General features: G+C 36.3%; 3 protein-coding genes and 1 long non-coding RNA gene across 9 annotated transcripts; 3 read left to right on the forward strand and 1 right to left on the reverse strand.

The window, feature by feature from the left end:
* The first annotated feature begins 4,274 nt into the window (after window positions 1–4,274).
* Window positions 4,275–6,610, forward strand: LOC114475538 (uncharacterized). Of its 2 annotated transcripts, XR_003675478.1 has the most exons (6): window positions 4,275–5,203; window positions 5,373–5,477; window positions 5,566–5,679; window positions 5,771–5,991; window positions 6,083–6,156; window positions 6,248–6,610. It is a non-coding gene; the product is annotated as an uncharacterized LOC114475538 (long non-coding RNA). The 2 variants fall into 2 exon arrangements; XR_003675477.1 differs by having other exon boundaries at window positions 6,083–6,610.
* A 2,537-nt stretch (window positions 6,611–9,147) lies between these two features.
* On the forward strand, window positions 9,148–16,039 carry LOC114475534 (chordin-like protein 2). The gene is made up of 11 exons (XM_028466427.1): window positions 9,148–9,286; window positions 9,460–9,572; window positions 10,818–10,911; window positions 10,985–11,130; window positions 12,488–12,581; window positions 13,656–13,714; window positions 14,049–14,217; window positions 14,295–14,483; window positions 15,232–15,405; window positions 15,471–15,563; window positions 15,642–16,039. The coding sequence occupies exons 1-11, from the start codon at window positions 9,220–9,222 to the stop codon at window positions 15,773–15,775; spliced, it is 1,332 nt and encodes a 443-aa protein (XP_028322228.1). The 5' UTR covers window positions 9,148–9,219; the 3' UTR covers window positions 15,776–16,039.
* Window positions 16,040–20,033: 3,994 nt separating this feature from the next.
* Window positions 20,034–40,999, reverse strand: xrra1 (X-ray radiation resistance associated 1). 3 transcript variants are annotated; one of them, XM_028466423.1, is made up of 17 exons: window positions 40,830–40,999; window positions 37,485–37,606; window positions 37,241–37,312; window positions 37,062–37,134; window positions 36,599–36,696; window positions 36,361–36,509; window positions 35,609–35,713; window positions 33,696–33,807; window positions 33,539–33,628; window positions 33,372–33,465; window positions 31,899–31,981; window positions 30,233–30,349; window positions 28,195–28,276; window positions 27,944–28,059; window positions 26,850–26,955; window positions 26,590–26,781; window positions 20,034–21,045 (listed from the first exon to the last, which is right to left on the reverse strand). In XM_028466423.1, the coding sequence occupies exons 1-17, from the start codon at window positions 40,906–40,908 to the stop codon at window positions 21,011–21,013; spliced, it is 1,725 nt and encodes a 574-aa protein (XP_028322224.1). In that variant the 5' UTR covers window positions 40,909–40,999; the 3' UTR covers window positions 20,034–21,010. The 3 variants fall into 3 exon arrangements, with proteins under 3 accessions (XP_028322224.1, XP_028322223.1, XP_028322225.1); XM_028466422.1 differs by lacking the exon at window positions 20,034–21,045 and adding an exon at window positions 22,185–22,675; XM_028466424.1 differs by lacking the exon at window positions 20,034–21,045 and adding an exon at window positions 25,112–25,498.
* A 1,083-nt stretch (window positions 41,000–42,082) lies between these two features.
* On the forward strand, window positions 42,083–47,494 carry LOC114475536 (sialidase-3-like). 3 transcript variants are annotated; one of them, XM_028466431.1, is made up of 3 exons: window positions 42,083–42,234; window positions 42,322–42,732; window positions 44,558–47,494. In XM_028466431.1, the coding sequence occupies exons 2-3, from the start codon at window positions 42,508–42,510 to the stop codon at window positions 45,563–45,565; spliced, it is 1,233 nt and encodes a 410-aa protein (XP_028322232.1). In that variant the 5' UTR covers window positions 42,083–42,234; window positions 42,322–42,507; the 3' UTR covers window positions 45,566–47,494. The 3 variants fall into 3 exon arrangements, with proteins under 3 accessions (XP_028322232.1, XP_028322233.1, XP_028322231.1); XM_028466432.1 differs by having other exon boundaries at window positions 42,437–42,732; XM_028466430.1 differs by having other exon boundaries at window positions 42,091–42,732.
* Window positions 47,495–53,160: the final 5,666 nt, after the last annotated feature.

The following is a 53,160-nucleotide window of genomic DNA, read 5'->3' on the forward strand; positions in this document are numbered from 1 at the left end:
ACTGGTATTTAGGCGGATGTTCCACAGGCCATGAGACCTTATAGACCTCATTCATCTTTCATTCTGCATCAGACTGAAGACCAGGATGACGAGGTGATGGACCTACCACAGTAAGGTAGGCACAAATACACACAAATACACAAAAACGCACAAGTCTATTGTGTTAAAGTTAGAGTTTATTCACACAAACAACACTTATGAAGTACACATTAAAACTCCAAGCTTGGCCACAATTTACCTCAGAATCAAAACTTATCCCAAAATAATTTCCTTTTTTATTAGAATTTGCAACTGCAAATTTGAGTCTTGGTGGCAACTGTAGCCGGGACTTTAAATAAGTGGAACATAAAACATATAAATATAAATATAGAAAGTCTGGTTTATTCTGCATCATGCTGTGAACTCATTGGAGTTTTATTGAGGTTTTGCCTCAATGGGTTTTTTCTGCCTGTTTGTAGTACTTTATAGTCATAGTCGTAGTTATATAGTTCTGACGAATTAAAAATCACAAATTTGTCCACCTGAGTTTTTTTTTGCGGTCGATTTAAAATAAATAACATTATGACGGGATTAACAAATCTAAAAACATCCATGAGGATGGAAACTAAATATAGGCGTGTAAAACAAAAGAGCCGTAAAACGTTATTCTACGGTAATTCCTTAACTTTTACACTTTGTAAATATATATAAATAGATTTGATTTAATTTTTATTATACTTTATTATACACTTACTTTGATGTGGAAGGCAAGTCTATAAAGAACATGGAGGGATGAACAGAACTAAATAAAACTGACATCAACCTTGTTCTCCAGTAAATGTAGTGAAGTTAAATAAATACATAAAATATGTTAAAAGCAGAAAAACTTAAACTTCGACGGTTTGCGCGGAACATGAAGAAATGTTCAGAAGTTCTGCAAATATCCAGAAAGAAAACATCCAGAGTGAAGAACCATTGGTAAGAGACCTTGATGTGGCCTGGTAAGTGCATATTATGACTTTATTATCTTAAGGATAATTTAAAGGTCAGTTATGCCAATTAAGGCAGTGGTGGCCAATAATGGTTAATGAAGATGCTTTTATTCTGAAAGTCATTGTTTTGAATCTACTGTGGGCCATCACTAAGGGACCTTGACCAAGTCCCTTAACTTTAACTGTCCCTTAAGGATGGTTTAAAATTAAAGAATAAAGTTAGTGTAGCAATCTACCTGTAAATTAATAACATTAAAGATAATTGCCCTTTTATCCTTAGAGGTAATTTACATAAGTCTCATGTGCTGAGATATTTATATACAAGTATATTATAAGATGACTATACATAGAAGTGCTAAGATTATTATAAATACCAGTCCAGTGATAAGGGCAGATAGTTTTCTATGGTACTGGTATTAGGCAGGATGTTCCACAGCCCTGAGACCTTCTAGACCATCATCTTCAGACTGAAGACCAGGATGACGAGGTGATGGACCTACCACAGTAAGGTAGGACAAATACACACAAACGCACTAGTCTATTGTGTTAAAGTTAGAATATATTCAACAAAACAACACTTATGAAGTACACATTAAAACTCCAAGCTTGGCCACAATTTACCTCAGAATCAAAACTTATCCCAAAATAATTTACATTTTTAATAGAATTTGCAACTGCAAATTTGAGTCTTGGTGGCAACTGTAGCCATGACTCTAAAAGTAAAACAACAAACTAATGAAGTAAACGTCTAAATTCCAAGCTTGGTTCTAATATATAAATACCTCACAGTCAAAACTTACCTCAAAAATATATATTTCATAGAATTTACAAATGCAAAATTATGTCCTGGTGGCAACTGTAGCCAGGACTTTAAATAAGTGGATCATAAAACATATAAATATAAATATAGAAAGTCTGGTATATTCTGCATCATGCTGTGATGTACCAGTCCAGTGATGAAGGCAGATAGTTTTCTATGGTACTGGTATTAGGCAGGATGTTCCACAGCCCTGAGACCTTCTAGACTTTCATCAGACTGAAGACCAGGATGACGAGGTGTTGGACCTACCACAGTAAGGTAGGACAAATGCACACAAACGCACAAGTCTATTGTGTTAAAGTTAGAATATATTCACACAAACAACACTTATGAAGTACACATTAAAACTCCAAGCTTGGCCACAATTTACCCCAGAATCAAAACTTATCCCAAAATTTACTTTTTTAATAGAATTTGCAACTTCAAATTTGAGTCTTGGTGGCAACTGTAGCCATGAGTCTAAAAGTAAAACAACAAACTAATGAAGTAAACTTCTAAATTCCAAGCTTGGTTCAAATATATAAAAGTCAGTCAAAACTTACCTCAAAAATATATAGATTCTTACAACTGTAAATTGGGTCTTAGTGGCAACTGTAGCCAGGACTCCAAAAGTAGAACAAAAACAAAACTAATGAAGTAGACGAACAAAACTCCTAGCTAAATTGGCCTCAAAAGAAATGATGTATACTTTGTATAATTTGCAAACTGCAAGAACACACTGGCAGATGGTCACGTCCACACACTATCACAAACTCCTGGTACCTGAGGCTTACAGGTTTCATGTGGATGATTGTTACAGATTGGCGAGGCTTTACATCGACCAAATGGTTCAGAAATAATCGGTGTTTGCGAACATTCCTGAGCACCAATGAGCAAAATCAAAGAACATTCCATCGGAACATTGATTAAATATCACCCATCATGGAACTGAATTCTCAGCAGTCAGAAAATCCTGGAGACCTGTTTCATCAGCATCATTGAAAACACAAGGTCCCAAAGACTTTGAGGAAAGATTTTTCCAGCGGTCAATAACTTTGTCTTCTCATGGAAGGAGCGTGAACAATTCAACAATCTCAACTCCAAGGATGAACTTAACGGAGACCAACAGACTTTCAACTTTTTTTTGGTAGCTTTCCTAGTTTGGCTAAAAAATTGTTATACATTTTGTAGACTTCTAGAATGTATTTAACTCTTTGTTGTATGTTTGTGTGTATTCGTTCTGTTTTTGTGCGTCTTTGTCTTAGAGCTGTCGCTACAGCTGAAAAGGCTCTTTGCGCGTCACCAGAGATTGTAGGTTTTCTCTTTGAACTTGCCTGTTCCACACGCGGTTTCTCTTTCTGCTCAAGCAGACGACCCTTTGCCTTCGTTTCCCTTGTTTTGGAAAGGTACAACACTTTAAACCTTGCCATTCTCACAGATTATTTGGCTGAACTTGAGCTTACATTGACTGAAGACCTGACTTGACTGACTCTGACTCTCCTTGCTAACATTATCTTCTTTGTAGATGACGCTGAAACAGGTCCTGGACATTTTTGCTGTTGACTCCACCTGATGTTTGCATTACGTTAACAAAGGTATTTTCTTCCATTTTTTTTTTTATGTTTAACCAAGTCTTTTTCCCCCCAAATGTTTTAATGTCTAACCAAGTCTTTTTCCCCCAATGTTTAAATGTCTAACCAAGTCTTTTCCCCCAAATGTTTTAATGTCTAACCAAGTCTTTTCCCCCCAAATGTTTTAATGTCTAACCAAGTCTTCTTTTTTTTCCCCCCAAATGTTTTAATGTCTAACCAAGTCCTTTCCCCCCAAATGTTTTAATGTCCTAACCAATCTTTTCCCCCCAAATGTTGTAATGTCTAACCAAGTCTTTTCCCCCCAAATGTTTTAATGTCTAACCAAGTCTTTTCCCCCCCAAAATGTTTTAATGTCTAACCAAGTCTTTTCCCCCCCAAATGTTTTTAATTTTTAAACCAAGTCTTTTCCCCCCCAAATGTTTAATGTCTAACCAGTCTTTTCCCCCCCAAATGTTTTAATGTCTAACCAAGTCTTTTCCCCCCCCAAATGTTTTAATGTCTAACCAAGTCTTTTCCCCCCCAAATGTTTTAATGTCTAACCAAGTCTTTTCCCCCCCAAATGTTTTAATGTCTAACCAAGTCTTTTCCCCCCCAAATGTTTTAATGTCTAACCAAGTCTTTTCCCCCCCAAATGTTTTAATGTCTAACCAAGTCTTTCCCCCCCAAAATGTTTTAATGTCTAACCAAGTCTTTTCCCCCCAAATGTTTTAATGTCTAACCAAGTCTTTTCCCCCCCAAATGTTTTAATGTCTAACCAAGTCTTTTCCCCCCCAAATGTTTTAATGTCTAACCAAGTCTTTTCCCCCCAATGTTTTAATGTCTAACCAAGCTTTTCCCCCCCAAATGTTTTAATGTCTAACCAAGTCTTTTCCCTTCCCCCCAAATGTTTTAATGTCTAACCAAGTCTTTTCCCCCCCAATGTTTTAATGTCTAACCAAGTCTTTTCCCCCCCAAATGTTTTAATGTCTAACCAAGTCTTTTCCCCCCCAAATGTTTTAATGTCTAACCAAGTCTTTTCCCCCCCAAATGTTTTAATGTCTAACCAAGTCTTTTCCCCCCCAAATGTTTTAGTGTCTAACCAAGTCTTTTCCCCCCCAAATGTTTTAGTGTCTAACCAAGTCTTTTCCCCCCCCAAATGTTTTAGTGTCTAACCAAGTCTTTTCCCCCCCCAAATGTTTTAGTGTCTAACCAAATCTTTTCCCCCCCAAATGTTTTAATGTCTAACCAAGTCTTTTTCCCCCAAAATGTTTTAATGTCTAACAAGACTTTTTCCCCCCAAATGTGGTAGTGTCTAACCAAGTCTTTTCCCCCCCAAATGTGTTAATGTCTAACCAAGTCTTTTTCCTCCATTGTTTGATGCAAAATCCAAGTAACAACTTAATTTTGCTCTGACTGTTACCCTACGGTCTGAGTGTATTTTGTTAGGTGGTACCCGCTCAAAGGTTGAGGCCTTTCTACAAAATATCAACCCAGATTACCTCGTCAACAAAAATAACTTCAGCAGGAAGTCTTTGGAATCTGAACACTGGCTTCGATCTTACTAAGTGATATTGAAGCCAACCACTGCAGGACTGTCTCTAGTTTGAGACCAACACGAGCTTAGAATAATGGCTCCACTTCATCAACGCACAAAATAGGTGAACAATGTGCTCTGCCTCACAACATGACAAGATCTACACTGACAACATGCAACTGTTCCACACTGGAACCTGGCAGTAGAACCCCTAACTTTCAGTAATTAGGTTGGAACCTGGCCATCAAACCCTTCTCTTCATCTGGCAGTAGAAACCCTAACTTCTGGTAACTACGTTGGAACCTGGCAATAGAACCCTTCACTTCCGGTAACTACGTTGCAACCCATGCTAATTTACCCTATTCATAATGTGTTGTTGCAATAGTAAAGGTTTGTTTATTCAAACCTTGTCTGAATAAATAAAACCTCAATTTAACATATACTAAAACCCGACAGTAGAACCGTTCTGGTAACTGTCCTATGTTGGAATCTGACAGTGATACTTTTCACGTCTGGTAACTACATTGGAACTTGGCAGTAGAACCCTTCTCTCCTGATAACTGTTCTACGTTGGAACCCGGCAGTAGAACCCTTCACTTCCGGTAACTACGTTGGAACTCAGCAATAGAACCATTCTGGGAACTGTACTATGCTGGAATTTTAGTAAAACCTTTCATTTCTGCTACCTAGGTTAGAACCTGGCAGCAAAACTCTTCACTTCCGGCAACTACGTCGGAACCTGCCGGTAGAACCCTTCACTTGATGTAACTACGTTGGAACTTAGCAGTAAACCCTTCACTTCCGGTAACTACATTGGAACTTAGCAGTAGAATCCTTTCTGGTTACTGTCCTACGTTAGTATCCGGCAATAAAACCTTTCATTTCCTGTAACTAGATTGGGACCTGGCAGTAGAACCCTTCACTTCTGGCAACTACGTCGGAACCTGCCGGTAGAACCCTTCACTTGATGTAACTACGTTGGAACCTGGCAGTGGCAACTATGTCGGAACCTGGCAGTAGAACCCTTCACTTCCTGTATTTATGTTGGAACCTGGCAGTAGAACCCTTCACTTCCTGTATTTATGTTGGAACCTGGCAGTAAACCCTTCACTTCCGGTAATTACATTGGAACTCAGGAGTAGAACCCTTTCTGGTAACTGCCTTACATTGGAATCTGTTCGTAAAACCTTTCACTTCCTGTAACTAGATTGGAACCTGGCAGCAGGACCCTTCACTTCCGGCAACTACGTCGGAACCTGGCAGCAGAACCCTTAACTTCCGGTAACTACATTGGAACTCAGCAGTAGAACCCTTTCTTGACACTGTCCTACTTTGGTATCCGGCAGTAAAATGTTTTATTTTCGTTGACTAGGTTGGAACTCAGTAGTAGAACCCTTTTCTTTCGATAACTGTTCTACGTTGGAACCTGGCAGTAGAACTGTTCTGTTCACTGACCTACGTTAAAGCCTGGAAATACCCTTCTTTTCTGTTAACAGTTCTACCTTTGAACTCAGCACTAGAACCCTTCTGGTAACTGTTGTTGACTTTGTTTTTTTTTTTCTGCTGACTTTTTTTTTTTTTTTTTACCTATGTCAGGTTGACACGGTGCTTGTTTAATTTTTTTTCTTGCAAAAAAAGAACTCTACTGTATTGCATTGTGACCACCACCATTTGTTTGTGTCTGTTGATATTGGAAATTAAATGTTGGACAATATCTGATATGTGCAAATATATATAATGTAATATCTTTAACATGTTTGGTTCATAAACATACTTTGTATGTGTACATTTATTTATTTTTTTTAGTTTTTTTTCTGGGGTGGAGGATCTATTTATACAAATTACAGGAGTTTTAAGCAGCATTTATTAGGTTCGGTAAAATGTTTTCTTGTTGTTTGGAATCATCTTGTTCAATACCTGCTACTACATTAATCTATTTTTTTTATGTTTACTTTAAATAATTTACAAGGCAGGGGAAGCATAGTATTTTTTGTGCAACTAAAACTTTAGTTTTCAGTTGTGGAACTGTGTAAATAGAGATCAGTCTAGTCAGTTCATAACTTTTAACCGGTTTTTTTCACTTTTTTCATGTCCAGGTTTGTGACCAAATGTGCCTTTGAATTTGTAAATTGTTGACTTGCGAATAAGAGTCTGTTAAATAAATGAAGTGAAATTATTTTATCGTCTGTCATTTGCAATGCATGTGATTTAAAGAAACTCCACTACAGCACGACGAGAACATGCAAACTCTACACAAAAAGCTTGTCAATTTTTCCTAGATTTGCTGTGAATGAAGTCCTGCACCCATGGGTCTGCTCACCTACTGATGTAATGGATTTCTCTATTTTCTCTCCTTGTTTATGGTGGTTTGAATACCTGAAAAGTTACATATTGCATGAGTAAATTAAGATATTTATCAATCAAGTGTTATTTCTAAAGTGCTTTACAACAACCAAAGTGCTGTACACAAAAAATACAATTTAAAAAAGGCATAATATATAATTAAAAAAGACCATTGTCATAATTTTTAATTTAAACTTTTTAAGTTTGGAAATAGTGCTAAGATGAAGATAAACTAATATTGTTTGTAAACTGAGAATTTGCATTTAGTTAACAAATGTTTGGATAAAAAATCTGCAAAAATAATTTTTTAACTAAAATATTCCCCGAGTAAATTCCCCCCAGAGGAATGAAGAGACCTTAAATTAAGTCATGAAGGAGAAAAAGTTGAATACAAATGTTAATAACAAACAAAATCACTTAAACATAAAATTATTCATAACTTAGAAAACAAAAAAATAAACAAGACAATAAATATACAAAGTGACAACAAAAATAGCCTCTAAAAACAAATAATAAAAAATCACTGACAAACAAACATTCGTTCTTTGGGTGTTCTCTTTTCAAAACCAAATTCTAAAATCTAAGAATTTCCCTGTAAATGGAACAAGATTTTTCCGTTTATATTTGTAATTTAAAAACGGAAAAACATTCATTCTCTTTCTATATTTCCGTTTTTTGTTTTATATCAGTTAAACAATTTGTATTTGTAATAAAATATATGTAATTATTTGAAACAATGAGCAAATTGTTAGTTGTTTTGAATACCTTTTCACATCTCAAAACGGCCAACATGTAACTATGTGGATGTATATTATTTTATTTTCTTTATGAATGAAATACAATTTATTTTGAAGCAGTTTGTTTCTGAAATCTGGGGTCAGAGGTTGGATAAAAACACATTTGCTTTGAACTTGGTCTATTATTGCAAACTTTATCTAATGATGTGATGGTGCGTTCACTGTCCTGAAAAGGAGTCATTAGTTTAGCTAGAAAAGTGCTGGACTTATTTCTTAACACCATCGTCCAACAGTTTCTCTCCTGCTCAAACTCACATTTAATCTGGTTGTGGACACTTGAAAATGAAGTCCACCTTTTTGACTACAAAATGCATGAAAATGTACAAAATTACACAAAAAATGCCCAAAATGACTGAAAAATACACAAGATGACTACAAAAATGCATGAAAATATACAAAATGAGGATAAAAACACTCGAGATGTGAGGAAAAATATACAATATAACCAATAATGCATCAAAGAACAAAAATCCAAAAAGTGAGAGGAAAAACACTAAATGATCCAAAAACACAAATGACACCAAAAGTGCGGTTCTCAACCTTTAAGGTCGTGAGACACTGGGCCAAAGGCCTTCAACAATTTGAGCCAATTTTTGCTTGATTTTTCTGCAACTACATCAAACTCTCCATATTTTAATCTATATTCATCACTTTTTCTTGCCATATTTTGCTCTTTTTCGTGTATTTTTGCTAAATTAATTCCATTTCTGCTACTTCATCAAATTGCAATGCTTTTTCTGCACATTTTCCCACTTTCAAGACATTTCCTGCACCTATAAAATTAAACCCTTTCCACACTTTTCCACCTGTTGACCCAATATTGTCACTTTTTACCTCTTTTTACCATATTTCAAGCTTATTTTTGCCAATTTAACCACATTCACGATTTTTCATGCCCATTATTTGCCAGTTTATACTAATTCTTCCAACTTTTTGATAATCACATTATCCCAACCCCCCCTCTTTCCAATTTCTACCACTTTTAAGCCAATATTTGAGACTTTAAACCCTTTTTTTTTTTGGTCTCTGTCTTGTATCCAATGATGTGATGGTGCGTTCACTGTCCTGAAGGAGGCGCCATTAGTTTACCAAGAAAAGTGCTGGACTTTTTTTTTTTTTTTTTTCCCTAACACCCTTCCTCACATCGTCCTACAGTTTCTCTGCTGCTCAAACTCACATTTAATCTGTCTGTGGACACTTTAAAATGAAGTCCACCTTTTGCTTCTTGCTCATCATTTGGTTTGAAGCTGCGGAGCCTCGAGCGCGGGAAGGTAAGAGCGCGTGCGTGCGTGCGTGCGTCCTATTAAACATCTAGATTCTTTTTTTTTTTTTTTGAATGTGTCGAGGGTTTAAAATGCAAATAACAATAATTTCTCTTCATACGTCTTTGGATGTAATAAACGTGTATCTGCGCCACACGTTCACGGTGTGTGTTTTGTGTCAGTTTCCAGACCACAGTGTGTCTTCAAAGACCAGACGTTCAGCCCTGGACAGAGCTGGCATCCCTACCTGGAGCCTTTTGGCTTCATGTTCTGTATGCGCTGTCTCTGCTCTGAGGTATCAGCATTAATAATAACATGTAGTAGAGGTGGGACTGTTCGATTATATCGATTAGGAATCTTTGCTGGAGAAATCGAGATCAAAACAACACCAAAAAACACAAGATGACAAAAAAATGCAGGAAAGTATAAACATTGACTGCAGAAATGCACAAAATGAAAGAAAAATACGTAAGATGACTACATTAAAGACATGGAAATATACAAAATGACAAAAAAAAAAACATTAAAAAAAATGACAAAAGTACACAAGATGATGACAAATATGCATAAAATATACAAAATTACACGAACAGTGCACAAAATGACAGAAAAACAAAAGATGATTCCAAAAAATATATGAAAATATACAAAATGACAACAAACACACAAAAAAGGACAGAAAAACACACAAGAGGCAAGAAAATATAAAACATTCCACCAGAAATGCACAAAATGACAAAAAAATACATGACTACAAAGATGGATGAAAATATACAAAATTACACTTCAAACACAAAAATAACAGAAAAATACTCTGACCAAAAAAAATGCATGAAAATATACATGACAACAAAAATGTAAAAGATGTGAGAAAAATATACAAAATGATTACAATACACACAAAAAACAGCAAGAATACACAAATTGACAACAAAAATCCAAAAAGTGAGGAAAAACACTAAATGATCCCAAAAACACACAAATAGCACCAAAATCATCAATTTTTACTTACTTTTACCCTTTTTCTACACCAAACTGTCACATTTTAACTGATTTTCATCACTTTTTCTTGCCACATTTTTGCTCCTTTTAATGCATTTTATGCATATTATTCCCATTTCTGACACTTCTACATCACATTTCAAAGCATTTTCTGCACATATTTTCTACTTTCCAGACATGTTCAGCACCTATAAACCATTTCCACCACTTTTACACCTAATGTCACATATGTTGACCCATTATTGTCACTTTTACCCTCTTTTTCACCATATTTCATTCTTATTTTTGCCAATTTAACCACATTCACGATTTTTTCATGCCCATTATTTGCCAGTTTAAACTAATTGTTCCTATTTTTATCTCAATTTCTTCCACTTTTTACTTACTGCAGCTCAACCATATTGATTTTAAAATATTTGTTACCATGGCGATGCATCGATCAATGATTTTTTTCTCCCACCCATATCCTAATACTAATCAGGATGTTTTACATTTGAATTCCTGGTCTTTGTGTGTTTGTTTTCTCGTCGTGTGTCAGTCGGGGCGTGTGAAATGTAACACCATCAGGTGTCCAACGCTGGCCTGTGACCACCCTGTGACGGAGCCCAGACAGTGCTGTCCACGATGCTCAGGTGAGCTCTGAGCCAATCAGCAGCGTCGGCTCATCATGCACCCACGTCAGAGTGTGTGTGTGTGTTTCCTCAGACCAGCCCCGGGTCCCTGCTGGACTGAGAGCTTCAGCCAAGTCCTGCAGATATAACGGGAGTGTGTACCAGGCTGGGGACACCTTCACCAAACACAACCTGTTTCCATCCAAGCACAACAATCAGTGTGCGCTCTGCACATGCTCAGTGAGGTCACATTCCTTTCTTTCACCTTCATTTCATTTCAAAGGAGAATAAAAGTCGTTTCCAGGTCTGTCCAATCCTCAAAGCCTGGTAGTCTATAGTCCTCCTGGTGTTTCTGTTAAAGAAAATCACTATCCCATGATCCTCCAGTGAAAAAGGGGTGGAGCCACTGGTGGAGAAGTTTAAATGGGGTGCAAACCTGGGTAAAGATCATAAGCTCTGCTCCACACATAAAATATTAGGACTATTAGAACTTTAGGAAGTGAAATTAATATAGAAACTGACTTATCATTTTATAACATGTGATTGTATCTGATCAGAGGGTCTCAACATTCATGTCAGCATTAGAATAACGACCAATCAGAGCATTAACATTAGCATTTTTGTTGTTTTGTACATTTTTGAAGTTATTTAAAATGTCCTCGTTTTATTAGTTTTGTCATTTTGTTTATATTTCTGTCATTCTGTGTGTTTTGTTGTTTTATGTGTTGGGAGTGATTTTGTGTATTTTTCTGCAATTTTGTTTGTTTATTGAAGTAAGTTTTTTTTAATTTTATTGTTTTGTGTGTTTTAGTCATTTTGTGTATTTAGTTGTCATTTTAGATTTTACCTTCATTTTCGGTGTTTTTGTTATTTTGTATATTTTCCGTGCCATTCTGTGTCTTTTTGTTTTTGGAGTTATTTTTATTTCTGTTTAGTGTGTTTTTGGAGTCTTTTTGTTAATATTTCTGTCATTCTGCATGTTTCTGTTGTTTTGTGTGTTTTTTGTGTATTTTTCTGCAATTTTGTGTATTTGTTGGAGTAAGTTATTGTAAATTTGTTTTTGGAATAATTTTGTGTATTTAGTTGTCCTTTTTTGTATTTTATGAGGTCATTTTGTATATTTTCCTCTTATTTTTTGTGCTTGTCATTTTGTATATTTTCCATGCCATTCTGTGTTTTTGTTGTTTTTGGAGTAGTTTTGTCTATTTTTGTTGTTGTGTGTTAATGGATTGGTTTACTTTTAGGGGTCTCACAAAGGGAAGTATATTTAGGTAAACATAATTTGAACCAAATATGTGTATACACAGATACAGTATGTGATGTATTAAACTCAGTTAAAGTTGCAGTTTAACTCCTTCCCCTAATGAAGACAATATTGCTCAGGTCTGTGTTTTTCTTTGAATGGCTTGTTTTGTTGAGTGAAGCCAAAAGTAAACGCATTAAAGCCGAACATTTCCATGATATCAGGAAGAAAACAGGGAGGGGCTTAGAACTGTCAAACTCAGCACAGTTTTATTGCCGCGCTCAGTTTGCATGTGTTTTAATAGATTCATTTTTGTCCTAGATTTTTCTGTCATGACGTTCTTTGTGTTGACAGAATGGAAACATCTTCTGTGCTCTGAAAACATGCCAACCACTCACCTGCTCCTCACCAGTGTCTGTTCCAGAGACCTGCTGTTTGGTGTGTAAAGGTAGTCAGACTCCTCCCACCTGAAAAATACCCCCCCAAAACCCTTCATTCTGTTTCCAATGTTAAAGTGAAAACAGAACGGACTAATGTGGATCAATCACGCTTTCAATGCTGCGACTTGAGATTGCACAACTTAAAGGTGGAGTCTGTAATCCTGCTTAAAAACACTTTGTTTAACTGGGTGAAGTGGTTCTTCTATACTGGGAGTAGTCAGTACATTATGTATTTAGAAAAAGAGACAAAAACAATCTGAGTTTTACACACAGACATGAACAACAAACCATCTATAAGGGGGAATAAAGGGGAGAGATTTTTGGGGTCCATCCATAGTAAAATGATGGTCTATTGTTCTATGAATCTGTGAAAAACAGACAGAAAAAGTGGTAAAAAAAAAGTTTCAAAGTGTCAGCATTGGAACAATTAGTTTAAACTGAGAAATATTGGGCATGGCAAATCATCAATGTGGTTAAATTGGAAAAAATGAGCATGAAATATTGTGAAGAGGTTAAAAGTGACAATAATGGGTTAACATATGTGACATAGGGTGTAAAAGTGGTGGAAAGGGTTTAAGTGGTGAAAATGTCTTGAAAGTGGAAAAAAATGTGCAAAAAAGACATTGAAATTTGATGAAGTGTCAGAAATGGGAGAAATGTAGCAAAAATATATTAAAAAGAGCAAAAATATGGCAAGTTTGGTGTAGTTGCAGAGAGAGAGTAAAAATGTTGTAAAAATGTTTTTTAGTTTCTTGAAGGCATCTGGCGACCCCCTCCCAGTGTCCTGACCTCAAGGTTGAAAACCCTTGGTTTACGGGTGTCCACATCCCACAATGCAATGCACAAAATGTCAGTAAACATTTAAGTATTAATAGTGGAGATAAATACAAACTTATCAGCTGCAATTTAGACCTTTTTTTTTTTCAAGCAAAAGATCTTTGATTTATTGATTTGATCAATGAGGCCTATGCAATGTCTTTATCTAATGAAAAATAATCACCTCCAGCAGCTTTAACTATACCTTTAAACACACACACACACACACACACTCCTTTCTTATACCTGGATCTTTTATTTTATAGATCACTCTACCAGTGGATCGTCTACTGATGATGGAAACCAGCAGCTAAACCGAGGCGTCGTATGTGTTGCTTTAATTTATTCTGTATATTTTTCACGTGTGACATGTCTGTCAATGACATCTTTGAAAAAATGTGTGGAAATCTGGAAAACGTATGTAAAAATCGAAATAACATATGGAAACATCTAAAACCAAACTTGAAAACCACGTGAAAAAACACATGAAAATAAAAAAACCATGTGAAAAAACATGTGAAAATACAAAAAACACATGAAAAAGCATGCGAAAATCTAAGAAAACACATGAAAATCTGAAAAATACATGTGAAAATTGTGGATATATTTGTGAATATTTTTGAGACAAATGTCATATGTTGAATTCTGTGTTTACACAGAGACACTCAGTGGACCAGTGTTCAGGAGAGCCCAGGAGGGCGCGGCCCGACCGTGCCACCCCTCCCCGGGTCAGGGCGTCCTCCAGAGGCCTAGTCCTCAGCAAACTGAACCTCAAAGGAGCTTCAGAGACCACGGTGAAGATTCTGCTGCAAAGGAAACACCAAAGAGGTGAGAGCCGGTCCATCTGTAGATGCTGAATGTTTCCAAATGTAGAGTGATGATTTTATGCGTTCCTTTTCTCACAGCGTGTTTATACAACGGGAAGACGTACTCGAACGGAGACACGTGGCACCCAGTGTTGGGGAAGGTTATGGAATGCATCCTGTGCTCTTGCACTGACGGCCTTCAGAACTGTAAACGCATCACGTGCCCCACAGAGTATCCGTGTCAGCATCCCGTGAAGTCAGCAGGGAAGTGCTGCAAGTCATGTCCAGGTAGATAACGAACCGCAACCAAACTAATCCAGGGTTCGCGCCAGCACAGTTGAACATTGGGGGCCATTTCACTGTGACTTTGATCTTCTACGCAGTGACTTTGATGCCCTATGCAGTGACTTTGATCCCTTACGCTGTGACTTTGATCCCTTACGCTGTGACTTTGATCCCCTACGCTGTGACTTTGATCCCTTACGCTGTGACTTTGATCCCTTACGCTGTGACTTTGATCCCTTACGCCGTGACTTTGATCCCCTACGCCGTGACTTTGATCCCCTACGCAGTGACTTTGATCCTCTACGCAGTGACTTTGATCCCTTGCTCTGTGACTTTGATCCCCTATGCAGTGATTTTGATCTCTTACGCAGTGACTTTGATCCCCACGCAGTAATCTTGATCCCCGACGCTGTGATTTTGATCCCCCTATGTTGTGATTTTTTTTTCCATTTCTCTCTCTTTTTTTGTACATTCTTTCTCTTTTTTCCATTTTTTCTCATTTTATTTTTATTTCTTTTCTCTTTACTTCCTTTATTTTGCTTTTTCCTTTCCCCCCCTTTTTCCCTCTTTTTTAAAAAATAAAATAAAATAACAGTAAACAATAATAATACAAAAAAATGTGTAAGTCCCAATATTATTGTGGGTCCCATATATTACCTAATTTCCCCCTATGCTGTGAAAAATTCCTGGAAAGAACTCTGCAATCTGATGGGACTCCATCGTCTCACTCCACTCATGTTACTCTCTCCAGAGAGTAAAGCTGAAAGTAACCAAACCCAGTGCTACGCCGGATACAAAAACAACGTGGTGGTGTACAAAGTCGAGACGTCTCTGAACGTGGACACGCCCGACTCTGTGAAGATCATCGCTGCTGAGAGACCGAGCACCGCTGAGCTGGAGGTTCACGTGTGGAGCACGGCAGAAGGTCGGAGTCCTCGGAAGATTCAAAGAAACGTTGAACTCGAATCAAGTTTCCGTTTGTTTTCCCAGGTGTCTTACATATGATGGAAATCGGCGACATCCAAAGAAAAGACATCCTGGATCATCCCGAAAACTACACGTTACTCACAACCCTCGACGAAGGTTTGTTTCTGATTACGATGCTCCTCGAGGTTGAGATATTGAGCAAATTATTTGGAGCTTTTTTTCCCCCTCTTTCAGACATGTGGAGGAGATTTAAAGAGGTGGGAGGAAATCTGAGTAAAGCTCCTCGGAACACAGTTTGTCAGGACGGCATCCGGATGATCATGAGCTTCCTGAATCCTAAGCAAACAGAAGGATTCTGTTCGCCCTGATTATTTCTCAACAACTGTTGTTTTCTATAGACATGAATGAGACTGTGAAGCCAACATATCTCCACACGTACAGGTCGGATTTGAATGTATCAGGCAGGTTATCCCTGCTCGTTGTGTAATATAAATAGTTAATCTGTAACATATTTATCATATAAATGCTTTAATTTGTGTGTTTATGTTCAGACTTCAGATGAAGTGTTTTGATGTTTAGGTAACTTGAGTATCCACCAGCAACAAAATGTGAAATAAAACAATCCAGTCGTTTGTTTGTGGTCTGTGTAAGTCTTATAACAAAGAACAAAAATGCTCTGTTTCAAATGTTTTAAGTTTGTGATGTCACAAGGTAAATCGGGAAAAAATAATACCCTCCCCTCCGCTGTTAACTCCACCCATGGACTCCACCCCTAATTTGATGAAAACTTTAGCAAAAGTCCGTCATTGTTTTTCGTGCGTGCGTGTGCGCGTGCGAAGCTGAGTGACAGGAGAGAGAAAGGGCTGATCTTCTACAGACCTTTTCATTAACAGCGCCGCTTTTACGGTTTAAAATATCAACTTACGCTGTTACTAAAGGATTGACGCAGAATGTAGGCTTATTCAAAAAGTTAACTGCTTTAATTTTGCCCTGGTAAATCCATCTATGAGGGGGAATAAAGGGGAGAGACTTTTGGGGTCCATCCATAAAGTCAGTAAAATGATGGTCCATTGTTGATAACCACTTTTATTTATTTATCTGTATATATCACTTTTTCTTGCTCCCATTTCTGCCACTTAATCAAATTTCAATGCCTTTTCTGCACATTTTCCCCCACTTTTAAGACATTTTCAGCACTTATAAACACTTTTCACCTAATGTCACATATGTTGACCCATTATTGTCACTTTTAACCTATTTTTAACCATATTTCATTCCTGTTTTTGCCAATTTATCCACAGTCATGATTTGTCATGCCCATAATTTGCCATTTTAAACTACCTGTTCTTACTCCCCCCATTTCTACAACTTTTAAGCTAATATTGACACTTTAAACCCTTTTTACCACTTTTTTTGTCCATTTTTGCACACTCTAAATTACAACTTTTAACCAATTTCTGTGTTTTTTAAAATCCCATTTCACCACCTTTTCCACCATTTTTAATCACTTTTAACCCATTTTATTTCTGATTAAAACAAGGATTTACATCTTTAAGATGACATACTACGGCACAAATAATTATATCATCAACTACCTTCAGGTAAGGTGGGAGTCCCTGGAACCTTTATTTTGGGGGTCGTGGGCTTAAAAGGTTGAAAACCAATGGTTGACTAAAAACCCAAACCGTTTTCCAATTTTGAGGAGCTAGCATGTCCACCAGATGTATAGCAGATCTTTTTGTATTTTCTGAGAGTAGGTGGAGCTGTATTACTGTACCACATGTCAGTTTCCTATGTGATGAAGTTCCTGAGATATTGGAAGCTGAAAATAAGGACACGTGAAATAAACCCTTTAAATGTGATTCCTTTCATGGCGTTGCATCATTTTTCATCTGAACCTCCAAACGAAGCAGGGAACTCTTCTCCTCTTTTTCCCGCCCACTGGTTTTCAGTGCAGGATGCATGTTATTGAATAATGGCTTCGTAACTTTTCAGCCCAGTGGGAAACCAGTGTAAAAGCAGATGTTTTTATCAATGGACAAAGATCACTTCCTTCTGCTTGTATGTGTTGGAGGTGTGGTTACACGCTTTTTCATCTTTCTACTGCTCACATGGCCATGGTCTTCCACTCATACTCTAATCCAGAGCCAAACCCTTATGAAAACTATGATTAGTTTTCATAAGTGACGTAAATGCAGTTTCTGTCGGCAGCTGTTTTAGGGCGGGGACGATGGGCTGATAAGTTATGAGGTCGATACAATATATCTAATATTTGACAATAAAAAATACAAAAAAAAATCTTTAAATAAATATATTATCACTTTAATACATTCATTTGACTTTCCCAGACTTTGGCACCACAGGACATGCTATAGAAGCTACGTAAACCCAGGAGCGCTGCTGCTTCGTCTACCATGAGTCTACGGTAACTGTTAAGACTTCCTCAGATCCGAGCGCTTAGACGTTGTTTGGGCTGTTTTTACAGTAGCTTCGGCCAGTGTTGTGCAAAAATCTGTGACCTGAAAAAATCTGTGAAGGCTGCGGCTTCTCGGCAGAATTACCTGATTGATTAATTGATTAAAGGATTTACATACACATAAGAAACACAAACTAGTAAATAAAGGTCAAATTAAATATACATCTTAGTAACAAGTTCAAAATACAAATTATTAATATTATTAGAGTAAAGCATTGCACAAAAACAAGATAAATGTCAAATATTTAGCCTAAATTTAAAAAAAATTAAAAAAAATAATTTAACTTAAATAGCTGCAGCTTGAAAACTTTGCTAAAAAAAAAAAAAAAGAGACAAATACATTTATATTGCCCTGTAGTGATGATTTAGCATCAAGTATTATTTTTAATTTAAATACTTATGACTAAGATGTTTTGCTTTTGACACTCACATTTTGTGAAAAGATCCAAAACTTCCAGGAGTCAATCTATTTTTTTATTGTCATTAAAACTAATAATTAATAATACTATTAAGTTTAGTATATGCTAATAATTTCAGAGCTTTGGTCATTACATTTTTTTCACTCAGCTAATTTGGCGCCACCTGGCTGTATGCCGCACTTAGCGTTTGCCTATAGAAGGGGTCGTCCCTGGTTACGAGGCAAACATTTAATTGTTTCCATGTGTGTTGCACAGTTTGGTAATTTGTTAAAATGAAAGTGTGTAAAGTTGAACAGGAGTGTTTTCTCCCTGTCCTTTTTAAAGCCAGATACATTCATTGTACCGTAGAATGTAAAATTGTGTTGAAACGAATGACCTTAGGAAACCCTTAACATGAACACGCCCAGTTCAAACCAGAAACAACATTACAGCAGATATCTGATCTCAACTGCTTCAAACTGTAATAAACTGGCTGCTGGACAAATAAAGGACATCATCCACCCAATAAGGAGCCCTCTCTACATCTGTCACTCTGACAACAGTAATATCTTTGATCTAATGATAGAAGTGCATCAGTTCAATGTAAAGAGTCTGGAACAAACATGCTTTAAAGTCCTTAAGGATCATCTCTGCCCAAAAAACTGCACCAGGCTGTGGTAGTTTACAAATAATCCATCTATCATTTGTTTTTCATTATGTAACAAAAACATGAAAAAAAAAACACTCATTATTTGATATTTGTTTCCAAAACCAAAATAAAAAAACAGAAAACGCCTTGTTTTTCAAATTCAAGCTCTTTTGCTTTGGTACAGAAAATGAAAAACGAAAAACTAACACCTTTATTCATTTTCTCTATTACCGATTTGGCCAAAGTACGTGACCCGGAAGTGAAGCGTTACATATTCTGAGATATCTTTATCTCTGCAACACTTAAGAGTCTCTAAATCCTCCTAAATGTCATTGAGGAGGTTCTGTGTTCAACACCAGCTAAAGCAAAAAGGACACGTTTCTGATGCACAGTTGGAACCAGCGATCTTGTCATGCCGAACTGCCGTTAGCATAGCCGTTAGCGTCGGATGAGAGCATACTTTAGGGTCACGTACTTTAGCAAATCGCTAATAGAGAAAACAAATAAAGGCGTTTGTTTTCTGTTTTTTGTACCAAAGCAAAAAAGCTTGAATTTGAAAAACAAGGCGTTTTCCTTTTTTTCATTTTGGTTTTGGAAACAAATAATGAGTGTTTTTTTAGTTTTTCACGTTTTTGTTACATAACAAAAAACAAATGAACCAATGATACACAGATTACAAATGCCTGGAATATTCCCATTTTTCTTCAACTGCAGTATGAGGCCGTTCACGTTATCTGTGAAGAATGTTTGCAGCTTGCGTTGCAGGAACTGGTTGATATCCTGGGTCAGGATGACCTTAGTGTGACCCCACAGTTTATCAGAGTCTTTTAAGGTGGATAAACCACATGCTGGAGGAACGACAGGGAGACATTACGACTGTTACCAAAGGTACGACTGGGGCTGAAAGTTACATCACGACACGACAGTCACGTGTCACGGCAAATTTACGCTTTTGTCCTCGTTTGGAAACATGATTTGTGCTCTTGTTGAATGATGAGCTCCAGACGAAAGCATGATGGTTTTATAAAAATAGATTTATTATGAACTAAATGGAAAGAAGGTGTCCTTCCTGCAGTGAAGAAGAAGGCACGCTGACTGGGAAGTCTTCTAAGCACACACTTTAGAAGGAGGAGTTAGATGGAAAATCACTGTTTATCAGAGCTTTGGTATGAGACCTTCAGCAGAGACTGTTTTTTGCTGGCACTGTGAATACAGCACAATCTGTCTGTACTGCGAGTAATCTAATCTAACATGACTCAGCAAAGGAGCAATGTCTCTGTTCAAAAGTACAACGATATAATGCAGTGTATAAACACATGACAAACTGTACACATGAACACACATTTGATGATAAGATGATTAATAGAATAATATCTGAACCTTTGTTTCACCTCTTGGTCTCTAATATCCTTCAAATCATGTCTAAACGTTCGTTTCTCTGCTCTGAGTCTGGGATCAACGACACCTTGTTTTGCCGTCGGTTGCCAAACGCCGTCTTACTGATGTTTAGAGGTTTTTCTAACACCATAGAGGCCTTTGACTACAGCACTAACATCTGGATTCCAGTTCACATTCATCCCAGTCTGGAGGATTCCATGACTAGCTTATTCTTCTACAGCACTGTCTTCCTTGGTGGATACGTCTACTTTGTGGGTGATGCTTTAGGATTTGTGGAGGTTTAAACCAGTCAAACACACTAAGCTTATATGTACACTCTACCCTATATGAGTGTTACCGTGCTAAAGGGATGCATCTACGCTGTGAGGTTGAGTAAACCTCACTCAGAGCTGCTGAACGCTACCAGCCTGACATCAACCAGTGGAGACGTTCATTGCATCAATGAAGAGGACCAGGGCCAGCTGCACCACACTGAACAACAAGATGTACATACTGTATGTGGAGGATGGAATGACTGTGGAGAGCTGAAAACTGCTGAGTAATACAACCCAGACACCAACCAGTGGACACTGATCACTCACATGGGAACACATTGGTATAGACTTGGGGTCGTTGCATATATGGGCCACATTTTTGCAGTTGGAGGCAGCGATGGGTCCAGAGTTCTGAGGTCTTCTGAGGCTTACGACCCAGTGACCAACACCTGGTACGATGTCCCTGAGATGGTCCACACACACAGATACTTTGACAATGCAGTGATGAACAAGCAGATCTTTGTTGAGTGCTATGACTCCACTACAAATACTTGGTCTGAGGTATTTTATGGCATGGACTACTACGATGTTAAGGTAAGTTGTTGTGTGAGTTCTAGACTTCCCAACATGGCTGACTGCTGTTCCCCTCATGAACCAGTCATACCAGGACACAGGTCTAAAAAAACCAGTCCAACCCAGATACTGAGATGGAGCAAAAGTTAATTTCCATGATCCTAACTGGGAGTATAACCTGCCCTACCAGGGCTGTGTGTATCAATAACAATGTTTAAAGACATTAGAAGAACTGTCTGCAACCTTTACAAGGAACCATTTAACCTCATCTCACCTGGATTAAAGTCCTCCTGGAGGCGGAAAAATGTCTTCTCAATGAAGACAATACAGTGTCTTAAATTCTATACAGTTAAAATTATATAGAATAATGTTTGATGTTTGATTTAATTTGATTTGTATTGATCATGTAAATGGCAACTTAAAAACAGTTTAAAATAAAATATAATAAATTGAGATCAAGAAATAAAACTATCTTCATCTTCAAATTCTTACATATCTCAGTTTACATGAACACAATGTTATATAAAGAAGATTTTTTTAGTTAATGTATTTGAAAGGCTACAAAAAGTAACATGAATATGATAACACATGATCATGTGATCAACACATGCTAATTACTCATTTCTTGCCACATATAAAACATGTATATTTAACCTGTACATTGATGGTTAAATCAATCTGTTCTCACACAATTAAAATCTCTATTTTCTTCCAGAATAGTGTTTTTGTTGGTTTAATTATCTTACCAGGGATTTAAAACTTAACGATGGTCTGTAGATGTTGCAGGAGGTGAAGTAGGAAAGTGCTGAGTCATTGCACAACGTGATTTATTTTAGGTTAACAAATTGTTATATTTTGTCAATAATCATTAATAGCCTCTGTAAAAAAAAATCACTTTATTTCAATATTTTCTTTTAAAGCTATAGGGAGCCATTGCATAAGAGTCAAAGAGCCACATTAGGCTCCAGGGCCGCAGGTTGCAGACCCCTGAACTAGTGTGTGAACATATGGATCAGTTCATGTCCTCGCTCAGATAGAATGGTTTTAATTAGCCTGGAGCAACCTGAGTGTAGAATGAAATAGTTTTGGTTCATATCGCCCAGCCCTAGTAGGAATGTTTACAGCATTTTAATGTCAAACTACCAGATTCTAATCACATAATTGTATTTAGTAAGTGGTTGACAAGTCTTTTCCTAAAATATAAAGGATACTGCAGCTTGGTTAGGGTGGTTGGACGGCTCGGAACAGGCGTCAGAAAATTTCCCTTATTTTCAAATCCAAAACGTGACGTTTCTGTGCGTGTCCCGTTTGATCCAAATCCCAGCGTTCCCGTTTCTGTTTCTCTTTCTGTGGCTGTTTGGATTTGAGCTGCAGCTGAACTGTTCAGCTGGTCTTGGCTCGGGCGATGCTAACAGCTGGGGGCAGTCACTGTCTATAAATCATCAGCTGTGTGAGCGTGTGCAGAATGTGAGAATCAGGGTCACCACAAGGTCCAGGATGGGATGGAATAGTTTGACTTTCTGGAAAGTTATCAGAGCATAAATGTGACATCAACCATAGTTAACCTCTACTAGTTCTCACATGTACTCACTTTATGGTTCACTAGTGAAGCAAAATGTGTCACTAGTACTGCTAGTTAGCATTATATGCTAATAAGGGGGCGGGGAAAGCAAATTCAGGCTTGCTATTGGCTTTAGAAACTATTCTAACCAATCAGAGGGCTGGATTTGGTTCCAATCCCTTCTACTTTATTTGCATTAGGTTTAAGTTTTAACTTGTAACATTTTCTTAGTCATTTACTATTATAACTATTTTTTTGCTTTGTTTACCAGTACTAGTACCTCAAAATATCTCACTAGTAGTACTAGTAAAGCCACACCATTCACTCGTAGTACGAGTAGACCTCGTGTTAATGAAGTAGGAGGGATTATGATGAAATCCAGCTCTCTGATTGGTTGGAATATTTTCAAAAGCCAATGACAATTCTGAATTTGTTATTAGCATATAAGGCTTACTAGTCATACTATTTACACTTTTTGTAAACTAGCAGAGGTGGTAAATGTACTAGTCTTCAGTACTTAAGTAAAAGTATAGATACTTGATTAAAAAACGACTCTGGTAAAAGTATTGAAGTTACTCCATTATTTAAGTAAAAAGTTAAACAAATGTCACTTCATAAAACATACTGGGCACTTCTGTAGATGTACTTTTTTTTTTTTTTGGAATTTAACAGAATCAGAATCTGTTGTAGAAGCAAAAGTTAAATTCTTTTTGAATAATGTAATTTGACAATAAACATACCACTTGTTTTTGAATTACAGTTAGTTACTATTTACTTGTTCTCGCAAGTAAAAGAAAAAAAAAGAAATAAATTGTATTTCATACCATTTTGTAACTTGTAAAGGTGAAATTTGTGCATATTAATATATTGATAAGTCGTATCGTGACATGTGAAATGTATCGTTAGATTCATGGCAATGTACACCCCTATTAGCTGTTGATACACATTTATGCTCAAACATTGTTCCATATTTTTCTATCGTGCAGCACTAAAACTAAAACTGTTTGCTTCCAGAGCTGATTAGGTTTACATTTCCAACATTTCCAACATTTCTCACAGGGTGAAGTATTTTTTTTTCTCCACACGTTGTCTGTGATCGGTTGATGTGATGATTGGAGACAGATCGAGGAAGCATGGACAACATCTGGATCAGTTTCCGTCTGTGGAGGTCCTTTAGTCGCTCACATCGTTAGCGTGAGGAACTTTTGGAATGAAAAGAGACTCAGAGGAAGCTTAACTTTTTGTTCTACCTTCATCGTTCTTTATGGGAAGTTTGGTGCTTTGCATTGTGGGATGTGGAGTCTCATAGACGGATGCATTGAAGGGTTTTTACTTCATTCTGACTGTGATTTATTATGTTTTCCTAAAAAAAACCTCTGCCAAAGGACTTCCCAAAACATTTTTAATATTTTTACTGAAAGTTGCAGCAACAAAATGGCAGATGTTTATTTTTTTTTAGCAACTTTTTGCAACTTTTAGTAACAAACCATGTTAAAAAAAAAAAAGAATGTGAATTACTTTTGACCAGAATTACAGCAATATTTGTAAAAATGTGTTGAACACTTGTTCAATATTTAACAGTTAAATTTAACATTTAGATTTAGATTTAATATTTGTATTTAAATATAACGTTTAAATTTAACATTTTGATTTAAATTTTATATTTAAAATTTAGATTTCTCATATAACATTTAGATTTAACATAACATTTTTATTTAATATCTAACATTTTGATTTAGTATTAACATTTAGGTTTTGATTTAGATTTAACGTTTAGCATTTAGATTCAACATTTATATTTAAATGTAACATTTAAATTTAATATTTAAAATTTAGATCTAATATATACCATTTAGATTTAACATAACATTTAGAATTAGATTAAATATCTAACATTTACGTTTAACATTTAGGTTTGATTTAGATTTAACATTTAGCATTTAGATCAAACATTTTTATTTAAATGTAACATTTAGATTTAATATTTAACATTTAGATTTAACATTGTCATTATATTTTTAAGGAGGAAAATTAAATGTTACAAATTTCACAAATATTGCTGTAAATCTGGCCCAAAAGAAGAAGAAGAAGAAAAAAAAAATCACAGGATTTTTAAACGTGCTTTGTTGAAATGTTCCAAAAAGTTGTTGTTTATTTCGGCATCCCATACAAAGGTCTACACCAGGGATTCTCAACTGGTGGGTCGGGACCGAAAAGTGGGTCATGGACAGCTGGTCAAAAATAAATCTCCCATGTTGGACTTGTCTTTTATTTTGAAAGCAACTTTTCTTTTGACAGGCATGCTGTGAAATGCATGTTACACAGGAAAATATAGATTTTATGTTTTAAAAAAGATAATACATGTGTTTTCAACAGCTATTTTTTTTTTTTTTTTTTTAACAAAATTTGGTTGGTTGAATTGTAGATAAAATGTGTAGATATGCAGATCTATAAAATAAAAGCACATCCTTGTAGCGTTGAATGTTTCCTGCCCCTCAGCACTGGGAGTGTGGTTGAAATGTGTTTCCAGTTAATCGCTCGCTTCACGTTAAAACTGAAAACACAGGCTTTTTGTGTGGTTTCTGTGTGTTTACGAGGAGGCGGCCAAAGGAAAATAAAAGAGGTGAAGTCTGGTCTGTAAAACTACTTCCATGTTTATAAGAATGAAGTGAAATCACTCCACACGTTTGCAGCACATAAAGTGGAGCCTGTGTGGATCCAGTCACATGTAAGTTATTTTCTCTCCACGTCTATCGATGTGAGGATCAGTCAGGGTAGAATTCTTTATTATCCACCAAACGCAGCATTTAAAGTGTGAAGAAACAACTTTAATGATTAACTGGACACACAGCTGTAGTTCTATTCACAGGCTTTACAGCAGTGATGTCATCAGTTATCACTATTATGGATTACCATTGCCAGGATACATCCAGCATTACATATCGGTCTTCATTTGTTGTCATTTTAAGTGTTTTTTTTTCATATTTTCTATATTTGTCATTGTTTTGTATATTTTTGTATTTATTATTGTGTTTTTGGAGAATTTTTTGTTTGTATATTTCTCATTTTGTGTATCTTTGCAGTAGTTTTGTGTTTTTGTTGGTATTTTGTATATTTTTGTCATTTAGTATTTTTTTTCTATTTACTATTGTGTTTTTTGGAGTCATTTAATGTATTGTTTTGTTGTTTTGTATATGTAACTTCTCTTTTTGTGTGTTTGTAGTTTTGTGTTTTTATTTTTGTTCTGTTGATTCTTATTGTTTTTAATATTTTTCGATTTATCATTGTGTTTATGGAGACATTTTTAGTTTTTTTTCATTTCATTTTGTGTATTTTTTGTTTGTACATTTCTAATTTTGTGTATGTTTGTAGTTGTTTTGTGTGCTTTTAATCACATTTTGTATATTTTTGTTGTTTTTTTGTATATTTTTCTATGTTTTTTAAGTTTTTAAGTCATTTTGTGTATTTTTTTGTTTTTTTATATTTCTCATTTTGTGTGTGTTTCTAGTTGTTTTATGTTTTATTGATTTTTTGAATATTTTGTCATCGTTTTGTAAAGTATATTTTTCTGTTTATTAATGTGCATTTTTGGAGACATTGTGTATTTTTTGTTTTGTAAATTTTTTCTCATTCTGTGTATGTTTATTTTTTGTGTTTTTATTCATATTCTGTATATTTTTTAATTATTTTATATACATTTCTATTTTTGGAGTCATTTTGTGTATTTTTTTGTAGTTGTTTTGTGTGTTTTGGGAGTATGTTTGTGTTTGCTGCAATTTTAACCTTGTACATAATTAAAAAAATACAAATATTAATTATCTGTGAGGCCCACACTGAAGCTTCAAGATGTGACGTAAAATGAGTTTTACACACCATTTCTTTGCTTTAGTTCATTCATTTCCACTGTTTGCTCCTCGTGCTCGTTTCTGTTGCTCGTGTCACTTCCTGCGGTTCTTTCTATAACGTTCTCATGGAGCTTCTTGTACTTGGTCTTGACGTCTCTCAGCAGCAGCGTAGCTTCTTTACGTCCCTCCCTGTCGGTGCTGCTGCTGTGTAGAACTGTGTCTGCAAACAAAAACCAACATGTGGGTAAAGTTCTGTAAAGTGTGTGAGATGATGCTGCTGCTGCGTACCCAAAGCTGCTACCGTCACTGTCCTGCTTCCTCTGATCACCTCGATCATCTCATCCAACCTCTCAGTCGGATGTTTGATCCGTTTCAAAGGCGGAAGATCTTTAATCTGTCAACGGAAAATATCTTTTAGGTAAATACAAGAATTCAGGAATTGAGTAGATTTCCGTTAAGTGCACACTAGGGCTGGGCGATATATCGAGAGTCAAGATATATCAAGTTTTCCATTTTGGCGATATAGAAAAATCCAGTATCGCCTGTATCAAAATGTTATTTTATAGCTTATTTTGTATTAAAATGCTTATTTTAGGGGTCTCTGCTTTTGATGATCACTGAGTGCATCCTAAACAAGCCACACTACTCACACATGCTTAGAGGAGAAAGCCAAATGTGGCGCATGTTGTGCAGCTGTTTGTTAATAAATGTACCAGAAATACAACAAAAAATGACTGAAAAACACAAGATAAACAGTAAAAAAAACAATAAAAAAACCAAAAAGTTACTCCCAAAAACACACACAACTACTACAAAAATGAACAATTCGACAACAAAAACACATGCGATGACTTCAAAATATATTGAGTTGTCCATTTTGGCGATATAAAAAAATTACAATATTGCCTATATCAATATATTTTAATTTTATTGCTTAATTTGTATTAAAATACTTATGTTGGGGGAAGAATTGTGCTAATTTGTCTACAAGCATGACATTTGGCATACTTGCAGTTTTTGACCTGCTGAATTCAAATCTGGCAGGAGGCGGAGCCAATTGTCAACGGAGTCGCCATATTGGACAATTCAAGATGGCGGCCACCCAAAGAGACTGTTTTTCTGTTACTAGCCAACCAAAATTCACATAATTAAAAACATTTCTAACGTTCTGGACCTCTGGGATTCTAAATATGATACATACGACCAAAAAAAGTCTATTTTATGACATAGAATCCTTCATTGATGAACTAAATCAACTGCTTGTTAATAGAATATTTAACTCTGAATTGCTTTTACTGAAAGACTTAAATTAGCTGAAATTATTGAGATTTATATGGTATATCGCCATTTTGAGAAAAGTTTTCTTCCATGTGGTCCCACACCCGTTTCTCTCTCTGTGTGTACGCGGTCTGGATGCCATCAAGCTTTGGTTTGGAGTCTCTGTAAACATGAAGATTGTTCAGTTTGTGCTTCAGCATCCAAAAAGCTGTCTGAGTTCCTGTTGAAAACAAGAGAAGAAAATTGGTCGGCGCCATGAGGCGACGAGCTGAGCCAAGCTTTTGTTTGTGGGCCCGAGGACAAAGAAGTGAAAGACGTAAACGTTTGCAGGTGGACGCTGCGTCACAGCTCTCACCCACAGACTCCAACGCATCAGGAATCTGTTGGACGTCCATCAGCGTTGTGGTGTTTGTTGCCATTGGAAACTCATTTTCTGCCTGAGCAAGAACAAAAAACAACACTCTTTATCAGGGTTTCTAAAGTTTCAGAATAAAACAACTATCAGGGTTTCTACAGCTTCAAAATAAAATAACTCTCTTTATCAGTTTTTCTACAGCTTCAAAATAAAACAACTCTTTATCAGGGTTTCTAAAGCTTCAAAATAAAACAGTTTGTTTTCTGCTATATGCCAGTTTTTTCTGCCGCAGCAGCCCAACATTGTCCCAGTGTGTCCCAAATAGTCTAAAATTGTCTTACATTGTCCCAAACTGTCCCATATTGTCCCAATTTGTCCTTTATTGTCTCAAACTGTCCCACATTGTCTCAAACTATTCCAGTGTCCCCATTTGTTCTACACTGTCTCAAATTGTCAAAAATTGTCCCAAATTCTCCTACATTGTCCCAGAGTGTCTCAAACTGTCCCACATTCTCAAACTGTCCCAAATTATCCCATATTGTCTCAAACTGTCCCAAATTATCTCATATTGTCTCAAACTGTCCCAAAGTATCCCACATTGTCTCAAACTGTCCCAAATTGTCCCATTTAGTCTTAAATTGTCCCACATTGTCTCAAACTGTCCCAAATTATCCCATATTGTCTCAAACTGTCCCACATTGTCTCAAACTGTCCCAAATTATCCCACATTGTCTCAAACTCTCCCAAATTGTCCCATATTGTCTTAAATTGTCCCACATTGTCTCAAACTGCCCTACATTGTCCCAGTGTCCCAATTTGTTCTACACTGTCTCAAATTGTCAAAAACTGTCCCAGAGTGTCTCAAACTGTCCCACATTCTCAAACTGTCCCAAATTATCTCATATTGTCTCAAACTGTCCCAAAGTATCCCACATTGTCTCAAACTGTCCCAAATTGTCCCATTTAGTCTTAAATTGTCCCACATTGTCTCAAACTGTCCCAAATTATCCCATATTGTCTCAAACTGTCCCAAATTATCCCACATTGTCTCAAACTCTCCCAAATTGTCCCATATTGTCTTAAATTGTCCCACATTGTCTCAAACTGCCCTACATTGTCCCATATTGTCCCAGTGTCCCAATTTGTTCTACACTGTCGCAAATTGTCAAAAACTGTCCCAGAGTGTCCTACATTGTCCCAAATTTCTGGGTGAATTTGGGACACTCAGGAACAATGTGTCACATACCACAAGAAACTGCCGTGGCAGAAAAAAACTGGCATATGGCAGAAAACAAAAACTGCAGCGGCAGAAGCCACTTTTGGTTCTCGCTGTCTCTCAATTAAATTCAAGAATTTTTCACACTTTTTATTGCCATTTGAAAATACAGTTAAAACCAACTTCACAGTGAGCACAACAAACTGGTGGCCCCCAAAGCAAACAAAATGACAGAAAAAAATATCCAAAAAAATAAAAAACAACAGACCAAAATTATCAAAATCACTCTAAAAAACACATAAAATGACTACAAAATAGCCAGAAATCTATAAAAACAACAAAAATACATACAAATAAAAACCATTAGGAAAAATCTTTGTTAGACAGGCAATCTTAAAAAAAAAAATTAAAATTTGATTTAAAAATTATTTTTTTAATAATTTTTTTTAAAACAGAAAAAAACATTTTATTTTATTTAAAATAAAATAAAAATATTAAAAAAATTATATTTTAATTAATCTATTTTGCACAATAAAAAAAACAATACATAATACTACAGAAATAGTAGGAAGTAGGAAGAGGCAGAAATCTCAAAGAATAAATAATTATTATTCCTTTTCAAATTAAAACACCAAACACAATGTCAAACAACTGTATTCTAAACTTTTACTTTCTCACATATTAATCTAGTTCAAATAAAATACAGTAGCTGATGTTTATAGTTAATGTGTGCACTAATCCTTCCTGCTCTTTATTTGAACAAATATGATCCAAAAAAACTAATTTTAGAGGAAAAAGTCTCATGGAATGACGTCCACATACCTCAGTGATAAAGATGTGATGTGCATTGCTTTGAATGTCCTGAGGTTTCCTCACAACAACACTAGCTTTATCTACACAATCTGCCTTCGTTGACATCTTTGGATTTCTTTCTTCAGCCTAGATTCCCAAAATAAAAACAGTCCGATTGAAACTTACATGATAAAAATGATTTCCAAATGTCTGCAACTCAGCTGTTAGAAGAGCTTTTTGTAGGTTCCGTTAAATGATGGATATTGGATGAGACAGGAACTATAGGTCGTGCCCAGTCCTAGATTTTTATCTTTTTATTTTTTGTTAAATCAAACAATTTAAAGTTGGAACAGAAAAGTTTTCTATTTCAACACAAAAAATGAACCGTATGAACTGACTTAACAGTGTAAGTTATTAGAGACTTTGTAATTAATTAATCTAAATTAACTACTTGACATTATTTGTCACAAGAATTAACGTTTTTCCCATTTAAATGGATTTTGGGATATGGCTTAATCAATGAAAATAATAATTGAGCTTAAACAACAAAATAGTGTTCAATAATTCCATCAGAGTGCTAACAAAGTGTAATATAATAAAAAAAATATGATTGAATTGTTCACAAAACACAAACTTAAATTTAACAAAGCTATGTTCATGCTTTTCTGAATTTTTTGTAAACATTCTAAAACAAATGTGTATTAAAATACACAAGCATTGAGGTGCTAGCTGCTACATGTTTAGCATTGAGGTGCTAGCTGCTACATGTTTAGCATTGAGGTGCTAGCTGCTATATGTTTAGCATTGAGGTGTTAGCTGCTACATGTTTAGCATTGAGGTGCTAGTTGCTACATGTTTAGCATTGAGGTGCTAGCTGCTACATGTTTAGCATTGAGGTGCTAGCTGCTACATGTTTAGCATTGAGGTGTTAGCTGCTACATATTTAGCATTGAGGTGCTAGCTGCTACATGTTTAGCATTGAGGTGTTAGCTGCTACATGTTTAGCATTCAGGTGCTATCTGCTACATGTTTAGAATTCAGGTGCTATCTGCTACATGTTTAGCATTCAGGTGCTATCTGCTACATGTTTAGAATTCAGGTGCTATCTGCTACATGTTTAGCATTCAGGTGCTATCTGCTACATTTTTAGCATTCAGGTTCTCGCTCCTACATGTTCAGCATTCAGGTGCTAGCTGCTACATGTTTAGCATTGAGGAACTAGCTGTTACATGTTTAGCATTCAGGTTCTAGCTGCTACATGTTTAGCATTCAGGTTCTAGCTGCTACATGTTTAGCATTCAGGTGCTAGCTGTTACATGTTTGATACATTTGAACATTCTGTCCAGGGACTACTGATAAAAAATCAGGCACATTTTCTGTATGAATATTATTGTACACTGTCCCTGTTAAATAAACCAATAAAATAAAATTGGAATTTAGTCAACATTTCTTTTGTATCTTTTGTAACTTTTATTCTATATTATTCCGCTATTGTAAAATCTTGCACTAAATCGGTCTGAATATAATTTTAGTTTTATATTCAGGACAATGGAGATCTTAAATCATCAGAATTAATGGGGATGTAGGACATGCTTTGTGTCAAAACTCTCAAACAGAAACCCAAGTTAGTTCCCTTAGCTGTGATATTAATGTTTTACAGAAACACATTCTGGTTTACAAATAAAACATTTCCAACCTTCCATTTTGAATGCATGGACTCATCTGTCCTTATTGTTATTCCCAGTTTGTCCTGTAGGTGGGACAACAGAGGAGTGGTCCCTGCATTCAAACAAGAAAACAAGAAGCTTTACAGAACAATGGATCTATTTTTAATACACGGGCTGTGTTTAAAATCTCTAACAAACTTCCAAATTTCCCAAGATGCATTTGGAACCTACAACGATAAAAACCTGAATCACACTGAGACAAAATATCTCTGATTCTCCACCTTTACTTTGAAAGTTCTGAAAACATTTTAAGTGAGAAAGTGACCAAGTAGAATATCAACATGTCATCACTTCATCCATAAAACTCACTTAGACACATTTAAATCACACATTTCAGAGATTTTTGGACACATTCCTTTGTGCTACTGACAAAGCTTCCGGTTAACTTCAAAATAAGAGCCCTATTTATGAAATTTTTTTTTATGGAAGCCCAGAATACAATCTTTTATTTTGAAAAGGGGATGTTTGATTTTTAGCTTGAAGCTGGTCCCAGGTCCATTTTTTCACTATAGTGCCCACCAGGGTTGAGATCAATTATAATAGTAATCACGTAATTGATGATTAATTAAAATTATGGTGTAATTATAATTGTATTTGTGTTTTAAAAAAATACTGCTGTCGTGATTGTAATTAAATGTAATTGATTTTATATAATCGACTTTGTAATTGTAAATGCCATGACAGTTCTATAAAAAAATGTCAATTATAATTTAACGCAAAACTGCAGAACCATGTTACTGTTCTATATGTACAGTTCTACACATATGTAGTTAATCATTATTAAAATATGTTTCATATCAAGCTTTCCCACATTTTACCATAAAAAAATAATGAATCTAGAAGTATAGTTCAAAAAAGTTCAAAAAAGGCTCAGACGCCCACACCAAATATATTAAAACCTATATTTTCAGTAATTATGAAACCTAACAATGTAACCAATAGATAGGAAATAAATTAGATGATAGATATTTGTTTTTAGTGTATTTTACAACTGATTCAGGACCCGTTAGCATAAGAGATGCTAACAGAAAGCTAACACAAGAGGAAGGTTAAATTGTATTAGGTTACTTATTTCAAGCTCAGTAATTGTGATTAATTATAATTGAGAATGTAATTGTAGATGACTTTCTGATGATAGAAAATTATTGGAGTTAATTTGAAATTGGGAAAAAATGCTGGTCGCTGTAGTTAAAAATGAATGGAAATGCAACATGAGTAATTGAAAGTGTAATTGTAACTAAAACAATGTAATTGACTTGAACCCTGGTGCCCACTGTGCATACTTAAAAAATGTCCCCATATAGTAAACATCCAGGTATTTCTCACCTGCTGAGTCTTTTCATACTCTCTAATGTGAACGCACTACAAACTTAGTATGAGTACGTTATTTAGTACGACATTTACAACATGGCCACTGTCTCTGACAGATAATGAACGATTACCTTTCCTCTGTGAGGCCACAGGGTTCGAGTGAATATGGATTTCACGAAGCGTCGGGAATAAAGCAGCACCGATCAACATTTCCTCCGTCAAAATCTATGAAGAAACCACTAATGAGACATGAAGCTAATATGTAGAGTGTGTGTGTGTGTGTTTGATGATGAGTCACTTTGTTGTTTGATAGATTGAGGAAGTGAAGCTCTGGTAGAGGCAGAGTGTTTCCTTTGCAGAACTCTTCCCAGTTTTCCTGTTGGAGAATCTATAAAAAACAGTCAGGTTTGTGTAGTTTTTAAAGAAAGTCGGAGAATTCACAGCAAACGTCCAACCTGTGTCAGTATCTTCATGTCATTATCAGAGCTGTCCGCTGATTCACTTCCCACCAGCTGCATGCAGGGAATTTTGGAAATAAGGTTCCCGCTAAGGTTGATATATCGAAGCCTGAGAATGAATTGATTAGAAACGGCTGATTAACACTGAAAATATCATCCAATGGATCTACAATGACTCTAAATCAGACACAGGTAACTGGCGGCCTCAAAGTAAATGCATATAATGACAGAAAAGTGCACAAAACAGACAAAAATAGAAAAAAAATGACACCCAAAATACTCAAAATGACAGAAAAAATACACAAAGGAGAACAAAAATACACAAAATGACATCAAATGTGCACACGAATAACTGAAAAAGTACAAGACGACAACAAAGTTGCACAAAATGAAAAAATAAATTAAAATCAAACTTTAATAAACTTAAAATGTCTCAAAACAAGCACAAAACTACGACAAAAATGTAAGATTGGAGAACAATACAGTAAATAACTCCAAAAACACACACACACTCCAACGCAAAAAATAACCAAAACACACAAAAAAGTAGGAAAATATACAAAATAACTCCCAAAACAACAACAAAATTACAAAAACTTACTCCAAAAAATATACAAAATTGCAGAAAATATACAATAGGACCACAAAACTGTGGAAAATGACAACAAGCCTCAATGACTCAAACTATACATAAAACAACAAAAATACACAAAATAACAATACAAAAATACACAAAATAACAATACAAAAATACACAAAATAGCAAAACCCAAACACACAAAATGAAAGAAAACTATACAAAATGACTCCAAAAAATACTAAAAAGACAACAGAAATACACAAAATTACTCCAAAAACACAAAACAACAAAAATACAAAAAAACATACAGAATTTCAGAAAACTATAGAATAGGACCACAAAAAAATATAAAATGACTATAAAAACACAAAATCAGAACAAAAACACACAAAATGAATCCTAACATAAAAATACACGGGCGACCGTGGCTCAGGTGGTAGTGGGTCGTCTTCTGATCGAGAGGTTGGGGGTTCGATCCCAGTACCTGACTATGTGTCGAAGTGTCCTTGGGCAAGACACTGAACCCTAAGTTGCTCCCAGTGGTCGACTAGTGCCTTGCATGGCAGTCCTGTCCCACTGGTGTGTGAATGTGAGAGTGATTGGGTGAATGAGCTGATATGTAAAGCGCTTTGAGACTGTTTCAGTGGTGATAAAGCTCTATATAAATCAATTCCATTTACACAGAATGACAAAAAAAACTGTAGAAAATGACAACAAAAAGACTTACATATACATTAAAATAAAATACACAAAATAACAATACAAAAATACACAAAGTTACTCCAAAAATACAAAAAATTGCAGAAAAATATACAATAGGACCACAAAGATACATAAAATGACAACAAAACCACAAAGTGAGAACAAAAACACACAAAATGAATCTTATCACATCAAACAGCAAAATACACAGAATGACACAAAACTGTAGAAAAAATGATGACAACAAAGACAATTTTCTCCAAAACACATAAAATGAGAGAAAAATATACAATAGGACCACAAAAAATACAAAAAATTATTACAAAACCACATGAAACAACAAAAATACAGAGAATGACAGAAGACGGTAGACAAGAAAATTACTTAAAACAACAACAAAAATACGCACAGTTAAACAAAAATACTTGAAAACACACAAAACAACATAAAACACACAAAATGAGAGGAAAACCTACAAAATGACTCCAAAAACTGAAACAACAACAGAACACTTTCCTGTATTAATGCTCTGATTCTAACCGTTATTATTCTAAATGCTGACGTGAATATTGATCATGTGACCCTCTGATCAGATTCGATCCCACCCACTCTAAATAAAAACCTTTACCTTTTAAGGCCCTTCAGGCTGATGAAAACTTCAGAGGAAAGTTTGTTGTCATCGAGCATCAACTCCTCCAGAGATTTAAACAACGAGTGATTTTCCTCTGCTGACCTGAATAAATCAATAGTTTGATTTTACACATGAATAGATGAACTAAAGTAGATCCATTCATAGACAGAGGCTGAATGTTTAACACTGATACGTTCATTACAGTCAGTTTTCACTTCCTGTTTGGGACACTTTGGCGCCACCTTGTGGTAAATAACATATTTATAATGCAAATCTTTTCAAATAATTACGTACTATAATATCAAATAAATTAATAAATAAATAAAACTTTGAAAAATTAAATACTACATTTTGTAGCTTTATTTAACAATGATTTCTTATTATAGTTCAGATAGAAAATATTGTATTAAATGTACTTTTTTTTTTTCTGTTTTAGTTTTAGTTTAAATAATTTCTTGTTAGAATTGTCAGGTTAATTTGTAAATTAGGATTTTCTTAGCTGAGCACAGCTGTGTATATGACAAACTTAAATAAAATCTCATGTATTTTTGTGTGCTAAATATAGGCAAGTAAACTTGAATAATATGTTTTTTTTAATTTAATTTTGTTTTTAACGTTTAGTACTTTGAGATGTATTAAAAAAAATGTAACCTACAAATAAAATGTATTAAATAATAATAATATTATAGATGATGATGATGATAAAGAAGGTGAGGAAACCTTTGTGTGACACTGCATACAGTACTAACTGATTTATGAGGTCAATATTGGAGGAAGTGAGATCAGGAGGAAGACGACGGAGCTGATTTCCTGTCAGATGAAGCACTTTGAGAACAGGAAGTTGACCTAACGCTACAACAGCTTCACCTGCTACACTGTTGTAGGATAAATCCAACACCTGAGAAAAGGAGTTAACATTAGACACGTCATAGTGTAATAGATTATATATAAACGTATAAATAATTCTATAAAAACTTATCACTTTACCTTTAGATGATGGAAGTCCTCAGCATTAAAGCTCAGGTTATGAATTCCATTTAAAGCCAGATTCAGTTTCCTCAGAGACACAAAACTGTTAAACGAGCCTGGAAAGGAAAAGTGTGTTCATGTGTGTGTGTGTTTGTTTGTTTGTTTGCACAATAACAGACATAGGCAACTGGCGGTAGGGGGGCCATATACGGCCATTGCTCTAATTTTTTAGGGGCCCCAAATAAATGCACAAACAGACTCAGACAACACACAAAGTTAAAGATTACACAAAAGGACACATAAAATACAAATGGCTCCAAAAACACATTTAATGACAACAAAAATACACAAATGATAGAAAAATACACAAAATGACAACAAAAACATTATTCAATCTATTTTTTAATATTTTGTATTTGTACATATTTTTATATGTGTGTGTATCTTTTGTTTGGTGTTGATAATGCTACCGTGCATTCACCTAGAGAGAGGGAGTTAACGGATGCATTGATGGACGTCACATTATCAAACACGATGAAGTCTTCTCGCTTCACCTGCACAAGAAAAAAAAAAAGTCAAACATTACTTTAATGATCAGTTCATTAGAAATTTAAAAAAAAATGAAAAAAATAAGGAATGAAAGGTAAACGTTGCTCTTACGGCGTTGAGTTTACGTTCACTGACGTCCACAGAGCAGAGGTCAGAAGGTTTGTCAACACAATGGAGCTGGAGCTACAAAACAGACCCAACAATGTAACACACACACACACACACACACACACACACACACACACACACACACACACACACACACACACACACACACACACACACACACACACACACACACACACACACACACACACACACACACAGTGGCTTTAAAAAGGGTGTAGTTTTATACCAGGAGGAGTCGATCTAAAGTGAAACTATCAGGAGAATCAGGATTCTTCTTTATTTTTCTCTGCACGTTCCTGTGTCTCAGCTCCTCAGCGTTCCTGTGGGCCACGAGCCAATGGGAGGCTCCTGGAAGAAACAGATGATAACCGTGTTAAATTCAATAATTAATAGGAGGTTACGCCTCTTTGTTTCCCAGTGATGAGAGCCAAAAAACTGAAAAAGGAAAATCACACGCGGGCCTTGGTATAATTCTGTGTGCCTCCCATACGCCCCACGCCCCCCACCCCCCCACCCAAAATAAACGCACAAAAAGAGTGCAAAAAAAAATCACAATATGACACAAAAATACACAAAACAAACGCAGATAAACGATATGACTCCAAAATGCACAAAATGACACATACATACACAAAACAACAGCAAAAATGCACAAAATTTACTACAAAAACACCCAACTACAAATATACAAACAACCAGGCAAGACCTGTATTCACAATGCAAATACGTATTTGGCAATTGAAATTTGAAAAAATTGGCAAAAATGACAACCTGTATCTGGATTTGTTGACAAATTTGTTCTTTTTACTAATTAAATTAAAAGTATTAATGCAGGAAAAACAGAAGACTGACCTTGACCTTAAATATGACCTTGAGCGAAGGTCATTGTATTTACATTGAAAGTAAATGTTGTTCAATGGTACCAGTCTGAGCACTGGATCTAGATTTGTGGCCAAGTTATACAGAAAAAAGTTTTTTTTTGGTTTTTTTTATGACGTCATAAATTTTGACCCTTACTGATCATTTTACTGGTGGGTCGTACAGCTTTGGTCCAATGAAATAAAACACTGCACTTGAGATGAGCTTTTCATTAATGGATCAATAAATATTTGTAGAGATATGGAAAAATGTGGTCTTTGACACTTGACGCGACCTTGACTTTGACCTTGACATTTTGGCTCCAAAAAAGGTCGACTGCACATTCTTGACGTTATCCCTATGAGATGATATACGTGTCATTAGTGCTGCATTAATAACCATGGAGGAATTCCAGGACAAAGCAAGTTGTGGAAGAAATATTGTAACAATGTATTTGGCAATTTTCAATTACCAAATACATTAAACTTACAAAACAACAGAAATATACAAAATGACTCCAAAAATGCACAAAATGACAGTAAAATACACAAAACAACAGCAAAAATGCACAAAATTTACTCCATCAACATACAACTACAAATATACAAAGAATAACTTACAAAACAACAACAGAAATACATAGAATGACTCCAAAAACACACAAAACAACAACAAAAACAAACAAAATTTACTCCAACACACAACTACAAATACACAAAGAACAAATTAAAAAAAACAACTACATCAATACATAAAATGACGACCAAAAACCCAGAAAATTACTCCAAAAACATAGAAAATCACTCTAGAAAACATACAAAACAAAAACACCCAAAACGACAGATAATACACAAAACAACAGCAAAAATACACAAACATTATTCCAAAAACACACAACTACAAATACACAAAGAATAACTTACAAAACAACAACAAAATACACAGAATGACTCTAAAAACACAGAAAATTACAACAAAATCAAACAAAACGACAACAAAAAAATCAGAAAATAACTCCAAAAATGCACAAACTTCACATAAAAAACACACAACTACAAATATTCAAAAGAAAAACATAAAAATCAGAAAAATATGTACAAAATAATTACACAAACACATAAAATGACTCAGACATTTACCACAAGATGACAAAATAAAAGCACAAAATTATTCTAAAATCGCACAAGACGACAACAATAATTCACAAATTCAAACAAATACACAAAATGACAACACAAACTCTTTGTTGTTATCTGTGTTAATCTCTGATTGGTCATTATTCTAATGCTGCTGATATGAATATTGATCATGTGACCTTCAGATCAGATACAATCACATGTTCTGTGCCCCCCCCCCCCCCCAACCCCCCCCCCCCCCCCCCCCCCCCCCCCCGCTGTGATATAATCTGCAATAGTTCATATATTTCCTGAAGGGATTGATTTAGCTTTTAGACAAATTCCATTATTGATATAAATAATGCATGTCATGTTATGATCTCTGAGTGCAAAAGCAGACTGGATCCAGTGTGACTGAACGCAGATCAATTTCAAAGCATTAAAAGCCTTTTGCCTCATGTTTATAATACTTTATATTGTGTTTGTGTGACGTATTGGGCAGTAATGACAGTAGATATCAGTTTAACCAGTGGAATAAAGTCGTACATGATGCCCCATAACATTAAAAGTACATCAGGACTGTGTTTCTATAGCTCACTGATGAATGGATCTAGAATATTGACAAAAATAACAACAGTGGTTTAATTTTTCAAAGAAAAAACTTTCAAAACACTAAGTAATAAAGTGGCACAGATACAATAAACACTCAAAATGACTAACAACTGTACACAAAATGATGGAGAACGTGTACATGTACTCAAGTTTGGTTTACTAGTGAAGCAAAAAGTAGCACTATTACTACTATTAGACTCAAAAATGTTCACTAGTACTGTTGTAAGATGTAAATCCTTGTTTTAATCAAAAATAAAATGGCTGGGATTTTAAAAACCACAGAAATTGGTTAAAATTTGCAAATTAGTGGCCAAAAATGGACAGAAAAATTGGCAAAAAGGCTTAATATTGGCTTAAAAGTGGCAGAAATGTGGGGAGGGCTAATGTAATTTAAAAAGTAGGAACAATCAGTTTAAACTGACAAATAATGGGCATGAAAAAATGTGAATGTGGTTAAATTGCCAAAAAAATAAGCATGAAATATGGTGAAAAGAGGTGAAAAGTGACAATAATGGGTCAACATTTGTGATATTAGGTGGAAAAGTGGTGGAAAGGTTTCATATAAGTGTCAAAAATGTCTTGAAAGTGGAAGAAATTTAGCAAAAATGTATTAAAAGAGCAAAAATGTGGCAAGAAAAAGTTAAAATATGGCAAGTTTGGTGTAGTTGGAGAAAAAGAGTAAAAATAAGCAAAAAGAGGCTTAAATTTATATATATATATATATATATATATATATATAAATTCTTAAGGAATCTGACGACCCCCCTCCAAATGTCTTGCGAACCCAAATGGGGTCCTGGCCCCAAGGTTGAGAACCAAACATTAAACACACAGTATTTACCCAACTCGATCCATGTATTCTGTCATCATGTTAATTATACAGCAAATTGTGCACAACATTTACATACTGTCATGTCATGTATAGACACGCCTTCTTTCGCTAGTAGCTACACAACATCTTTCTTATTTTGTATAATTTAACTCACCATTTGTGCTCTGACGGTGGCGGAAGCATTGGGTTGGAAAGCTTTGACTGTTGTCGAGTTTAAATGTTGCTGAATTCATCCCGTTTGTCACTAAACGCGCTTTTAATCAAACAAGTTACAGCAAATAAAAAGGAAAGCGTCGCTCTGCTCCAGTCTCGCTTAAATGCTGCCCCCTGTATCCTAGCAACAGCCTGTCAAACGGGGGCGGGGCCACACCGTATCTCACGAAGCCGGAAGAGCCTGCTGCGAAGCTCGGTGCAAAGATGAGATGTCAGGTTGAGATAGTTCACTGCCTCCAAACCCAAGGAACACCGTAGATAATGATAGGCTTATTTGCTCGAGATTTGTCGCATAATATACGTTATGAGTTACTATTAAAATCTGGTGTGATTTAAACGGTTATTATATCTGTGTTTTGGGAGTTGCTATGAGGAAACGATACGTAATTAACTTTAGGCTGACGTGTATGGGGAGAGGTTTGTCTAAAAAATATTTACAATCATCCCCGAGACCCTGTTAAAGTGGTATGAAAATGGATGGATATTTACAATCATATCCACAATCTTCACGTGTCTTTTTTTTTTTATTAGATTTTCACGTTTTTTTTAAAAAAATGTGTTTATTTATTTTATTTTCACATGTTTTTCAGATTTTCAAATATGTTTTTTTTTATGTTTCACATGTCATTTTTAAGTTTCACATGTTTTTTTTTAATTTCCACTTGTTTATTTATTTTTATTTATTTATTTATTTTTTAGATTTTCACGTGTTTTAAGATTTTCAAATGTATTGTTTTTTATATTTTTCAGATCTTCAATTGTTGTTTTTTTTTTTTTTTTAGATATTTACGTGTTTTTGAAATTTTCACGTTTGTGAAATTTTCACGTTTTTATTTACAGTTTTACAAGTTTTTTTTTAGAATTTCACAGTTTTTTTTTTTTTTTTTTTTTTTTTAAATTCACGTTTTTTTATTTTTCGTGTTTTTAAGATTGTTGTTTTTTTTTTTTTTTTTGATTTTTTACATGTTTTTGAGATTTTCACATGTGTTTTTAGATTTTCAAGTTTTTTTTTGATTTTTTTTTTTTAAAAAAGATTTTCACGTGTTTTTCAGAAACGTCATCGACACACGAATTATTACGCATGTGAAAAATCTATGTGAAAACTGTGGATATATTTCAGACAAATCTCTCCCCAAAGACGTGCACAGGGAAATAACCCCTTGAGCCGAACCCGGAAGTACGTGTGGATACGTATTTTGCTCGTGCGCCGTGTTGCGTTCTGGTGAAGCGTCGCATCAGTGTGTGGAGCGTTTTAGAGCTGCTGATTTTAATGTGCGTTTATAGACGCTACGATGCGGTTCCTGCACCGCTTTCACAGTGACACCCGTGACGAGTGACCGGTGAAGGTAAGTTAAAGCGCTGCGTGGTGTGCGCGCGCGCCCTGTGCGTCGCATGCGCCGCTTGTAATGATCCATTCATCTGTGTCTAAACAGGTCTGTGAACTCTGAGCTTTTTTTATTAAAGGCTGTAAGAGAGTGTTAACGAGCTGAGGTGTAGCCACACATCTGCTTTAACCATTTACCCTAGCCTCTGTGTGTGTGTCCACAGGCACACACACACACACACACACACTCAAACACTACACACACACACACACACACACACACACATCCTCCACCATGGGAAACAGGCCGTCAAAGAGTGGCAGTGGAGAGGAACCAGTGAAAACAACTTTGTTTGAAAGGGAACAAAGTGGAACCACATACCGGATCCCTGCTCTCCTCTACCTGAGGCACTGCCAGACCTTTCTGGCCTTCGCAGAGAAAAGATCCTCGTCTGCTGACCACGATGCCAAGATTCTGGTGATGAGAAGAGGAACACTGAAGGAAGATGGATCAGTGCAGGTAAATGACCTCCAATTCTTATTATTGGGTTCATTGTATATCAGGGGTCACCCCCCAGGGGTGGACAGGGACCAAAATTCAGCCCTGGTATTTTGTGTCCAGACCAGCCCACTATATTATCAGTGACACCACATAGAAGCCGTTATTAAAGCTGCAGTATGTAAGCTTTTTTTTTCTTGGCATAATTTGGTCAACAAGTTCTAATGAACTACAGCCGGGCCCGCGGAACGTCTCCGTGCTGAATAGCACACACCACATTCCAGAGAAGTCAGTGAAATGACTCTGTTTAAACAAATAAAACAAATGAAACTATGTGACGTAAAATTGTAATCTACGTTGAATTGCCTTTGAAATGATATATCCCATGACTATGTTCCCATAAATTTGGAAATTACCGGAAATGGGGGGTTGGCCCCCGGGCCCTGTAGCCCATTTAAAAAAAAAGGGCTCGAGTGTCTCATCATATTCATACAAAACTGCATTCCAATCTAACAGTAACTAACGGAGGAGTAGTCATTTGAAAAATGGGGCCCCCTGGGTCCCCATGTCGCCCCCGTGACATGTACGGGGTAATGGGCCCCATTTATATATTGGTATGCGCCAATGATTTGGTGTCACCTAGGCCTGGTTTTTTGTTCTTCTTTTGGGGCCCCTTGGGGCACCCCTGGGCCTCAAGTCGAAAATCGTTCTGCTGGCGACATTGATGTGGGGTTGCGGTGCCTAGCTGGGGGGGCATGGGTTCGCCTTCCTATCGGTCCGTGGCTGGCGGGGTGGCCCTGCTTGGGTGGTTGGTGGCGTCATCTCTCGTCGGGGGGGGGCCGGGGCCGCCCACCTGTGGAGGGTGCTATGTCGTGGTGTCGTGCGGGCCTGTGCTGGCCCTGGTGTGGGAGCTGGCCTCTCTTCTGCGCGGTCGCCGCCTGCTTTGGCGGGGCGGGCCGCTTTGGGCCGGCTGGCGGCGGGGGTCGCCTCCTAGACTGCTGGGGGATGTGGCTGGTAAGATGATATCAGCGTAAAGTGTTGTAAAAGTTCATTTTCAGAAATTTGTAGTTTTTTCACCACGGCAGATTATTACATCACCTGGTTGAAGTGCGTTTGATTGTCAAAACAAACATGATCGCCTTTTCCTAACTCCTCTCCTAACACCTTTCTTTAACCCCATGACGTCATCCACGGGGTTAAAGAACAGTGGATAGGAAAGGAGGTAGGATAGGAGGGACTATTCGGAATGAAAAACCTCAGTGGCACATGGAAAAAAAACAACAACTATTACAGTCACATTTAAACACTCAACCAGTTAGTTATATATTTAACATATATTTTACACGTTTTAACCAAAGTTGATGGATTAAAATTGTCCACCATAGCAGGTGGGGATGGGGTGTTATCGTTAACTCATCAATGCAACGAATTAAGCTTTTCCAGGCTATCAATAAGCACAATCTACATAGTTACTGTTTTTACTTTACTGCAACTACGATTGATGGAAAAATAGATAATTACCGTAATTTCCGGGCTATAAAGCGCCGTGTTTTATTGGCCACATTATTATAATTTAGCAATTTTCTAAGAAAAATCCACACATGCTGCGATCACAGCGAGTCGGACTCTGAGTCAGAATACGGACGCGATCGCTTCTGAACAAATCCAACGTGGGGATTTGACAACTTCATGCTGTTATGCTACTATTACAAACTGGCTGACTTTTACTGTATACAGAGCAGAGATCAGAACAGCCTGTATCCAGAAACCAGTTCAATTTGTGTTTTCAGGTCATAATCTGTGCTTTATCTTATGATTTGATGTTGTTGTTGTTTTTTTTTTCCAGTGGTCGTCCAGTCAGGAGCTGTCAACAGCTTCTTTACCAAACCACCGCACCATGAACCCTTGCCCAGTGTACGAGAAAAACACCAAAACCCTGTATTTATTCTTCGTCTGCATCTGGGATAGCGTAACGGAGATGAAGCAGATTATCACAGGTAAGAACAAGACCCGCCTCTGTTGTGTGAGCAGCAGCGATGACGGACAAACCTGGAGCCAAAGCACGGACTTAACGGAGAGCGTGATCGGCGACGCCATCCACAAGTGGGCAACCTTTGCCGTGGGTCCCGGTCACGGTGTTCAGCTGGAGAACGGCCGACTCATCATCCCCGCCTACGCCTACTACGTCCCCTACAGATGCTGCTCCTTCCCCGTTCCCTTCACCGTGTACCCTCGAGCACTGTCCATCTACAGCGAGGACTTTGGACAGACGTGGCGCATCGGTAAGATGCTTAGAAACAAGTCGTGCGAATGTGAAATGGCGGAGATCATTGACCACGAGGGCAGGAGCCACCTGTACTGCAACGCTCGCCACACCGGGGGCCACCGATGTGAGGCCTTGAGCGAAAACAGCGGTGTCTACTTCGACAAACCGCACATGGCCCCGGAGCTGGTGGAGCCGCCTCACGGGTGCCAGGGCAGCGTCATCGGCTTTCCCGCTCCAGAGTTCGTCCCCAACGACGACACCGAGAGCAAAGCGTGCGGCACGTCGCTGTTGTCGCCGGACACGCAGACCTGGCTCCTCTTCATGCACCCGACCAACAAGTCCAGCCGGAGAGACATGGGCGTGTACTTGAACCGGTCTCCTCTGCACTCGTCCGGATGGGACCGACCCCGGATCCTGCACAGCGGGCCCAGCGGGTACTCGGACCTGGCCTACAACGGGGACAAGGATCAGTTTTCGTGCCTGATGGAGTGCGGCGTGGACAGCGCAATCGAGCAGATTGCGTTCATGTCGTTTTCCCTTAATGATGTCATGCAGACGGGCAATAAGAGAGACAAGAGGATCCGCTGAAATGTGATTGTTTTATTTCTATATCGGATCATATAATTTCATAATCTCCTGCAAGATTAAAAAAAAAGAAAAAGAAAAAAGAATCCAACCTAAAGCCACTCAATATTCTGTGCAGTAACATTTGTCTGTGTTTACTATTGTTCTACATTCTGGGGGGTATTCCAGAAAGTGGGTTATGTTCAAACTCTGAATATGATCAGGCTCAAAAAAGGGAAACTCTTAATTTCCAGTTCTAGAAAGCTAAATTTACACTCTGAGTATGTCGCCATGGTAACATTCTCTGTGAACTTAATAGGGTTGTAAATCACCTGTTTTATTCTGATTGATATCAGATAATATTTTGACCGGCCACTAGGGGTGAAATACAAAAAATGCCTTGATTATGGGCGTTACTGCTGACGCAGTAAGACACTGCCGGTCAGCGCTGGCAGTGACTACTACACACAGTACACAACCCACAAGCATAAACACATATCACACACAGACGCTTTAGTACTTACTTACAGTCCCTGCTCTACTCTCACCGTGAACCTCAGAACACTTCACCCTCACACACACACAAAGATACACACAGCAGCAAGAACACATGCACGTTCGTGCACACGCAGAGACAGACGGGGATACACACACTGTTTCTATACATACACATATCTTTCTTAACTTTCTGTGCATCTATAAAGAACAGATTCTGCGCTAATCAGAGTCAAAATCATCACCGCAGGAACGCACGGTGCATGGAGTTCCACATTGAAAAAAGGGGGTTTGGGGTTTAGTTACTCTTTAAGTATGGTTAAATCTTTGGCAGCTGTGACGATGTTACCTTTTCTTTTTAGAATAGGCTCATATTCCTCTTAGAACAGGCTTATATTCCCCAAACACCTGCAGGAAAACTTCTAGCTTCATCGGGGTGAAATAAGTCACTCTCTTCCAGCTGGTTGCCATGGTAGTTTGTGGCATCCTTGCTCTATTGAAGATGGCTTTTTATCGCGCTTGTGCACGTGAGTAACTCGAGGTTTACAAACTCAGAGTTGATTGACCCACTTATTACCATCTGTAATGGAACGGGATACTCAGAGTTTGCCCATCGCGGAGTATGTTAACTCAGAGTTTATGGATCGACTCAGAGTTTGTTGAACCTCCTTTCTGGAGTACCCCTGGAGATGATGACGATGCATGCATGAGTTGTGTGTTCTGTCTCTTTGTTTATGTGCGAAAGTAAGTCTTAATATAATTGATATGCAACCAGTTGTTAAAGGAAGCTATTTTTCATAGACTCGTCTGGGTGCTTGATTTCCAGCATGCTGTGCTAGAGCGTCATTACCCACCTTGTGTGTGTAGCATGTTTGAGAAACACGTTCCCCATTTTTCCGCATCTTTCCAGGAGCGTTCACTTTATTATTCCAAGCAGAGGAGAGGAGAGAATTTGCCTACCTCTTTATTCCTTTTTTTTATTTTTTAATGATGATCATAGCAGGCCTTGTAAAGCAGAGTGTAGAGTAGAGCTGACTTCTATGGGCTGAGTCTCTCCTTTACATTTAGTATATACTCGAGTTCACATATGCCTTCTACGCCACTGTTTAAACGCAGGCTGTGCCTCAGCCTCCTCCGTGCACACTTTGTTCTGTGCGTCGCAGTGGGTGCCATAACCCTACTGGGGGGGATGAAAATGAAGAAAATAAAAACCTTTTAGATTAAAAAAGGGACCAGCTGAACTGATCTGCTGACCTGCTGGAGAGAAAGATTTATTTATTTTTTTTTTATCAGATAAAGACAGAAAATGTAGGCCTCAAAGGTCAATAAATCCAAGAAAAAAGATGTAAAAGGTTAAAAATTGCAGCTCGAAAGTTGGTTTTCATCTCCACTGTAAACACTTGTCGGAAAAGTTCCCTGCATTGCATTGTGGGATGTGGAGCCCTGTAGACGGATGCACATAGAAGTGTTTTTACTACTATACACCTCAAACTCAATGAGTATATACTGTCTACTATATACTGTAAGTCAATCAATCAATCAATCAATCTTTATTTGTATAGCGCCAAATCATAACCAATGGTATCTCAAGGCACTTTACAGTAGAGCAGTCTTAAGGACGGACTCTTCATTTTATGGATACACACATATGCATATATACGTATATACACATACATATGTATCCCACACCCAACATGAATTCATCATGGCGGCAAGGAAAACCTTCTGTTAAGCAGCAGGAACCTTGTGTGGATCCCATTCCTATGATGAACAGCCATCCACGTTATGCTGTGTTGGGTATGATTAGGATGATGAGCGTTCCTACTAAAGTATACTTTCACGTTTCCCAAGATGCATTTGGAACCTACCACGACAAAAACCTAAATCACACTGAGGCTAAATATCTCTGTTGATTCTCCACCTTTACTTTGAAAGTTCTGAAATCATTTGAAGTGAGAAAGTGACCAACATGTGCTCATTTGATTCATAAAACTCACGTAGACACATTTCATTCACACATTTTGGGGCTTTTCAGAGATTCTCCATTGTGCTACTAACGAAACGTCTGGTTAACTTCAAAATAAGAGCCATATTTACAAAATTTACTACTGGAAGACAAGAAAAGATTTTTTTTATTTTGAAGAGAGGATGTTTGATATTTAGCTTGAAGCTGGTGTCACATTCTGAGTTTACCTCCGTACTAAGATTCTCTTACGATCTCAGTACGTGACTGCTACGTACTGAGATGTACCCGTGCTAGATTAGCCATGCACAGAGAGTGTTGTGATGTTTTCAGCATTTTTTTAAATCAGTACATCAGTCGATAAAAAAAATCGACCAATGATAAAAAAATATGATTGTCATGATCAGATTTACAGTATATGAAAACAACAGCTTATCATTGTAAAAAAAACTGCATAGAATAAATTATGAAACATATATATTTTTTTATACAAACACAATACATGTAATTAAAAACTGCATTGAATAAATTATTAAACCTATATATTTTTTTATACAACAGCTTTGAAATTGAATTTTCAATCTCGACACTTGTCCACATATGGTTTTTAATAAAAGTAAAGAGCAAAAAATGCAGTGTACGGTAACATCACAACAGGAAAAGAGAAGCAGTTTTCAAATTAAAATACATGCCTAACCTACAAAACAAAGGGATTTTAGTCATTGTTATTCCTCGTGATATCGCCGCTTTACGCTAGATTTTTCATGTTAACTCCAAAATAAACATCCATCATTGTTTTCCTGCAATTTTCAGTGAAAACATCAAAAATTAGTTGGGAAGTCACTTTAAAATAGTTTTTTTTTTTTTGTTGGGCAAAAACCATTCTATGCATCCGTCTACACCGGACTCCATATCCCACAATGCACTGCACCAAACTTTTCCCACAATGTCACTAAAAGTGTTTAAAGTGGAGATAAAAACAAACTTTCCAGCTGAAATTTCAAACTTTGACATTTTTTTGTACTTCCCCAAGCAAATGTTTGATTTATTGATCTATGAGGCTTACCCTAACCCTTTTTATTTATTTATTTATTTTAAGCAGCTCCAGCAGCTTTAAGCCTTTAAAGCAGCTGGTAGGTGAGCGATACTGTGCACAGTTTGAATCCATTAAAAAAAAAAAAAAAGCAATATTTTTTCTTAAGTATAATATTTCCTATACATTTATTTTCAAGTTCAGCACATTCAGCATGGTATGTGACAAATTATTCTTTATTTTAATTAGTTTTTCCCTATGGAAACGTGGCATTATGACGACTCATGATCTATAAACTAAAGCCACTGTCAGAGATTGCACATACAAACTGTTGTTGTGAGTGACTTAAAAACATCCCGTTTAGCCTATCGTTGTGCTGTTTCTACAACCAGCCCAAATGTGTTCCTGTTGATTGTTGTGCTAAGTGACAAATCTTGCATGAATCATGTATTTTAGTAGAAAAATAAAGGTAACCTGTGATCACCCGACGCGCCCCACGTCCTGTATTTATCGTCTTCTACCCTTGTTTACCGACTGATCTTAGAAGATCTAAGAAGATAAATAAGTGTTTTTTTTTAAGTTAATATTCTATTTCAAACTAAAACAACACACAATCTTAGACTGTATTTTTTACTTTCACTTTGTAAAATATAAATCTAGTTAAAAATAACAATAAAATGCAGTTAAATATGATTATCAGGCAAGGTTTGCATGAATATTATGATGGAAATAACAATATAAAATACTTAGCAGGGCAGAAAATAAATGTGAAAAGATTTAGAGTAATTTTAAAGATTTTTTACCAAAACAACATATTTGGACACTTTGAATAACAGAATAAATTACAAAAGTAATTTAGTAAGTAACATTAAAAAAAAAGAAAGTTACTACATATTTTTAACTAAAAGAAATACAGTTGGATGTAATATTTAGGTGTTAAAACATTGAACCACTTACAATTTAACACATGGTTTCTCAAATGGGGGTACGTGTACCCCTAGTGGTACGCAATAGCCCTTGAGAAAGAGAGAGATGAAAATTGACAAATTAAAATATAAAAATGATTGGGTTTTAAGATGTTTATTTTTAGTTAAAAAAAAATGATAATCATACTAAATATTACCAGCAACTCACAAAACACCAACAAAAACACAAAATGAGAGAAAATTATACTGAATGATAAAAAAATCTGACAAATAACAAAATACACAAAACGACACCAAAAACACATGCACTAAGAGAGAAATATACACAAAACGACAACAAAGACACACTAAATGAGAGAAAAATACACAAGAGCACTAAAAAAATACATAAAAATAACAGAGAAACATAAAAATGACTTAAGAAACAACCAAATAATACCAACAACACACAAAATAAGAGAAAAATATACTGAATAATAAAAAAGAACAAACAAATGACAACAAAATGACTCAAAAACACACAAAATTATGATAGAAACTGTCTTGATTAGAAGGGAGTGACAAGAAATGATACAAACTATAGAAATAAATCTATTCATTAGACACTAAATACTGTTTTATTCCACCTATTTACAAAATAAGATCATTTAAAATGTGTTATCACTCATTCATTCCATCATTATGCTCTGTCACGGCAAATTTGCGGTTGACCTCATTTGGAGTCATGATTTATTGCTCTGGTTGAATGATGGAGTCCAGTCGGAGCATTGATGATATTATAAATTTTTTTTATTATAAAATAAAATAAAAAGGAGTAAAAAAGAAGCTTCCATCCTGAAAGAATGAAAGGCAAAAGGCTCGTGGCAGAGCAAAAAGGCAAGACCCACTCTAACTAACAGTTTCACAGCTTAAGCTTTTATACAGATAACAGAAAAAGTTCCACCCTGAGGTGAGGAGAAGGAGGGAGTCAGATGCCCAACAGTGGAAACATTTGAGGATGATGAAGACGTGTATATTATGAGGAAGATGGGCCCCACTCTTATCTATCCTTGATAGTGTGTGTGTGCGTGCATATCTGCACGTGAGTTTGAGTTTTGGCCTTCAGCAGAGACTCTGTGTTGCACTGAGTACAATACGATCTGTACTGTTTAATCTAACATGACTCAGCTGTTCAAAACTGCAAAGAGTAATGGAGTCATCATGTATTAAAACATGACAAATTGTACACATGAACACACATTTGACGAAATTATGATGAATATAAAAATTGCGATAACAGCTCTTTCACAGAATTATGAGCAAAATATTGACATAAGGGGGGAACTTGGATTCAGAAATAAGAGAAAGTGACAAACATGGTCAAAAATTAATTCAAGAAAAAAATGTCCTAAGAATTTGGGGTCAGGATCCAAAAAAAATGGGGAACCACTGAGTTAAACGAAGACTTTTTTTTTTCCTTTTACAGTTTGAGCTCATTTTTGCTTATTTTTTTCCCCTTTTTCTGCAACTTAACTAAACTTGTCGTATTTTAACCTATTTTCATCACTTTTTCTTGCCATATTTTTGCTCCTTTTAATGCATTTTTGCTACATTATTCCCATTTCTGACACTTCTACATCAAAATGTAATGCCTTTTCTGCACATTTTTTCCCACTTTCAGCACTTATAAACCCTTTCCACCACTTTTTCCACCTAATGTCACATACTGTATGTTGACCCATTGTTGTCACTTTTAAGAATCACAAGGACTTTATTTATCCCAGGGGGAAATTACTTTCACCATATTTCATGCTTATTTTTTGCCAATTTATCCACATTCACCATTTGTCATGCTCTTTTTTTTTGCCAGTTTAAACTACTTGTTCCAACATTGATACTTTAACCCACTTTTTCTGTCTGTTGTCCACTCTAATTTAGAACTTTTAACCAATTGCTGTGGGTTTTAAAATCCCATTTCACCACCTTTTCCACCATTTTTGATCACTTTTAACCCATTTTATTTGTGATTAAAACAATGATTTCCATCTTTAAGATGACTATGATAATAGTAAACATTCCTGGATAACAGTGGATATTATTCAGATGAATAAATAAATGTGGTTATCACAGATTCATAGAACAATAGACCATCATTTTACTGACTTTATGGATGGACCCCAAAAATCTCTCCCCTTTATTCCCTCTTATAGATGGTCCTGTCTCCACATGACTGTTCTTCAATGTTCATGTCTGTGTTCAACCACCTTCAGCTACAGTGGGGGTTCCCGCTCTCTGGAACCTTTATTTTGAAGGGTTGGGCTGAAAAGGTTGAGAACCTCTGCTCTCAGTAGTAATGTGCCGTCCTCACAGGATAGAAATCCCATTACTGCTGCTGGCTAATAACATAAAATGTTTGAGTCAATAATGGATTCATCTCTTTCCTTTTATGACTTTCTCTTTCCAGTAAACGTTTTTTTTGGTGTAGTTTTGTGTATTTCTGTTGTCATTTTGTGTATTTTTTTTTGTATAAATATTTAGTTTTGTGCATTTTGAGTCATTTTCATATTTTTGTTGTCATTTGGTGTATTTTTCTGGAATGCAGGTTTTTGGAGTCATTTTGTGTTTCAGGTCCAACTAGGGATGTAACGATTAATCGTAAGGCAGTTAAAAATCGATTCATAGGTATCACGGTTGATATCGATATATATTTATCCTTCTTTTGTCCAAATGCTCAGGCAGTGGGCGGAATCTGCTACTACTTTCTTTCTCGCCGCCTTCTGCTCTTAAACATGTTCATAAATGATTCCTTACCCCTTTAGCACCGAAAGAATATCTGTAATATTACGTGAATATCTGTAAAAGTCACATTTTCTATTAGCTCTGTCTGCTAGCGCATAGCATCTCTTCTTCACTGCACATATTAGCTGCTTGCCAACCGACCACTGGGTTACCAGCGCCCTCTGCTGGTCCAAACAAACATCTGACGTAAATACAGTGCAGACTGGTTTTTTTTAAAGTCCAATTGTTAAGACACAAAATACATTTTCAGTTGCACTTTTAAAATGAAAAAGAACTATTATGCAGTTTTGCATTGTTTACCATAGAACCAGAATTTAAATTAATAGGCTTCTTCTTCGTTTGTATTATTCCTTTATTTATTTCATTCAAGATTTACTTTTAGTTAAATTGCGTTGTTTTGAATAGTTTATCAAGGGATTCTTTT

This window comes from Gouania willdenowi, chromosome 14, assembly GCF_900634775.1.
Source record: "Gouania willdenowi chromosome 14, fGouWil2.1, whole genome shotgun sequence".
In the NCBI taxonomy this organism is placed as follows: Eukaryota; Metazoa; Chordata; class Actinopteri; order Blenniiformes; family Gobiesocidae; genus Gouania; species Gouania willdenowi.

What these genes read in the sequence shown, in the direction of transcription:
- LOC114475534 (XM_028466427.1), top strand. Translation starts at nt 9,220, where the DNA reads ATGAAGTCCACCTTTTGCTTCTTGCTCATCATTTGGTTTGAAGCTGCG. An exon ending in CTGCTGTTTGGTGTGTAAAG is followed by an intron (nt 12,582 to 13,655) that starts GTAGTCAGACTC and finishes TTTATTTTATAG; the next exon opens with ATCACTCTACCAGTGGATCG. An exon ending in GTGCTGCAAGTCATGTCCAG is followed by an intron (nt 14,484 to 15,231) that starts GTAGATAACGAA and finishes TACTCTCTCCAG; the next exon opens with AGAGTAAAGCTGAAAGTAAC.
- xrra1 (XM_028466422.1), bottom strand. Translation starts at nt 40,908, where the DNA reads ATGAATTCAGCAACATTTAAACTCGACAACAGTCAAAGCTTTCCAACC. An exon ending in GTGAACGTAAACTCAACGCC is followed by an intron (nt 37,135 to 37,240) that starts GTAAGAGCAACG and finishes TTTCTTGTGCAG; the next exon opens with GTGAAGCGAGAAGACTTCAT. An exon ending in TGTGGCCTCACAGAGGAAAG is followed by an intron (nt 31,982 to 33,371) that starts GTAATCGTTCAT and finishes GTTTGAATGCAG; the next exon opens with GGACCACTCCTCTGTTGTCC.
- LOC114475536 (XM_028466431.1), top strand. Translation starts at nt 42,508, where the DNA reads ATGGGAAACAGGCCGTCAAAGAGTGGCAGTGGAGAGGAACCAGTGAAA. An exon ending in AGGAAGATGGATCAGTGCAG is followed by an intron (nt 42,733 to 44,557) that starts GTAAATGACCTC and finishes TTTTTTTTCCAG; the next exon opens with TGGTCGTCCAGTCAGGAGCT.